We start from the raw sequence: 72089 nt of genomic DNA, 5'->3' as shown, positions 1-72089 counted from the left end.
TTATTTTCATACAAGTAGAATCTTTTAGGATCCAATAGATATTTCTCTTGAAACTCTATAAAACAAAGTAATTATGGAATTGGCCATTAATGCCTTGCAGGGGAAAGCAAGTCTCTAAAGACCCGGAAACCAAAGACTTGTTTTTGTGATTTTTTTTCTTGTTTTGGAGCTGGGGAGAGGGGCAAGATGGGGTGGCCTAGATTACAGGGGGAACATAATACGTGATCATGCAGAGAATTCCTGAAACTAGTGTGATCTTCTTGAGATTTCATTTTAAGTTCAAAACAGAGGGTATCCATCCACAGAAGAGACGTTTTGAAACAGTCCGATGCCGGGAGCAGTTCAGAAAGAATAACTTAAAGTGTTGTTCTTGCCTTAAATATTTGCACAGCTCCCATATCAAAGACCTAAGGCTACCATCACATTTACATACATACCCTGACTTAAAAGTAGAAGTTGAATTTTAAACAATGGATTGTGTTGAGATACAGCAATCAGTTGCTAAACTGATACTGGGCTGAATTCAACTTAATTTTTTAAAAAGCCATGTTTTCTTGTTTGACGTAAAACCGCTAGCCACAGGTCCAGATCTCAGCTCTGTGCTTTCTGTAATCTGACGGGTCCCTCCTCAGACTTTTAACTGGTCTCTGTAGAAACTTGTTTTGTTTTAAATAAATGCTGCTCTACCTACAGCGTCGGTGTGAACCCCCTCATTGCCTGGTTCTGCCTTTCTCTTGAGCCTGCTGGATCAATGACCATTGAATTTCCCCATCCTGTGTATGAGTAAGGTGGGGAGCAGTTATAGGGGCATGGGGAGTGTGGGTGCCTGGGTGGGGTGCCATGAGCTGGGGTTTGCACCTGGGCCTGGGGGCACGGACACCATGGACCAGGGAGTGTGGCAGGGGCTGGAGCGTGAGGACGTGTCCGCCTCCACACACCCTCGTGGCGGGCTTCTCCTTCCTCCAGTACAAACCTTTCCCTGTGCCATCCAGCTCTCCCACTCATTAGCTTTTTGGTTCTTGTCATCATCTGACTTCTCCCCTCAGCTCACCTGGCTCTCTCTTTCTCTCCTTTCTTGGGGACAGTGCTCCATCAGGGCAGTGGCCCACAAAACATCTGCTTTTATTCCTGAATTTTCAACCTGCTGTACCTTTTCTACTTTTTTTTCTTCAGCATATAAAGACACTTACTTCTCTGCAATTTTTGAGAGATGTCTCCAACCCTGTACCTCTCTCTCTCTACCTGCAACCTCTCTGCCCCCTTCTCCCCGAGGACTCCTGAAATCTTGCTCACAGCCCATTCTGCCTCACCTCTCTGACGTCTACCCTTGAGGCAAGGCTTCTGTAACCACCTCTCTACTGACGTGCTCTGGCCGGGGCCACTCAGTGAACAAACCCGATGATTGCCTTCCTGTCCTTCCCTGTGCCGACACGTGTGAGATTTTGACCATGTGCAAACTCCATCCTCGAAATTTCTTTCTTCTTTAGCCTCTGTGCTATCTCCTTCTTTTGACTTCTTCCAACCTCTCTGGCAACTTTTCAATATCCATGGTGGATTCTTTCCTTCTACGCACTCCATTAAGGTCATGGTCCCTGAAATTCTATGTGTCCTTTTTCTCTCAACACTCAGCCACCCGTGGCAGTGATCAGCATCTTCGTAGAAGACATCAGTAAATCTGGTATCTTCAATCCAGAATTCTTTCCTGAGCCCCGAACCATGGACCCAGATGCCCACAGGACATTTCTGCATGCAAGTCAGTATGCTTCAAATTCAACTCATGACCCTGGTCCCCATCTCTCCGAGGTCCCCTACCCCTGTTTCCCAGGCTCACTGTGCCTTTCTCAATCCTACTGCCTGTCTTGTCCTTGCAGTCTCACAGGTCACCAGACACTACCAGGCTCCCCTGTCTTCCGACTCTCACCCCCCACCGCCATCGCCTCTGTGCGGGAGTTGCGAGTTTTTGCTTTCACCTGCAGACTGACCTCCTCACCTTCAGTCTTGCTGCCTTCCAGTCTATCAGCCGTGCTCCAGTCACACACCCAAGCGAGCATGCCTCTGTGAGAAAACTTCCGGAGGTTTCCTGTCACCTCCCAAACCGGGGAAACACATGCAGTTCGCTTCTAGCCTTGCCTCCTGCCTTATTCCCTACGAGGAAACCACATCCCTTCCATGGTCCATCCACACGCCATGCTCTACTTAGCATCTACCCCTTCCCACACACTGTCCCCGTGCTGGAAGTGTCCCTCCCGTGCTTCTTCCAGAGACACTCCCCACCCCACACTATGTATCTTTCAGAACACTGATCAGTTCACATGCTTCCAGGAGCCCATCCTGAAGTCTTCGGTCCCCTGCTCCAATCTCCGCCCAGCCCTGTTGAGACCTCCAGAGGCACGTGACGCAGCACTGATGATACTGGAGCACAGTGACTGTCAGCGTGTCTTCCCCAACCCAGACTGCAAGTTCAGGCAGCAAAAGCGATGTAATTCTTCCTGGGTTCCCAATACGTGGCACAGTGCCTGCTATCCAGAAGTCATTCAGGAAGCTCTATATATTACTAGTATAGTAAGAAGGAGGATATTAATAAAAATAACGACTGGCGATTGAATAAAACCTTATGGTTCACAAAATGCCTTCATAAGAATCATCTCATTTGATCCCCCAATAATTGTTATCCTCGTGGCAAACCTGGACAATCAGTCTCAGAGTGTGCATGTGGGTGGTTGGGCCACGGGAACAGCTGGAAGGTGGCAGAGGTGAGTCTCTGGAACGGACATATTCTGGCTGTGGTACCATTGCTTCCCTCGTTCTCTGTGGACCTGGACAGGCCTGAGCCCACCCCTAAAGCCTATCAGTCTGATTCCGTGATTACCCCTTCCCTGCCAACTGCCCAGGGCAAATAAGCCTAGATTCCGTCTCCATGGACCCTGCACTCATGCTGTGTATACAACCAGACCAACTGGGAGCAGCTGAAATCTGTTCTCCTCGCCCATGCTTTTCGGCTCTAACACTCCTAAATAAAATCTCTCAGGGAATGAGAACTGCGGGGACTTTCCTTCCTCTTGTTTCCCGGTGGCATAGGAATTAACAGTGGAAGGCAAGCTTTTTTTTTTAAACATAAAGATTAATGATCATCAGCACAAAAGAATTACCAAGAAATTTTCAGAATCACAAATTATGTAGTGAGAATGGGAAAATATATCTTGAGAATTACGAAAAGTATCAGGTTTTGAAGATCTTAACTGCACGGCTGCTTTGAAAAAGAGTGGACCTTTAATAGTTGAATGAGTCCCACTGTGACCCAAAGAAGCCAGTGGGTAAAAGCATGTGAGGCTGCAGCAAGCGGTTCCAGAGCACACGCTGTGGGACGAGCACACCAGCAAAGCCGCCAGTATGGCGTGGCTATTTGCAATGAAACCAGTACAGTCTCTGTAACTAGTTATGGATTTTCCAGATATAATTGGTTTGGGCTTTTCTTTCCTGTCTGTGACTGCTGGTGCCTTGTATTCCAATTCTGTGATAAACCAAAAGGACCATTTATCACCTGAGGGGTTTCTTTAGAAGAGATGTTACGGTTTGTTCAGGTCACCTGCAGCTCAGGATGGGGCACCAGAAGTAAGGGGTATTCTGTATCAGCATGGATCACTGACCCACAAAACAGCTCCCCGTGTGGGCTGGCTGGTCAGTCACTCACCAGGGTTAATGCAGTGCCTCCTCTGGGCCAGACACTGTTCCAGGCATCAGAGTTTGTCCGACAAACAAGACAGGCATGGCCTCAGCTCTCAGGGAGCACATGTTCCAACCATGGAGAAGAAAATAGAAAAGAAGATAAGTGAATGAAGGACAGAATGCCCACGTAAGGTGAACACTATAAAGAAAGTGAAATAGGGCGCTGTGATAGAACAGGACTGCAGTGGGGCTGGGGTCTAATTCCGAACGGGTGGTCAGGGAAGGCCTCACTGAAGAGGAGACTCTTGAAGGTAGGAAGTCAAAGAAAGCAAGGACCCCACCTGATTTTGCAGGCCCAGTCAGTGGAGATGGCGAATGTTACCTCTGACCAGCCTGGGCCATGTTTTATAAGTGGCCGACTGTGGGGCCCAGGGCCATAAGTGGGGCCCAGGGCCATAAATAGGGCCAGTGCCATTTGCTGCTGTTTTAACGCTAAATGCAATTACTAAAAACTTCTGTACAGTTTGCAAAGTACTTTGAAGATCTGAGGTAGATGCTGACTCAGAGATTACTAAATCAAGCCCTTTGTCGCCCCACTGAAGACATGGGTGTCTGGGGCAGTGGTGAGCTTCGCATTAATTTGTTCATTCCATATCAGCAAAGTGTGAAAAGCTTTCAGGGGGCTCAGAGTCTAATGGGGGCCCACAGCATATGGACCACAGAGGAGGAAAAGTGCGGAAAGCGGTCATCTCAGGGACCCACCTGGATATCTCCAGGGGCCGAGCCAGGACTAGAACCCCAGGCTTCAGATGCCCAGTCTAGAACTTTATCTGCTTCAATTCTTCTTTTTCCCCCACATATCTCAGCTTTGTATTTACTATTTCTTCCATCTGGAAACACTTCCCCTGTCCCCAGCACCCTCTCCAGTCCATTTGGTTAACAGCCACCAGCTCTCACCTCAGACTCTACCTCCCCAGAAGCCTTGCCCCAGCCTCTTCCCTCTGAACGTTTCATGGTGTTTTCCTGTGCTGCCATTGGTCTTTCCCCCTCAGACTGCTCATCCCATGGACTGTGATCTTTCCTTCATGGCCACACTGTATCCTCAGGACCTTTACGATGCCTGGCACAAAGTAGGCACTCAATAAAGTTCCGTTGAGTGAGTAGGCAAGTACACAAATCTAGTGACCATGTTGCACCTCCCCTTTCCCTCCCTCTAGGCATCGCCCCAGACCCCAGTGCACCTGCTTGCCCCACCAAGGTTTCACTGAGGCCTGCCTTCCATGGAGAGCCTGGACCACTCATACCACACTTACCCAACCTGAGCGTGTTGGGCTGATGAGCAGAAGACCCAGGAAGAGGCCTGATCGAGTCCATTTCTCCCAACTGCATCCCTTTGCAAAAGACTGGGAAATTCTCTCTATAACTCTATGAGTAAGCACTGATTGGCCCCCCAAAGCCACCCATTCCTTGGCAGTTTTCCAGGTACCCTAACAACACCCACTCACAGAATTAGCCTGGAAGGAAACACACCACAACTGCCAGAGGGCCTGTGCTGAAGGAGACTATGGGCGGGTTTCTCCCACCCCTTTCCCATTTTCCAAATACTCTGTAAAGTGGTTATGCTACTTTTCTAGCTGAAATGTTTATATTTTTAAAAATGAGTCTTTGACAACAGCTTAGAGAAAATATTTCTTTTCTGAATACCGGCTATGCCAATACTCGGCACAGTTTGGCTCAGTGTTTAATTATTATGTTCCTGAGCCCTGAGTGTCTTTGCTGGGTCTCTCACAGCTAGGCTGGCACAGAGGCAATCTGAGGCTTTTCTCTGCTAAGATCAATCAAGGGCCTGCCTAGCATATTGTGGCTGCTCAGAAAACACTGCCGGCTCCTTTGCTCACGCAGCAGGATTGAGCTCAGCCCCAGGGCTTCAGCCTGAGGGCTGAGGAGAAGGCTCTGCTTCTTCTTGGCCCTGCCTGACCACACTCTTTCCCAATCATGATGGCTAATGAAAGTCTAAGACTCTGAATTCAGTTCTCTGGTGGATTAAGGTGGAGGTAAATTTGTTGCCATTTCCACAGTGAAGAGGTAGAGGTTTTTCTCCTCCTTTGATTCTGGTGTGGCCCTGTGACTGTTTGAATGGACTGAAAGCAGCAGAGGTGCCCCTGTGCAAATTCTAGGTCTGGGCCTCGAGAAGGGCTGGCAGCCTCTGCTTTTGCACATTAGGGAGACCTGAGCTACCATGTAAGAAGCCAGCTACACTGATGGAGAGACCTGGGGTGGGGTGGGGTGGAAGTAGCACCCACATCAATAGGGGGAAGCCTCAAGACTACATAGGGAGAGGCCCTGCCATCACAGCATCCCAGCTGAGCCCAGCCCGCCAGCCATCACCACCAAGGTAGCAGCCACAAGAGGGAGCCATCTGGATGTTGCAGCTGGTGGAGTCCCAAGACCACTGCAGCATAGCCAGTGTCACATGGAGCAGAAGAGCTGCCCAGCTGAGCCCAGTCAACTGCAGGATGAGGAGAGATAATAGAATGGCTATTATGTTAAGTCTACCAAACTGGCTTCCAAATAAAACCAACACAACCTGTCGATGAGATAAAGCTGAGTTTATTGCTTACTGTAGTAAAGGGAGAACACCATGTGGCAAAGCTTTGTCGGTGTCCCCAAGGGGGGGGGGGGGAAGATGAGGTCAGAATTTATTCGTAACTACAAGCTTAGTTTAAGGCCCTGTTTTGTTCCAGAGATGTGATCTGAATGGGGCAAGAATCACTATGTAACAATCCAAGGTTGGTGGAACCAGCGAGGCAAGGGATTTCCAGCTGAGGAATTCAAAGAATCTTAGAGCACAAACTGTTGATGTTTCCCATTGAAGAATTGATGAGCAGTTCCTTTAGTGAACAGTCAAACCATTTTCCTAGGTAGGAGACTCCTAAATAAATAAAGTCATACTAATGAGGAATATTAAGGTTCTGCTAATGAAGACAGAGAAGCAGCACAAAGTCAATATAAGCAATAAGAAATGGTTGAGTGTGGGACTAGCTGATTTTGATTCTCAAGCCACTAAGTTTGGGGATGATTTGTTATATAGCAGTTATCAATCAAGACACTTCTCAAACCTTCCACTTCTCAATGTTTCTGTATTTCTCAATTCATCCGTTCATCACACATTATACACCCATTATGTGCCAAGCACAGGGCTAGGCACTGGTGACGTGAAGGGGAATGAAACAGGGCCCCTGCTTTCTCAGAGCTTAAATTGTAGTCAGGAAGAGATAGACAATAAAACACAAAACAAAAAAAATTAACAAGGTAATCTCTATACTGATGAATTGTTCTGAGGAAAATGAAATAGAGCAGTGGAAGTCCTCTTGAGAAGATGTCATCTGTACTGCATGACATGTGAATGGTAGAAGGATCCAACAACTCAAGCTCTCAGCAGAGAACATTACAGGCAGGGGTACAGCCCAGGCTGATTCCATGAGGCAGGAAAGAGCACTGGCATGCTGGAGGGACAGAAAGGCCAGCGTGCCTGAAACACGCTGACCAAGGCGGGTGTGGCCCCCGAGGAGGCCAGGAAGGCCAGCAGAGGTCAGGTCCCGTAGGGCTTTGGTGGTCACGGTGAGGGACTGAGAAGCCACTGGAGCTGTGCTGCCCACTGGAAGTCAAATGCAGGCAATGTATGCAACTTTTAATTTTCTAGTAGCCACGTTTTTTAAGTAAAAATAAATAGGTATGACCAGAATTAATTTTAATATTTTCTTTAACCCAATGTATCTAAAATCTTATTTTACCATGTACTCCATCTGTAAAATTATTAATGGGATATTTTACATTCTTTTTTAGTGCCAAGTATTTAAAATACATATATGATACTTCCAGCGCATCTCAGTTCAGACTGGCCACATGACAAGTGCTCAGCAGATACCTGTGGCCCGTGGCCACCGTACAGGCCAGAGCAGCCCTGGCGGGTCTAATGATCATCGTCCTCAGAGCCGACTTTCATTTTTGTCTTCCTCCCAAACTGCCCAGCCATCATCATCCTCCAGGAGCTTACATAATTCCATCTAAGCACTGCCACGTCTGTTCCGTCACCCTCACCCCTGCTCAAATGTCTTCATTATTTTGCACGGCAGTTATTCCTACATCCTCTGGACTGCACTTTCTGCCTTTGCTCTAACTTCACCAATCTTTCTCCACCAGGCTACTGATGTGTTCTGCTAAAGCATAGCTTCCACCTTCTCCCTTTTCCCCTTCCAATCGTCCATAGCTCCTCTGCCCCCTGAAGTTCAGACTCTTTGGAAGGCCTATGGGGCCCCTCCTAAAATAGCCTCACCCCTCCTTGTAGCCTTCTCTCCCACAAACCCCTTTATATAATACAATGAAAACCCAGGTCCCAGCTTGGTCCACTTCATTACCTGTCCCAGTGACTTACAAAAGTAATGTTATTTTATTTCCCAAAATATCCTTAAGCACCACAGATTAATTATAGTGAAACATCAGAAGCTTTCAGCATTTATTTCTGTTTATCATTTTCCTTTAATAGCAATTTTCCTCTCTGTATAAAAGTGTTTTTTATCTTTCATTTGATAGTTTTTATTTTGTAAAATTTTTATTCTTTTAAGAGCAACTCCAGTGACCTGCAACATTTGGGTATGAGTTGCCTGCTTGTTGCTCGATTTGTTTGTCCTTTTCCCACAGCCAACACTTGGCAAAAGTGGAGCATGGCAACTGTGCACAATCAGGCGTCATACATGTGGTGTGTGTGTAATATTTTAAGCTAAAGTATATTTAATTGTATTTTGAAAACCTATGACATCACTTGAAATTAAGAGGAACACTGTGGGATATCACAAGTCCAGGCTGAGAATCTCTTAAAATCCTCCTTGACTTTGGTTACGACCTTGTAAGAGCACCTTGACCACCGATTCTGAAGTATGGTTGAAAGCCATTCCTTATGATTTTCCTTTTTTCCTCTTGGTTGGAACACTTAAGTAACTGACTATGTAATCTTTGCAGACCCCATTCCAAAAGAGCCATCAAAACAAAATTCACGTGATGGCCACATGCCGGTGGCTGTCACACAGCTGCTCTTGACTATTTATGGATGTGAGATATTAACTCCAGAGTTCGACTGGAAGTGAATTGAGTCATAACTTGTTATTGAAGGAAACTTGTGCTTGCATCTCTGAAAATTAATATTAAAAGTCAAGGGGTTCACGAGCTTGTTCCAGCTGGAGTCCCCATTCCCTAGATCTTGCCTACCAACTTGATTTGGCTTGATTTTAATTTGGTTTGGGAGCCTACTTCAGTCCTTTGCATACATGAAGGTCTAATAGCAAACACATTATGGCCCTTCTCTTTGCCAGACCACGGGCCCACTGCTCTCCTGAGAAAACCTACAAACAAAGCTGCCAACCAAAATTAATTTTAGACTTTAATAAAGAATCAAAGCATTTATCCAAGTAAAAAGAGCTGCAGCTCAGACGACATGGATCCAGGTAGCAACATAAACTGTGCCCCTGAGATAAAGGAGAGGCCACATTTTATAGAGAAACTTCTGCTCATGGTTCCCATTTTGGTTTATGTCATGCAAATAAGGCTTCCAAATCCTACAGTTCTGATTGGTTAGAGTAAGTCGCTGCCTGCTGGCTGGATGGTAGCAATGGGAAGGAAGTAGGAACTTCCCTACAGTGAGGGACTCAAACAGCAGCATAAACAGGCAGAATGGTGGAGGAGGTTAGAACTTTAATTGGTGGTTTTTCCTGGGGTGCAAGGTTCTTGAGATTTCAACTTTCGGCCCATTTAACACAAGGAGTCTTGACAGGTAAATTCCCTCTCAAAGTGTATGAAGCGCGTACAACTCATGTTTCCTCAGTCTCCCTAGAGTTTTGGTCTCCATCTTTTTCTGACTCCATCTAACACTGAACTCTTACTGAGCACCTACTATGTGCTGTTCTTTGGAGAGACAGATAAATGACACACCAGCCTCTCAATTGCTGAAGAATTTAGGTGTAAATAGAGAATGTTTTAAAGAAGTCCCTTGAGGTGATTCAAGAAAAACAAGTGCTCCTTTTAAGGCTGGAGATTCCAGGCAGTTTGGTAGGTGAGAGAGGTTGGAAAAATAGGTAGAGAAGAGGTTAGAAGAGGCTTCAGGGCTGGTTGTAATTTGGGAAGGCAGGGCAGGAAAAGGCCAGGGTTGACTGGTTTCATGCGCTAATGAGTCACGACTTTCAGTCAAGGTTGTCCAGGAAAAGCTGCCTCCTTAAATTCCCCAGAGGGGGCCAGGTAGAACCAGAAGGACCTGACCTGAAGATGGGCCCTGCCCCAACTCACCAAGAACTTGGCAATGCCACTTGCCCTCATTTAACTCATTTCCCCATCTGTAAAATGGGAGCATTGGATCATTTGGTCTTAGGGATCCTCCAACTTGAGACCACAATCCCCTGAACTGCCTTCCTAACAGGCCTGTCCCCTGGATGGGAGTCAAAATGTGCAGACACTGTGAGCTATGTATGCCAGATGTTGCCGTTAGAAGCTGATGGTGATGAGTCATGAGCCACAAGTACACATTACCTTCCCAAGAACACAGAATCCCTTTCAATCTCTCAGTTATCCATACTTGTCCCCAATTTCTTCCTATTTCTCTGTTTGGTTTAGGTTTTAATCATTCATTCATTCATTCAACAAAAATGTTTAGTACTGCTGAGTACTGGGCCCTATATTAGCCACCACAAACTATCCTCCAACCCCACTGTGGGATGGACTTTCTAAGTGAAAAATGCTGTTAGGCTGGTCCCAGGAATCTGATGCTAAGCTCTGGGGAAGATCTTGTCCATTTTGGGGGGATTTTCAGCAGGTTTTCTGGAATGGAGAGTGAGAGGAGTTATCATGTACAAGTGTCCTATCGTACTTCAGACTCAGCACTTCTAAATGAAACTTGAGATTCCCTGCTCCTTCGCATCACTCCTCTTTCCTTAGTGAACAAGAATACCTATTTCTCCCCTCCAGTTAAAGCCATTTCAGTCCCTTTGGCCTTCTTACACTCCTTACACAGAGGAGGCAAGTGACCCCAGGAAGCTGAAGGGTCAGTGTGGTCCCGACAAGCAGAGGAGCCCCACCAGCAGTGGATTAAAGCAGCAGAAGGAACTTGTGTTGGGAGAGGGATTAGGCCCAGGCTTGTTGGAGAGATGCCCCTGGCAAAACCAGCTCGTAGCTGAGTAATCTGGGTTTCTGGGTTTCAGGGCTCATGGTACCTGGCAACAGCAGGCATTTCTCTCATACCTCCAAATCACCTTCTGTCCCCTTCCTGTGGCTTCCTTTGAATGGGGAGGGCCTGTTACAGAATCTAATCAATGCTCTGAACCTGAGGACACCTGCCTCAAGGGAGACCAGGCAAGCTCCCCCAGCCATGGACAGAGCAGGCAGGCCTGGGCTTCTGCTGGGGTTAAGGCCCTCCCTCCATGCCCAGCCTGACCTGGAGATTAATGCCTCCCGTGGGCGTAGGAGCCATAGTCTTTCCCTCTAAACTTTTGGAGGCCACATATTAGCCCTAGTCTTCTTTGTCCTGAAGAGTTCACATTTGTCATGAAGGAGGTGGTGAAGTCAGGAAAAGGGAGTGTTGGCCCAGGAACCCAGAACAGCCCAAAATATTTGCAACCTTTAAGTGAAAGAAGAGGAAAAAGATAAGTTAGGGTAGGAGGGTTGTTTAAAGGCAGAAATGAGTTGGGGTGAGAGTGTAGGATGGTAGGTATGTAAGGAGAGAGAGAGAAGGAGACTTATTTCCAGACTTCTGAGAGCAAAACGTTAGAATCTTCCGCCGCCACAGCAGGATCTCAGGGCTCAGCATAAGAATCTCAATATTTCAATGTCTCTCTATCCCTCTGCCTCACTGCCCCTCCCCCACGCCCCTCTCTTCTTTCGCTTCAGTGATTTGCATTATCCTTTGCCAAGCTCCAAGAGCCTCAGGACCTGTATCTACTTTAGCCCCAGCTGTAAGTCTTCCTCCCCACTCCAGGAATTTCACAAATAAATCACTAAGAACAGAGCTCTCCTCACCACAAACAGCATGCCGGCTTCTGCTCAGCCTCTGTGGCCTTGGACCAGCTCCTGGAAGGGGCCCCTGCCTGGTGACAAGCACCCACACAGCCTGTCTCGAACGAACACTCAGCCCCAGGGAGGCCCTGCCTCCCAGGTGACCTGACAGGCTTGGAGGGAGCCAGGGAGGCCAGGCTGTGCTGCTCACCGCCACCCTCACCCCAGGCTAAGCTGGGTCCATGGCACAAGGTTCTCTCCCAAGGGGCCGAGCACACAACGCAGTGACCTTGAGAAAGTTATTTTAGCCTCTGCAGACTTCCCATTCCCCGGTTTAAAATAGATCAGAAATTTATGCTGCTCAGTTCACAAAGAAGCTGCCTTGGAAAAAACTGATTTGTTCTGAAGTGTTTTGGCTTCCTGAGAGGAATCCAGGGTTCTGTGAACCTCTTTGAGCCAGCACAGACACAGGTGTCCACACATGCGTGATATGCAAATCCACCCACGAACTCCTGGGGACAGGGACATCATTCTGTGCACTGCTGAATCCCCTGTAGTAGAGTGCTTGGAATAAGGGTAGTGCTCAACAAATAGTTATTAAATGATACACTTGGCAAATAGTTCCCATGTCCTCTTTTCATGCCAGCCATGTGCTCAGAGCTTAGGTCAGCCCTAGCCTTCAGGTTGCCCACAGTCCAGGAGGGAGACAGACACATAAGCAAATACAGCTGATAGAAGGTGTTAATGGGAACAGAAAAAAAAAATAGGGCACAGACAAGAGGCTCAAAAGGGCAAGCTCAGCTCTGCTCTTTGCAGGGAGGCAGGGACAGGAGGCAATGGCGGCTCTAAGCATTGAAGGAAGGGCGGGAGTTCATTAGCTGGATAACAGGAGAGGTGGTGGCAGAGGGGGTGGCAGATATCTTCACGCGGAGGGAAAATATTTTCAAAAGCATAGAGCCCTGAGACAACATGGCAGAGTCCAGAGCACCACAGATTTTCCCATCTCAGGGCTGGACCACAGGAAGGAGGCTGATCATTTGGAGATGAGCAGGGGAGGGGAGGAGGAAGGCTGGTTAAGGAAGGCTGGATCTGTGGGTTATTAAGTCCCAGTATTTTTGAGTTGCTCCTATACTTAACATCGACATGCTTATTAAACCCTTAAAATGTAGTCGTTTTACTTTTCTCTCTGCGAATTGAGAAACTATAAGTGTACGGGCTTACAACTGCCCACAGTAACCTGAGACACCCCCACCCTCATGTCTGTCTCCACACCAGGGCCTGTATGTTGGAAAGCATCACTTAGGGGGACCATATATAGTGATTTATTGCCCAAACGGGTTCACTCTGGGGACTGAAAGGTCATTATGAATAACTGACCGGGGCGACCAGTAAGAACTGGGACCATTCTGGGAAAACCTAGATGTAGGGTCCCTCCAGCTAAAGGTCTGCCACTGAAGGGTTTTAGAGAGGCAAACAATGTGATCGGATTCACAGAAGGAGTAAGAGGATAAGGGTGGAGGTCCTCGCCAGCTTTGGCATTCTATGAGTCTGTGATTGATAGGCATTGGAAGGCTTAGATAAAATACGTCCTCAAGGAAGTTTTGGGGGTGGACTGCGATTCAATCTAAACCTTGAAGACCACACCAATATCCTGTGTTTTCAGGTGAAAGCCAATAAAAGTGCCCAAGAAAAACACTCCCAAGGAAGCTCCACTCACCCACCCCCCCAAGAAGGGAAAGGAGATGCCCGTGAAAACATCCCATTGAAATTAAAGCCGTGCTGCCCACCCAGCTCCCCGTCCAGCCCTTGCCCTCCCTTCCTCCTCCTCCCAACTCCAGTAGCACAGGTGAGAGGGGACAGGATCTGCAGGAGGATGTGCACATGAAGAGGTTAAGTTAGTGCTGTTGATTCAACTCCTGTAGCAATCCTCTCCCTCTCAACCTCTGCCCCCACCATAAACCAAAAACATTCTCTCTAAAAAAGTGTTCATGGCTACTCATTGCCTAGAGAATTAAGCATGAACGCTTCAACCTCCATTTGAAGACCCCCTGCAGTATGAAGTTAACCCACCTCCTTTATGCACCTTTTCTTACATTCTAACTGGAATTCTTGCCAAGAATTCTTTACTTTCTACTCTCCAGGTACTACCTCATGTTCTGTCTACTCCTTACTCACCCAAATCCTGCCAGTGATTTCATCTCTTCAGTGAAGCTTGTCTTTTCTCCTCCCTCTCATTCTTTCAAGTTAAACACTTAGCTTTCAAGATACGTATATGCTGTGCTTCTACATAAAATTATAATCAGTGAGTGTCTGGATCTGCCTCTGAACTCTCTTTTCTAAGGAAGTGGTAACCAGTGTGGTTTAAAGAAGTTTACATATATTCTTTTATGTATGTCCCACACTAGGCTAGTTCTATTCATTTGGAAATTCAAGGGAACTAGAAGAGCCAAAACACTTGAGAAAGGACAAAGTTGAAGAATGTACACTATCGATTTCAAGGCTTATTTGAAAGCTATGATAATCAAGATAGTATGATGTTGGTGTAGTAATGAAAGAATAGATTAATAGAATAGTATTGAGAGTTCAGAAATTGAACCTATAATTACTCAGTTGTTTTTTGACATACATGCAAAGTAATTTGCACTGTTTTTGGAGGAAGAATAATCTATCAACAAATCGCGCTTGACAATTGGATAAAAATACAAAAAACCCACTTTGATTTATATCTTATATCATATTCAAGAAATAACCCAAAATAAATCTTAGACCTGAATATAAAACCTAAAACTGTATAAAACTTCTAGAAAAAACATAGAAGAAAATCGTTGTAACTCAGGGTTAGGCAAAGGTTTCTTAGACACAATGCCAAAACATAGTCTCTTATAAAAATGTAATAAAGTAGATTTCACCAAAAATAACTTTAAACAAAGACAGAAAAAAGAATTTTGGTAAAATATTTGCAGATCACAGATCTGATAAAAGAATTGTATCCAGATTATATGAAGAAATTTTCAAACTCAACAATAATAAACCAGACAAACCTATTATAAAATGGGCAAGAGATTTAAACAAATACTTCATCTAAGGAGAATATGGATGACAAACAAATACATGAAAAAACATATGTAATTAGTTTTAGGTTAATGCAAATTAAAAATCACAGGGAGATACACACCTACTACACACCCACTAAAACTAGTCTGAGACTAAAAAGACTGACTAGATCAAGTGTTGGCGAAGGCATGGAGGAGCCAGAACCCCCCCCCCCACCGCTGGTGGGAATGTAAAATAGCATAACCATTTTGGAAAACGGTTTCTTAAAAAATTAAACATATGCCTACCATATGTTCCAGCCATAACACTTCTAGGTATGTACTCAAGAGATAAAAGCAAATGGCTGCATGAAGATTTATATGGAATATTCAAGGCAGCCTTATTTGTACTAGCCAAAAATTGGAAACAATACAAGCATCTATCAATAAGTGAATGTGTAAAAAACTGGCAGCATATCTATACAATATATTACTACTTAGCAATAAAATAGAATAAATTATTGATATATGTCACAACATGGATGAATTTCAAAATAGTTATGCTGAGAAAGAAGCCAAAAAAAGAAGAGTGCATTCCTTACAATTTTGTTTGTACAGAATTCTTTAAAATGCAAACTCATCTACAGTGACAAAAGGCAAATCAGTAGCGGCCTAAGGACTGGGGGTGGGCAGCAGAGAGGAGACTGGAAAGGATGGAGAAGGATCACCAAGAAGGATGAGAAAACTTTTCAGAGTGATGGATATAATCACTATCATCATTGTGCAGATAGTTACATGGGTATACGCATATGTCAAAACTTATCGAATTGTTCACATAAATTATGAAGTTTATCTTATGTCAAATAAACCTCAATGAAATTTAATTTTGAAAAGTAGGCATAGCCTGTCACCTAGAAGCTCAGAGTCATGGTCTCACTGAAGAGACACCACTGAGGGAGGTTTTTGTTCGTCTATTTCGTTTTGACATCATCTAGTCTAGCGTTCTCTACTATCACTCAGCACCTGGTCTACCACACTTACAACGTCCTGCTGTCCCCACTGTGCATCCACACCTGCTGTTTGAGCGTCTGGTGGGAGGGGGGGAAAGATATGTAATTCTGACTTGTTGAGCCTTGCACCAGTTTTGAACCACCAGTGGCCCTCTGAGATAGATATGAAGGACTGGTCCCTGGGGCCTTGGACCTGGAAGGAGCCTTGGGGTCTTCTGGTCCTACCTCCACCCAGCACGGGAATCCCCTCTGCTTAGAAACCCTCATCTGCCCTTGGACAATGTCTCTGAGGAAAACTCCCATTGGTCACTGAGTGTAAAACAACTGGCTGCGTTCCAATGGGAAGAGAACAGAGTAAGGCGAGAGGAAATGAGAGAGCTGTTCCTAAAATCTAGCAGGGTCTCTATCCTTACTTTCAATGGGGTTCTTTGAGAATCTCGAATTTAGGAAGAAATCAATATTTTTCAAGGGAAGTAGAGGAAGAAAGAGAGATGGATGGATGTGGAAAATGAGACTTAAGTTGCCAATAAATTATTTTTTAAAAATTACATTTCTGACCCAGCGGGCTCTTTCTGTTCGGTTGAAGTGGTTTTTATGTTAGTTAGCTCTGAGTATCTCTGAGCACATCTCTTAATGTCTCGTTGCCTTGGCGTTCTCAACTCGGTGCATTTAAAGGAGAGAGCGTGGGCCTTTCTCCTGATCAGCAATGTGGCTCAGAACTTCGGGTTCTGAGGAGAGAAAAAAGCTCTGTAGAGAAAGACCAGGACTGTATCATTTCCATTTCTTCTGACACCTTTTCAAGCTTGGTGACTTCAGCTACTTTTCTGAAGGGAATAATCTTTTAAGCTTCTCATCCAATCTGTTCTCAGACAGGAGTTTAAACTCCCCCATCCGAAGTTTATCAGACGGATCTGCAGGGACTTTTTCCGGGAGGATGTTTACAAAGGACTTTCAGTGTTGCCAAGAAAAGACAGAGAATGAGAATGATAGGGTTTCTGAAGGGCCCTTTCGGAGGCAGTGAGATTTAAACGTAGAGGGAACTTTCTTTCTCTTACTAACAGGCTGTCCAGAGGCTGGTGGTGGGCAGCCTGGGGTGCAAGGGGCAAATGGCTTCCCCGTGAGAGAGGGTTCGTCATAATCCCACAAGCCTTTTAGGTCGTCTTTCATTCTCTTGTTAAAGTTGAAATTACTCACTGGATTAAAGCCTATAGTTTTGTTTTCCACCACTCTTCTGCTTTTCATAGAATCACTTTATTTTTTGTGGGGGGAAGCGCGGTCTTCTTCAAAAGCAGTATCGTGCTTAGTAACAGTGCCCAATCTACATGACCGTGTGGCACTAAGCATGTAAGAATGAATTCACCTTCTTTAGGGAGAAGGGAATGCTAGTATATGGTACTTTATATCTAGTAAATCATGTGATACAGGCACAGAGCATTTTAAGTATGGCTTCAGCAACCCCAGAATTACTTTGAAGCGATGTAGCTGTTCAGGTATTTCTAACTCTGAAACTCCCCAACTGCAGAAATCTCAATGTGTTTGGTTTATTGAGTTTTGATTTATTGCATGATAAATACCCTCTGCCACACTGGTCATATTCAAACACACTAATACACAGCTCTAGAGAACAACTTCATTTAAAATATCACTTTAGGAGCATTTTTTAAAATGTGTCTGGCAAAACAAATACTTCTGCAGCCAGTCTAGGAAACAGTTTTTCTCTCTGTTAAAGAAGACCTCATTTTATCTAGTAAAAGGTAAATTTTCATGATCATAATCAAGCAGGAGAGAAATAATTCCCGGTGACCTGCCTGACAAGTTCTGTAACTGTAGTTCACTTTAATGAACAAGCTCCATTTCTGAATTGTTAATCTCCATTCCTTTCATTTAGTCAAGACTAGAACTAAATGGATTTCAACCATGAGTCTCTCCCTCCTCCTTCAATGAACTGTTACATTTCCAGTGTCTTACAGAGAAGAACATGAATCTATCCCATTTGTCATCAGCTAAAGTGTTCAGTCGTAGGAATAATTTGTTATTCATGGCAATATCCTTGTGCAATGAGAAAGAAAACCTGATAAAAACCCTCTAACGAGCATCTACCTCGAAGTGAGTGGGTAGGAGGGCTGTGTGTGGGGAGGGCTGGGAAGAAGGTTGGCGTTCAGCAGCAGATCTGCCCACAGGATCAACAATTAGGGGAATCATATTAGCTACAAAGCTCTAGCCTTCAGGTCATGGAACACATTAACATGAAGAAAGGTTGGGAACCAAATTCCATGTTTCATGGCTGTTTTCAGCACAACACGCACACATACATTTTTTTTTAATTGTCTTTATTTTTTTAGAACAGTTTTAGGTTCACAGTGTTTGTTTGTTTGTTTAAGGAAAAAAAACAAAACAAAACATGGGTCTCAACATACTGCCAAGAATGACTTCCAGGAACAAAGAGTAGCCATAAGATTATTGAGAATTAAGCAAAATCCTAGAACAGGCTTTGTTTATCCAAGTTACTCCCACCCACCACTGGGTGGTAGTATGATTGAAACCTTCATTCCCAGGTAAACTGTCCTCAAATCTCCCCCATTCTCCCCAGGTCACTGATGTCACCATCTGGGAAGTGTGTGTGTGTGAGTGTGTGAGTGTGTGTGCCTTTTGAATCAATAGAATGCTGTCCTGATTGAGTGTGATCTGCGGCCGGCATGACAGAGGGTATTGTTCTGTCCTTTTCAATCAACACTTTTCCATCGAGAGGACACAGAGGTGGCTTAGAAAGAGGTCACCACGGGGCATGTGGCCTGCATTATGGTCCTGGGCTTGTTTTATGACACCAGAAGATATGCATAGTCAGCCCAAGGGAAAGAAATGAAATGAAATGAAATTTTAATTTAATTAAATTTTAACCATGCACGTGTCCATTCCACTCCCTGAATGAGAATCAAAAACCTTACTGTCGCCTGGTACACAGGGTCTCAACCTTTCATCAGCTAGAACCCCTCCGAGCTACAAGTTTTGAAAGATTTTTTTGCCTGCCAATGTGCTGCTTTTATTAAATAACAATTCGATTTCTCATTTTTCATTAATCACAGCTACTAGCAACAATGGCTGTCTTTCATCGAAGGCTTGCTGTGGACCAACCCCAACAACCCGTGAGGCGGGTGTCATTATTGTCCTTATTTTACAGACAATGACACTGAGGTTCAGAGAGATCAAGTAGCTCCCTCAGCGACGTCCGGCTAGGAAGCAGACACGCACAGGCAGCCCTGGATCTGCCTCCTGTCAAAGCTCAGGTGATTCATCACCGCTCTATCTGGCACAGCAGAGCTTCTTTCTGGTTTGCAGGAGGTGGTCCCTGGTGTAACCACACAGCCAAAAGCAAAGGAAAGGGGCATCTTGATGAGACTGCAATCCATACCCAGGCAAATATAGAATTCCTATCAAGCTCTTTGAAATATTGAAAATTGCTCTCAGACCTCCCTCTCAACTCCCATGCCATTAACACCTTTAGCTACTCCTGGAAGTCTGTGGGCTCAGAGAGAGGGAACCATTTGCTAAGTCCCAGTCCCTCACGTAAGAGAGTTTTTCAGGGAGGCTGTGAGGTAGGTACATGTGCAAGGACCCAGAATACAGGGTTCCCAGCCTCCCTGCACTGTGTGGGATCCCCCAGAAAATAGAAATAGTATATGAGCCGTGGCAAGACATTACTCCTTAGTTTTCTTCCTCTACAAAATTGCTTCCCCTGGGATTCTGCTCCTCACTGCCCAAGAAGTAAAGGCTTCAGCCTCCACTAGCAAATATCAGGGAATTTTTAAAAATAATTTCTTCAGTTGTATGATATGACTAGTTGTGATCGGGTGTCTCTGAGATTTCAGAGCTACCACATGCTGACGGCTTCTGGCCATTTTGAAACAATCTGGGCTCTAAACCTACAGGCCAACAAATACAAAGAGCGAGCTGGGCCATCAATCATTAGTAGACATCCTGAAGTGTGTTTTCTCACACTTCAGAAGTGGGGGTGGGGTGACAGCAGAAGAATGTGAACAGTTAAATAGATCTCACTGGCACTTAAAGAATGAATTAGTATGAAAAGATCTTTGACACAAGCTGAGTCGATGTTGAAAATAATATTTGAGGAGCACCAGGAACCCAGCTTCTCTTTCAGGTGAACCGGCCCAGGAGCTCCGATTTCTGTTGACTGTGAGTGCTGGGGGCGGCCCGAGTCTATTTATCTCTGCATCCCCGCAGTGCCTAACATACTACTTGGCACGCTCAAGTATTAGGAAAATATTGGCTTTATTATTAGAAAGAAAGCCCAGAAACTCCAGGGTTGGCACTGAGAGGAGACTGGCTAGGGGGCAAGATGAGGAGCTTGAGAAAGGCAGCTTCGGAGACCCTCATTCCATATCTAGGGTCGGCCTTCTCCTTGGAACGATCTTGGGTCAGCCGCTCCCACCTCCACAGTGGTCTCAGGTGGTCTGAGGGAAGAGGTGTGCTTCCTCTAACAGGTTGGTCCCACTGTCTTTCCAGGTGAGAGGCCGTGGAAACATTGGGGAAAAAAAGACTCTACCAGTCAATAGGAAACCACAAGAGGGGGTACCAGAGATCCGGAAAGGCTTAAGACCTTGGCTTTTAAACACAGTTTTACTTGGCAGGCGCTCACTGTGGGCCCTTTTCCCTGCCTCTGTGGGACTGAGAACATAATTCCCCTCTCCCCCCAGTAGGGCTGCCTTAGTCCCGCCCCATTCATTCTCCATGTCCATTGCCCAAAGATGTTCCACTCAACTGACTCAGAAATTCGACAAGCATTACAGTTAAATCTCTATTTTCATAATAGAGTTAGAAATACTTTTTAAAAAACAAAACCAAGAAACAATATTCACGTTCCATGGAATTATACTGCATTAACACACCAGACACCACTAATGAAATCTCCAACTCATTTTAGGGCTGACCTCAGAGTAAAAAGTTTACTCTCCCTGTGTACTGGAAGAGTGCCCAGCAGTGCCGATCTCAGAAAAAAAGGTTCCCATTTGTAACCTTTAAACTGTTAACCTAAAATAAAAAGTCAGAATGAGAGGTAACAAGTGTTTATCTGAGATCAAAGAATTGCAATTCAGGGAGAACAGATTGAGGCAGAAACCCAAATAGTGCCCCTCCCCACTTTAGCACAGGAAAGGGACTCAGGGTTCTTATGGGAAAAAGGGAAGAAGATGTGGTAAGTTGTGTTAACAAAGTTCATTGGTGCTAGATAAGGTGGGGTTAGATTTTCATACTGCATGGATTAGCCTATATTTGGTCATCAGGTAAAAGGGATGGATTTCTACTTCATTGACTGGTTAGCAATTCAGTCATTAGTAAAGTCCAATTTCATCCATTCTTATAAACAGGATATTCTTGTCCTCATTGACTTCTTAGAATGTTGGTGGTTTGGTCCAGTTCAGAAATAAAGAAAAATAAGACATGCAAGGCAGTTACCCTCAAATGGCTACTCTGGCTCTCCTTTAAAGAGGCTCCATTCACATCATCTTTCACAAAAATAATACAACAAAATAAATTAAAGAAGTTTATTGCAGGCAGAGGCTGATAAGACAGCAACGGTCACTGGTGTTCTCCAATTTCAATTGTTATGCTAGTCAAAACAAACAAGCTCTCATTGGGTTTGTAATAAATGTCACAAATTTGAACATACGAAATAAATTTATGCCAGCTACACACCACTTTTATTTGTTTTATATATTAGGTTCCACATTAGATTTTTATTTTATGTATTTATTTTTAGAGAGAGGGAACGGGAGGGAGAAAAAGAGGGAGAGGAACATCAATATGTGAGAGAAACATTGATCGATTGCATCTCGCATGCCCCTAGCCATGGACCTGGCCCACAATCCAGGCATCTGCCGTGACCGGAAATCGAACCAGCATTTCAGTTCTCCTTTTCACCTGTTTCCAGACCCACATTTGCATTTTCTGCTCCTCAGACCCTGAGACCTGCCTACCAACAGACTTGTCCTTATTCAGGAAGGACCCCAATGAACACTAGGTCTCAAGGCAACCTCACCAGAGGCACTGGTGCTCAGGCAACTGCGGGGCCCGGCTGGGCGGGTGCCCAGGGAGGTGCTCATAATTAAAGCCTTTTGCCGACTCCCCTCTTTTCTCCATGACTGTAGCTTCCTTGGGTCTGAGGAACCACTTTCTCCTTCTAAAGCTATGTGATGTCAAGTGTTGGTCCACTGCACCCCAGCATAAACTGAGGGAGGAGACGTCATGAAAAATGCTTTGAGGGGTAATTTTCTTACACACAATAGCACAACAACAACTGAAATAATTATGCAACATCTTTGCACATCAGCTTCAAAGGGCCCCTTGGAGTGACCTAGACCAACCCCACATTTCCATATAAGGAAACTGAGGCCCATAAAGGGAAGTGAACTACCCAAGGTTACACAGCGCATCCCTCCTTGACTCTGTGTCCCTCCCCTTTCCACACTGCCCCACCCCCTCACTTGCCATAATGATCACCCTCTCAGGTGAGAGGGTTAACCTTCATTCTGAAAGATGTTAGTAGTGATTTATATTTTTTAATGTGACTAATGGTAGAAATAAAATGATAATGAAAATGCAACACATGCTTTCAAAGTGACTGTTCACCAGAGCAAACATTAAGCCTGATTTGATCACACCCATTAGAGATTTCAGATGAACATTACAGAGCTGTTTCTTGGGAATTTGTCTGATAAATGTGGCAGGGTCAGGTGCCAAAGATAAAAAACCATCACTGAAATGTCCAACTAGACAAAAATTTATCAGTTATAGGCATGAGAGACTTCAAAATGCTATACCTAAATCAAATTATTTCAAATTAAAGCAGCTATTTTTAAAAATTCTTTTTTGACAGTATAAGCATTTTTACCTTTATTGGCCTGTTTCATGAGTAGGAAAGGTATTTGGGGAGGGTAGATTTTATTTATTAATTGTTTCATCTATTGGGTTTTACAAAGTGAGAGATGCCTACACGGAGAGCTTTCAATCTAGAAGACACCTTGGAGACGATCTGGCCCAACCCTTCATGTTCTAAATGAGGCAGCTGTGGTCCAGAGAGGGGAAGTGACTGTCCCAAGGGCACACAGCAACCAGCATCAGAGCTGGCCCTACAAAAAAGCCAGATCCAGGTCAAAGCGTTATTTGGTAAACAGACAATAGAGATCCCTGGGCTGTGAGTTGCAGGAACAAGATTACAGCACTGAAAATACAAAGGAACACAGTTCTCTTCCTTTATGAGTCATATTTTTGCTTATAGAAATACAATAGTTTTACTTACTCAACTTCAAAAAATTTTTAAATGGTGTACAATAAAACAGTTGTAATGAAACCCAAAAGAGAGGAAGAAGAGAGAGGGAGGCAGAAATAAGAGTGTGTGTACATGCACACACATGTGTAAGTGTGTGTGTGGTCTGGGTGGGTGTGGAGAGGTGGTCAAAGGATCATTTTTTCTGGGGGAAGATGAAATCAAAACTTCTAATAAGAATGGTCATGCCCTGGCCAGGGTGGCACAGTCCTGCAAAACAAATGGCCACCGGTTCAATTTCCAGCCAGGGTACATGCTTGGGTTGTGGATTGGGTCCCAGTTGGGATACATAGGAGAGGAAACCCATTGATGTTTCTCTCTCAGATCAGTGTTTTTTTTCCCTTTCTTCTTTTTTTCTTCCCCTCCCTTAGTTTAAAAAAGTCACTGAGATTGATTAGATCTTATTTGTTTGGTAATTAAGTTTCCATTTGCTTATTTATTTTTTAAAAACCTTCCATAGGGGTGTAAGTAGAGCCTCTTCTTCTCTTTTTGTCATCCTATCGCATCCTACTACCCACCAGCTTGAGAACCATGCGGCAGAACTGCAGCACTTTGGAGTTGAAAGGCTCTTTGTGCACCCCCCAGTCCACCCCTGCAGCTGACAGAGGGGCGAGAAGGAGGCTGTCTGCCACAGTCGTGGCCGAGTCCAAGAAAGGGTAAGAGGCAGCGGTGGAGAGACACTGGAGACCTCATGTTTGAGTTTCAGCGATGTTAATCATTAAAAATAACTTTTAACTTGTGTTTACAAATATCCCCAGTTGCACAGCAACAGACAGTGTCCTGGTTCCCCTTCAGCCACCTCCCCAAGAAGCTTGAGCCTGATGGTCACAGACCTTCTTACTTCTCTGGTGTTTTATGAGGTACAATATCCTTCCATGCCTGGCAGGCTTATCCCTGTGAGGTAAGAGGGCAGAAGAGGAAATTGCACTTTGGAGGGTCAGGCTCAGCCAAGGTCGCCCAGCCTGGCAGGGCTGCTGAGAGAGCAGCTCCCAAGTGGGAGTCAGGCTGCTGGAGGCAAGTCCACTCTTTCCTCCCCACACTGTGGTCTGCTGAAAGGATGACAGACAGTGACAGATGAACCAATGCTCCCATTGCCATGGACAAAACCCCTACGAGGACACTGTGACAGCTAGTTGTGCTGCCAGATCCATGGTCAAAATACTGTGTTAAACATCTACCACAAGGAGATTTAAGTGAAATCCTTGTTTTAAAGGAGTATGTTTGTTTTCCAAGGTGAAAGATTCAAGAACTTCATGTTCGAAGTTCTACAGAAGTCTCATGGGTACCCTAACAGATGACCCGCAAACCTCACGGTCACCCAGGCACTTCTGGGCATTTGGTTAACACTGTTCATGATTCAAGGAAATGACGAGAGACTTCAAAATGAGATTCACGGTGTCTGGACAAGGCAAGAACTGAGAGAGACATAGGGAAAAGTAAAGCATTGTCAAGCACGGGGGAAAAAATTACCTCTGCAGTCAGCATCCCACCACTGGGCCTGAGGCTTAAAGTTTAAATAATAATAATAATAAGCTGGTATCTTGATTCAATTTAAGTATGGAAAACCAGTGTCTGCAGGCCACCACTGAGCTGGAGGCTCAGACTGCTCGGGCATTATGGGGCAATCGTCAGAGGTGGGGTGGGAGGGGGGATAACTCAGAGCAGAGAGCCCAGCCGGGGTGTTTGTCCCTCCCTCCTGTGATTTTTGCAATGCCAGCGGTTAGAAAAGTGTCTCCATCTAGTAAACACAGCAGATTTGATCTGGAAGTCATTGAGAAAACATAAACATGGAGCCTCCTGCAGCCCTGTTTACACTCCTCCAGCCCTGGGGAAAGCAGAGCCCGTTGTGGAAGGGTTGGTTTTGTTCAAAGGCGCTTTTCTTTTTAAAATGAAAATTGCAAGAAGTACCCATTACCATGAAGACCCACATCCCGACGACAGACAGACCACAAGAGTGTGGACAGGTGACACTGAGGCAGGTAAGAGACAGAATGTTGCACGCATTCTGGCTGTCATCTGCAATTGCAGAAACTGCTTTTCCAAAAGATCAGTTATTTTGGAGGTGGAAATTAACAGTGCAGAAACATCCTCTAAACTAGATCCTCCGTTAAGAATATGGTTTCATGATTATTTCATGTTTCCCAAATCCATTCCAAATCTGCAGTAACATGGACTGGGAATTTAGCCCAGTTCCCTTCATTTAACCAATAAATATGTGGAGGTACAGATGGAGGAAGTGACTGACTTCAGATCACAAAGTTATTAGTGTCGGAGGCAAAAAGGACAGCGATTTACTGGTTTCTACGGGTTCTTTCAGGGCGTGTCTCTTCCAGGTGTCACTTTTTACCTAACATTTTTACCCAGAGGCATTTATTAGATTTGTATTTTACTTGAAAGAGGTAATGGGTTTTATTCTACCAATGTAAGCACAAAAAAAATGACACATGATTTTTTAAAAAAATGACTTAAATCTGATTAGGAGCATACAGTTCCCTGGGTTGGTGGACAGATCTACCTACTCATTCATCTGTGAATGGGCTCCTTCTGGAAGACGCACCATGCACCTGGGGGCCAGGGAAGGGCTGAGGTGTGGAAGCAGAACGCCTTTAAGGGCCTCTGGTTATTCATGTCCACGCAGCCCAAGGTCACTACAGGCTGGCATCTCTCCTGCTCCAGAGCCTCTGTGGAAGAAAGGGGATCCTGGCCCATGGAAGTTCTGATTCTACCCTAGGCCCTGAGAGGGAAGGGAGCAAGGGCCTGAAACCCAAACTACACCTCCCGTCAGTCCGGTAGAACCTCACCAGCACACCCACACCGGGCCCCGCCCCACACCCTTCTTCTCACTTTCTGCTTCCAGCTGGAGGCTGCCTCCTTCCCAGTGAGCACTTTAGCTCTGTCTCTAAAGCAGGGCCAGAAAGGGCAGGAGAATAATCTTGAAGAACCACTGCTTTCAATTCTGAGGCCCAGAGAGTCTTCAAAGAAGGAAACCCGAAGGTCTATACACCTAGAATAAAAGAGGGAAAAATACATCAAGGACAAATTCCAAATGGAGACCTCAGTCAGTTGTCCTGCCACTTGGTCCATGCCACCCTAACCGTGCAGAATTCAGATCTTGCCAGAATGAAAACAAGCGTGCACCTGCACAGCACCACAGCTGCAGGGCGCACTCACACTCACCAGCTGCTGCAACCTCTGGCCCTGCAAGCTCGTTCTTTGTCACCCCATTTACAGAGAAGGAGGCCAAGGTTTAGTGAGGGGATGAGATATTTGCAGTTCCTTTTTCCTTGTCCCGAGAAGAGGGTGGCAAGGTGTGTGTGTCAAATATCCTCTGAACTTGGCCAAACTCTCAGTAAACCAACACCTGTCAATAGCGCACCGTGGTATATTTCCTCCTTCGCCACCACAGAGCCCAATGAATTTAGGTGTAACAACCAAACGCAGCTTTTAACAGCCTTCTGGAGTTAGTTCCATTGTTTCTGTTCACTTGGCTGCAAGGTGAAAAAAAAAAAAGACTGAAGATCATAAATAATCTCAGCATTGGAAGGTTTTGGAAAGAAATCCAATGAATGATGAAAAGAACTGTTTAAATTCCTGGAAGCTGTTTCACTGAGGTGTCTGTGCCCTGGTGCCGAGGCTCCTGAGATCGTGTCCTCGGTCTCTGTTTGTCCCCTGATTCCCAGCTCTGCAGGGCTGTGGCACTGACTGCTGTCAACTTCTTCCTGTCCCTGGAGAAACAGGCTACAGACCCACAAGAATTCCCTCATCACAGTTATGTCCCAAATGTTTGTGTCTCCCCCAAATTTGTATGTTAAAACCCAGCACCAGAGCCTCGGTCTGAGGAGGTGAGTGGGGCCTTCGGGAGGTGATTAGGTTGTGTGGGTGATGCCTTAGGAGGGGGATCAGTGACTTATAAAAGGGACCTGGGGGAGCTTCTTTGCCCTGTCCATGTGTGAGGACACACAGCCCTCTAAGAATGAGGAAGCAGGCCCTTACCGGACGCCAAATCTGCCTGCCTTGATCGGAACGTCCCAGCCTCCAAAAATGAGAGCAGTAAACCTCTGCTGTCTGTAAGCCACCCAGTCTACAGTATTCTGTTAGGGCAGCCAGGCTGAACTGTCGCTCATGCATCCCGTCACAAAACAAACATTTATTGAGCAACTAGGTGCCCAGCATTGTTCTGGGCATGTGGGGATATAGTCACTAACTAAACAACGTGCCTGTTCTCATGGAGCTCCTGTTCTGGGGGATGGAGGACAGGACAGATGGTGAAGAGAAATAAAGAATCTTCCAGGTAATGAAGCAGCAAGGTAAGGGGGCTCTTCTAAAGACCAATGCCGCCAGAAGAGCCTGGGGACACTTATTGGCTCAGACACTTGCCGCCACTCTCTTATCTCCCTTTATGAGGTCTGCGAGCAGGCAGGGAACATGAAACAGTGCAAATGTGCCCAGAAAGCTGTCAAGGGCTGTGCCCATCATGAAACACCAGCACACAGACTGCCTGGTGGGCACGGGGTGCTGCTGTGGGTTGAAGGGCAGCAGCACTGAGCCTTGGCGCCCCATAGACCACCCACTGACAGTGTGGCCTTCCCTACGGCCCTTCACCTCTCCACATCCAAGTGTCCCCATTTGTAAATGGGACACAGCAGGCTGAGAGGTTTCTCTCCCCATCCACCACTTTTCCCCAGTATTGCATTCTCAGACTTTTATCTCACATTGCCACTTTATTTTTGGCTCTAGCTAGTTAATTTGGAAAAATGCCCCAAAGAATGGCCAGTAGACCCAGTCACATAGGTGCCTTGGGAAGGGAAGGTACATTGTTTCACCAGAGGAAATCAGTCATCTAGAAATCAGAGCCTTTTGCACAAACTTTATCTCAGAGAGATAATGTCAGAAAAATAGCCAAGAGAATTTTGAAAAAGAATAATGAAGAGGGGCTTATCTCAGCACACATCATAACTAACTAGAGAGCTGGGCCATTCTGAACAATTTTCCTGTATTGCTGCAGGTACCAGCAAATAGGTCAGTGTAGCCAAGGACTTCTGTGACAGCTGACGGATGTCCACTGACGCAGACTCCCTCAGTGAGCCCTGCTGGCCCGGCCACCCTGGCCTCTCTCCTGGGACCCTCCCCCTCCCTGGGACTCTTCAGCACTGCAGGCTGCGGGGCAGCACCCACGCTGGCACGCCGGTATCTGGTATCCTTTACTGTGTTTCACAGCTCGCCCCTGAGCACTCACACTGCGCTGGCAGTGGTTTGTCCCTTCTAGAGTACCATTCAGCAGTTTCTATCAAAATGAAATTGTGCGTACCCTCAGCCCAGCAGTTCTGCTTCCAGTTCTTTTTCCTGCAAATAGAGAGCAGAGGTGTATACCCACGAGGGTGCAAATAGTTCCTGGGAGTAAGCTGATTCCTGGGGGAATAAGACGGCAGATGGGGTAGGAGTAAAGGAAGAGTCGGAGCTTTTGCTTTTAACTCTAAATTACATTTTATTTAAACTTTTTTAAATTAAAAATACTTTGTATATTGTCTAAATTTTTTGAAAAATTAAACAGTGAGCAATGTTACCTGGGCTGGCCAGAGCGGTCTTCTGACTGAAGTCTGGACTCTTGCGTCCCTGCCGGGGGTGGGGGGGGGGGCTGACCCACTCGCCTTCACCTTGGTCTGCGGATGGTTCAGCACGGCGCTGCAGGTAGGAACAGCCCAGGTTACAAAGTGTGGTGCTTAAAAAATTTAGTGGGAGAAGAAATTGGTTTGCGGTAGAAGTTGTGTGTGTTATTTTATTTTTTGTATTCATTCAGCCATTCATTCATTTTTGGTGGGTGTCATTTTAGCTGTGACAGGGATGTTCAGACCCTTCAAGCTACAGCTGAGGTCTCTCCAGTGTAGAAAAATAAATAAATAAATAAACAATCTCTGAGGTTAAGTGGTGGGAGAGGGAGAAGAGAATTTTGGCTCAGTATTGAGACCATTGAATTCAATCTCTTTTCACAGTGAACCGTAACCTTCATTTAGCAGCCCCGCATCAAATGGAAGGTGGCAGGAGCGCGTTCTGGTAAAAAGCCCACTACTTTAGCAGTTCGCCTGTGGATTATACCAGCCCAGACCTCCACGCTGGCCCAACCCAGAGCTGTAATAATCATTATTACACCCTCGTATTCATCCATTCCTCAGTTTCTTCTTCTCTTTCCCTCCTTCTCCCCTTTCTCCTCCTCTTCTGTGTGCTGACTCTAGGGTAGGAGATGATGATAATGACCTTGTTGATGGTGATGATGATGGGAAGAAGGAGCAGGGAAAGGAAAACTGCAGTGGAGGATGAAGGGGAGAAACAAAAAGCATAAGAGGAAGAAAGGAGAGAAAAGAAAAACAAGGGAAAAGAAGAAATGGTGAGGAAGAGAACAAGAGGCACTGAGTGGGGTCATTGGTCTTCTAAAGTATGACTAAGGTACTTTACGTGAATGTTAGAGTTGAGAACTGCCCCCCACCATGCGCCCCACAGGCTGCAATGACAGAGTAAGTGATGACAGGTTGATTACACCTTTTTTTTTGGCAAGGTAAGAAGGCACAAATCTAGGGCATACATCTGCCCTCAGCTGACATTGCCAACAGGCACCCTGACAAGAGGGCAGCGAGGGCGGAGCTGCACAGAGGTGGTTGCAGCCTCAAAACCCTTAGCCCTGTAGATAATCATGAAGTTCCAGTGAATAAAAATATGCCAAGGATTAGTGGCTAAAGAAAATAACTGCTTTTTCTCTTTTAAAGGAAAAGAGAGAGAGATGCCCCAGCTGGTGTGGCTCAGGTAGTTGGAGCATTGTCCTGAAAATCAAAAGGTCATGGGTTCAGTTCCCATCCACGGCACAGGCCTGGGTGGCGGGTTCGGTTTCCAGTCAGGGTAAAACTGATTGATGTTTCTCTCTCACTTCGATGTTTCTCTTCCTCTCTTTCTACCTTTCTTCCCCATTTCTAAAATCATTTCATCCAAGGAGGACTGGGAAAAAAAACACAAAGAGAGAGAGGAGGAAGGAAGAAAGGAAAGGAGAAAGAGAAAGACAGAGAGGGGGAAGGAGGGAGGGAGGGGGAAGGAAAGAAAGGGTCCACCAGGAAAAATATGGCTGCTACTGTGAGTCACACACTCAGCTACAATGAATTTTGGACAAACACACCAAACAAGAGAAATGACCCGGGTGACACTGAGCCAGATGGAATGAGTCAGGCAAGGAACTGAGTTTCTTCCAAGTGAGGTTTTGGTGATGTGAAGTGGTCACCAGAACAGTCTACTTCCCTGCAAATTCAAAGCACGCTGGCAGTCCCCATCACTACAGCCCGTGCCTGAGCCCTGGAGTCAGAATCCATTCGTACACAACTGTTGGGAAGTGTCCCAGGCCCTGGCAGGCCACCTGGGAGAACTTTTCAGGAGATTGACAAGCCATAAAAGTCGTCTTGGACTTAGCTGGGAGACCCCTGCCATGAACTGATCAGATAACCTTGAACAGATCATGACCTTGAATAGGTCATGACCTCTTATTAGAGCTCGGTTTTCACATCTGTAAACTGGGGATGCTAGGATGGGGAGTAGATTTTAGACCTCCTGTGGTTCCCAGGTGAATATCCGCCAATGAACCGCATCAGATTCACCAAATGCCGGATGAGGGGCAGGAGCATTGAGACACACTGTCAGAACTGAACCCCAGATTCTGCTGCCAGCGGCCCGGGAAACTCCAAGCCGGTGCTGATAACTGGCCTGCCACCATGTAACACGACTGTTAGGTCGCTGCTGGACTTAAATGACCTCTGAAGTCCTTTCCGGCCCAGAGACAACAACTACTAAAAATGTTACTACACATTACATCAAAGTCTTTTAGAGATGAAACTGTTTTAAGTAACACGGGAAAGGAAGACAGGACAGCTCATGGACTTAAGAAGATTTAAAAAAATAATGCCCGTGATTGGAAATACAACCCACATAACTAAACAGAATGCAAAAGGCAATTAAACAAAATATTCCCTTCAACTTCAACTCCTTAAATATACTCTACGGGCAGGCAGTCCAGAGGTGGCAGGGAGTGGGGGGTGTCTCTGTCTCCCGAAATTCACTGAAGTGATTTATTGTGGAGGTCACACGGCTCTTGTTCGGGCCTGTTACAGTTCGCTAAGCTCCACTAAGCTCAGGTATTAGGGGGTCCTTCACTGGGACGTTTGTGTTGAAGGGAGGAGGAGGAAGGGAGGAAGCTTTATTTTTTTAAGCTCTGGAGCTGCCTGAGGCCTTGTGGAAATCTTGGGACGCAGCTCTGTTTGTCTTCCTCTTCTGTTCACGTTGCTGGGTCCAGGCCTTCTCTGCCCCATTGCTCAGTGTTTGTTTATGGCAGCGAAGTAGAAAATTGTAATGTCTGTGATTGTTAGTGGTTTGCTGATTGTGTGACCACCTGGTTTGCTGAATCCAGGACAAAGGCAGTAAGTCTCCCTTTAAAGCTAAAGCTCTGCATTTTAAAAGGAGGAAGAAGAGAAGGGGATGTTTGCACCAGGGTGCTGTTTTGTAAAGAATCACTCAAAGTTGAAATCATTTTAATTAAAACAATAAAACCCCCTTGGTACACTTTCCATGTCACAACTTTGTACTAAAAAGCTTCCATTTTTGCAATGAAATGCCCTGAAATGGAGGAATTCCTCAATAAACAACTTTATACTTGATTTGCTGAGTTGGAGTTGGATGTGCCGTTTCCAGATGTTTTCCCAAAAGGCCCTGGGCCCTGAGGTACACTGACGCTTCGAGACATCCCTCTGGTCTGCAGGGACCCCACAGCTGCTTTAGCAGAAAATTGTTTTCTTTTAATTTCATAAAATGCCACATTCACCATGCACCTTTCATCCAGACAGGCCGCTAAGACGTTCAAAGGATTCAGAATTACCGACCCGCCCCCTACCCTCTGGAGTCACACACAGAAAATATTTAACATGTGTACTGCTGTACCACCCAAAAGTTTTAAATTGAAGGAAGATGTGTTTCTCTCCCCAAATTACCAAAGGAATGTTCAGAGGAGAGCTCACTTACCTAGCCTGGCCAGGACTTCACTGCAGGAGGACCCTTCCATTATTTCTATTATTTCAAGCTCAAGGATCCCCGAATGGTCAGCCAGCCAGCCGTTGCTTGTGCGCCTTGTCCAGAGGTGGCACCACAGGGACTCCCTGTTTGCCAGCGCTCCACACACTCTGTTGTGGTGATGACAGCAGGGACCGGCTTCACTGGGTGTTCCCTAGACACCAGGCCTGGAGTCAATGCTTCATTTGCATGACTTCATTTAATCCTCATGGCACCATGGTTACAATAGGTGGGTATAGTTATCATCATTATTTTATAGAAGAAAAAACTACGATGCTCCAAGAGTTTATCTAGTCAAAGATCACAAAGCTGGTAAATTAACACTTGAATCCAGGTTTGTCTGGCTTGGTGCCCATAGTCTCAGTCACCAAGCCACTTGTCCTGACATCTTGACACTGTATGGCACTGATGCACGTGGACAAAGGCCAGCTGCCTTGTGACCCAGATACAGCACACCTTACCAAGAACCTGTTACCTGCAGAGCTGTGGGTTAGGGTCAGACATGAGGACAAGAGGTGAATAACCTAGGCCCACCCCTGCTGAACCAGCTAACAGAGTTAGCTGGACATACCAGCCCGGCCTGTCCACAACTGTCCCAGCATTTGGCACCAAGAGTTGTTCATCCAAGATGGTATGGGCAGAATTTGACTCCCCCAACTCCTGGTCCCTGCTGTACCCACAGCTTCACCCAGTTATTGAATCAAATGTTAAATTTAGGTGTTGCTGTGAAGGGATTTTGAAGGTGTAAACCAATTGGCTTTAAGATAGATTAGCTGCATGAGCCTGAGCAGAGCCTAAGCCTGGGTCTGGAGGTCAGAGACAGAGAAGCCAGCGAGATCTGCAGCACCAGGGGATCTGAGGAGTCTGTGAAGATGGAGAAGGCGACACTGCGAAGAATATGGACGGCCTCCAGGAGCCGAGCGGCCTCCAGCTGCGGAGTGCTGAGTGTTGCCGAGGATCTGGACAGCTTTCATGGAGGAAGTGGCCTGTCCCTTCAGAAGGATTTAGACAAGGGGAAGGGGCTGAAAGGTACTTTATGCGGAGGCCATAGCATCAGCAAAGACAGAGTCTAGGCAGGAATATGCCAAGGATGTCAACCGAGATGCCACCAGGACACTGACTCAGTCCCTGAGAGAATTAAGTGTTTGGGGCAGAGACTCTGAAACTTCAGCATGTGAAGCGCCTATTCAAGGTCATGAGAATGACAATGACACGAGCAGCCTGTGGCTGCATGACTTTGTTTCTTTCGTCCTGGCCCGGATGCGGTGCAACCTCCTCCAAGAAACTTGGAATTCTTGGAGGGCAGGGGGACAGCACAGGCCGCTGGTGCCCTACGCCTGGTGCAGGGTCCGGTGCCCGTTGCATATTCAGAAAATGCTAAATAAGGAAATAGAGGAGTGGTCTCATGTGGGCAAAACAATACTACCATTTTAGGCCAAACACGTAGCCAACCACACTGTCCCTGGACACACTAAGAAGCTGGCAAGGCTAAGCTATCACGTCTGCTCCTGCCTTTTGCAGGACCTGACCCTCCTGCCATCCGCAAGGGGCCTCCCATGTGCTCCTCCTTGAGACTTGGAAGACTCCTCAGGTCTCAGTGCTGCTCCATACCAGGTCTTGGACTTTGGGCAAGAAACTTAACTTTTCCGTGCCTAGTTTCCCCATGTGTAGAAGGGCGCAATAGGACCCACTTTACCAGGTGATTGTAAGGATTAGAGTTGTTGATACAACACACAAAGCCCTTACCACAGAGCCCAGCAAAGGATACGTTTCAATAATAATTTTAGTTGTTATCATGATTAACGTTTTTCTTTTTCTTTTTAAATTTTATGTTAAATAGCTGACCAAATTTAGGTAGAGACTCATTCTGCCCCAACCCAAGGGCATTTTTATTTTACTAGGAGATTCTTGAAAAAAAAAATTTTTTTTTTGAGCCCCAGTGGGGAGCACTGCCCAGTGGAGGCGGGTCAGACCAGCTCACTCCCAGGGCGAGTGAGCCAGGCCCTCAGAAGGCTGCTGCTCAAAGGGCAGGGGGTGAGCTGCACCTGGGAGGCTCCGCCCTCCTCCAGATGGCCTGAGTCAGAATCTGCACTTTCAGAAGCTCCCCCCAGGGACAGGCCCTGGTCTAGATGAACTCCTGTCAGCCCTGCATCTGGACAGCACAACGTCTCTCTGACCTCTTCTTACGATTTGCTTTGAAAGTTAAGTGTTCAGGCACATAGGCGAGCCAGACCACAAAACTCCCAGCTGGCAAGAGAGAACCTCATTTCTAGGGACGGCTGGCGCTCTACATGTTTCAACAAACTGGCATTATCCAAGAGCTCTAATGGTCTGAAGTCAGGCTTAAAACTCAGCAAAAATAAACCTTCCAGGAAATTTCTGGCACACCCACTTTTCAAACCCATCATCTCAGGAATGTTGTCCAAGCAGTGGCCTCTTTCCCCACATTAACTCCGTTTCCCAGTTTGGAAGAGTTCTGTCTCTGGCCTTGAACTGACGACAACACACACATACACACAGGGGAGAAAATGGGAGCCACCTTTAGTGTGGGGCTTTAGATAAGTCTTTGGGAAAGGCCATACTCTCTTTTGGGCATAATTAGTGTTTTACTTCTTCATGCAAATATTATTTTAAAAGAGCATCTTAAATCTGAAAAAAATCCATCCCTGGTCTTGGAAACTGGTGGGGGGGGGGCGGGTCTGTGGGCAGGACTCTGGCCACTGCTGCCCACCAGTGCCCACCAGAGCAGAGCCTGCACGACCCCTGATGCCTGATTCCTCTTCTGTCCCTGCAGTGGTCCCTCCGGGCCTGGTTGTCCCATCCTGAGTCCCATTAACCTCTCTCCTTCACCATGTCCTGCCAACTCCCATTTTACCTACCTAGTCTGGAGAATCTTCATCTAACCTGAGGATGAGAAAACCTGGTGTTAAATTTATTCCTCCAAACTATGACCGATTCTATCAAATGCAAACTCAAAAGTCTAGGTTCTTATAAGTCCACATACTCAACTTTTGAAAGTCAAAAGCCTAGATTTGACCTAATTGTTCTCTGCATCCTGCCCTTCCTTGAGGCATTGAGTCTGGGAGTTTAGGGAGCTGAGGGGAGTGGGTCACAAGGTATGTGGTGGTGAGTGACGGGTAGAGGAGGCAGCACAGAGCAAAAGTATTATCATGATTCAAACTCAGAGGTATAAGAATCCAAAAGACTACTTATGGGGGTGACCAGGAAAGATTTCCTTTGATTCTTTGAAGAATCAATAAGATTTCAATAGAAAGAGGCAGAAGACAATGAGCGTGAGAATTAAACCTCATTCAAGAAAAGATGTTGTCATTTATAAGGAGTGTAGGGTGTTTGCATGTAGAGGGAGTGATTGTCAAAGAGTAGGGAGAGGTCAGGTCATAAAGGACCTTGCAGAAATCTTTCATTTTTCATGTAAAAAAAAAAACCACTGGAGGTTGTGCACATTAGTAGCCTCATCAAGTCTGAACTATGCTTGAGAAAGATTACCACAAAGACACTACGGTTAGGGTCCTGGACATTTGTTTAGGCATAAACCCATCTGAGCCTCATGGCCCTGGCTTTGATCACCCTCTGGCTTGCAAGTCTGCATGTCCAGCTGCATTCTCTCTGTGACTCCAGACCTGCGTTTCAAGCTCCCTCTACAGCACGTCCACCTGCACGGCCCACAAGTGCCTTAGCTCAATGCACTCCGAGTTGAGCTCATCATGCCCTCTGCCCCACTGCCCCGCATGCTGCCACACTGCTCTGCTCTCCACACCTCCCTACGTACATCTGCCACAGCTCTCTGGCCAGAATTCATATTTCCTTCCACCTCCCCCATCCCACTTCTTTCCCCCAACCTCGTGGCTCCCCTTAATCACCACTCGTCATAGCCAGATCTTCCCAAGCCTGCCTTCTATTGTCTTTTCCCTTCTGAATCCATCTCCTGTTCATACTTATCAGAACTGCCCATGGTCAAGGTCTGAACACTCTCCCTTCTAACAATCCCAAAGCCTGGTAATTGGTCTCCCTACTCTCTGCTGCTCCTATCCCCCATAGGTCAGTCTTTTCTAAACTGACTCTAAATCTGATCATGGTATTTCCCTTTTAAAGACTTCCTCTGGCCATCCTATAGCCTTATAGGATCAAGAAGAAACTCTTTCATTTAGCATGTAAAGCCCTGATAAACTGACCCTGGTACTCTTCCAGCTTTGTCCCCTGATACTCCCTTGGTGACTAGGAGAAATGCACATCTTGGCTTCCTGCATTGCTGCGACACTCTTCCTGGAAGCAGGGAGTGACAGGATTAGGCCCCGGCTGTTTGTACTGGAGAGGAAGGGCCCCAGGGCTGAAGGAAATCCCAGAGGTGTGTGTCTGCTGGAGTGGCAGGGGGGTGGGAATATGGCAGTTAGTTCCTCAAAATGTTTGAATTGTCCTACATTTAAAGACTGAAAAAATCGCTTCAAAAGAAACAAGAGATTGGGGTACAATGTTACTCTCCGAGGGGTTGCTCTGGTGAGCCCTGAAGTGGGTTATCTTACAGGTGTGTCTATCTCATGAGACGCATAGATTACAGTTCCTTTCTCCGGCGAGACTCAGAGAAAGTAAGGGGAGGCGGAATTGAGGGCCAACTGGTGAATCATAACTAACTAAATCGCTTTTTCTTCTCTGACTCTCTGGCTCTAAATAAACAAAGACGATCTTGGTAAAAGAAGTTTCAGCAGACTTTAGGACGTCCTGTTAGCAGCACTGGAGCCAGGAGATCTGGGTTCCAGGTCTGGGCGTGTCTCCAACTGAGCTGTGTGGTCTCGGACAGCCCTTGCCCTTCGCTGAGCCTGCCGTCCCTCTCTACATTCCCAGAGGACTGGACTCACTTGCACAAGTCCCTGTGTATCCATTTCTGCAATTCTTCAATTGTAGACCAGTAAAATATTTCCCTTCTTCCTATTTATCTGTTCTTGAATTTAACATCAGTCTTCATCTTCTCTGTTTATTTTTTCTTCCCATTCTATCTGCTCAGCCAAGCGAGGCGTAGCGCTTGTCCGGCCGTTTTCCAGACTCTTGACTTGGGTTTACGGAATACGTTCTGCCTACTGAATCTGCTCAGGAATTGAACCTCTTTGGCTAGGACAACAGCAGCCAATAGACCTTGAATCTGTGCCGTCTAGCCCCCTTCCCAGGCCCGAAGGAGATGGAAGCTAAGGATTCTGAGATACTAATATGAAGCATTGTGCTGTTACCAAAACTGCAGCATCTTCCAACAATGTTTCCCATTTGAATGGTCCTATTTATGGCACTAATTTTTCAGAAGGGAAAGTAAATTCAATAGTAATGTCCACTGCCCGAAAAACAGCAGTGATGAAACTAAGACCATGATAGCTGTTCTGATGGGAAGGAAATCAGTCAGTCCCCCAGCTCCGCAGTGATCTGGGCACGAGCTCAACATTTTTTTTTATCTACTTTCAGGATATTCTTTGAATGTTGGCGTGTGGATATATGTGTGACCTAAGATTGGGATATTTAATCCTTGAAGACAAAACATTATCCCAATAAAACAGTTGGATGAATGACTGAGTTTTCCACATGAGAAATGATGGGGTAACATTACCTTAGCTCAGGTGGAGTGATAAACCACACCCCAGTATTCCTAGGTGCACATGGCAAGCTCTCCTCCATCAGCCTCTGAAGCTGCTTACGATGTTATGAAGCTGTTCTGACATGTCAGGCAGACACTAGCAAAATCTGAAAGAACTCAGAAAATTAGTACAAACCAAAAATGCCATGTTCAATGGCAATGTTAACCTTTTTTCACAAACCCCGGATAACATGGGAACAGTTCCCTAAAGAACGTCGTCAGACCAGTTGTTTAAAATATTTTTCTCCCAGGAAAATTCTTTACTGAGTGTTCATTTTACTCATGACCCCAATCACCTGACTTCAGCGTCCCTGACCTTCACATTTCACAGTGTTTACCGAGCATCTGCTATGTGCCAGGCACTGTGTGGGGATGGCACAAAGTGGAGGAGGGCGTATGATCTAGTTGGAGAAAACTACACTTGAATAGAGGATGGCCAATAACATGTGCCAAGAGAAGATGCATGGAAAAGGGACCTAGTCCTGTAAGAAACCAAAGAGGATGACTCGATTTCCTCAATAAGCCATAGACTACCAGTACCAGGAGGAACTTGACATATTATCTGTTCCAACCTCCTCGTTTTACAAATAGACAAGAGAGCGGAAATGGTCACACAGCTTAAACTTGGGACCAATATGCAAATTCTTTCTCTATGCCTGGCTCATGGCTTATTGTATGTTTCTCAAATAGTTTTCAAAAGTTGCTGAAATGAAATCATAAATATACTTACTGAAAAAATACATTTTGTTTTTCAACTAAAAATATACAAGATATATCTCATCCATATTTGTTATGAAAGGTGATTACTCTCCTAAGACTGATACTCAATTCACTGTCATTTGCCTTGTCTATGTATGTTAAAGTCATTGCTCACCCCACCATCATCTTACTACTCTTAACCATTACGGCTCCTCATAGAAAACTCGTCATTATACCTGTCCCATTCCCTACATTTGTACGGCACTTTGGAGTTCAAGAACTATTTTAAAGCCCACTGTGACCATTTTAAAAGTCAAGTTGTAGGCTTGATAGCTTTCGATGGACATGGTAAGAAGGAGGAGGTTCAGAATAGAGCTAAGTGCATGTTTACAGTGTCAGGAACAAGACGTACAAAGAAAGCCAGGTGAAGGAGCCAGGGTTCCTGGGCCTGCTCCTGTGGGCCAGACGACCAGAGGAGTGCTGGGGAGAGGGGTTCAAGTCCATGAAGTCCACTGAACTGGAAAGAAGCAAGTCAATAAACACTGAATAATTCCTGTGCGCAGGGCACCATGCTTAAGTGGATCCAAAGATGAATAAGCAAGGCACCCCCTTCAGAGAATGTTTTGGATGACTGTTCAATCTCCTTAAGCCACAGTGAGTGGAAGGCATGAGTGAGCAGACACCGCAGGGCCAGGGGGAGAAGTGGGTGAACCAAATTCCTGAGGTGTGGCCTCAGCTTCTCCAGCGGACTTGGATTTGCCTCGGCTAATGGCACAGGGAAGGAAGAAAGGAAGGTGCCACACTCCTTGCTGGACAGTAAACATGACCACTAGACATATTCAGGCAGAGGTAAAGGATAACCTGTCCCAGGAATGGTGGACCCAAGTCCCTTCTTGTAGGTTGAACACCTACACTTTGTAGGTTGAACTCTTGGATGGTGCTTCATTTCTAAGCCATTAAGTAGATTCTCATGAGTAGGTTTCTATTCATTTTATAGACAATCAGATTTTAATAATGTTTACTTGGGCTGAGAGAGGCCCAAAGGATCATGTGTGTGATAGTTAAAACTTGGGGCTCCATGACTGAGTGCTACTGGGGTACAGAGGGACAGCTGGGGAGAGCTGAGAGGATGACCACAGAATGGAGGCAGGGAGGCTCTCAGCAGGGGCAACCAAAAGGAGTGACCCCTCAGATATATGAAGGGTAATAAGAAGTTCCCAAGAACTCTCAAATCAAAACAAGAAGGTTAGGGAATGTGGGTGCTGGAGTGGAGAATTGTTAGAAGCCTATAGCAAAGGCAGAAATTCAGTAAGAAGGGACAAGCTTAGAACTCATTTACCAGAGATACTAAACTAGCAGTTTAAACTAGAGCTTCAGACCCACAAGGCTGTGCTTTGTCTGTCCATCTGGGCTGCAGGTTCTCTTTGCTCACTTAAAATAGCCCAGGCTCTGTTTACCAGATTGGCTGCATCCTCCTGGCAGACAGCCCAGGGTTGCCGGGGGTGGGGAAGGGGGAAGGAAGGTATCTATGTGCTGGCCCTGCCTCGCCTCCCAGTCTCTTTTTCTGCAGCTCCTACCTGGCACTGCTGGCTTTCTCTCCATAAATTCTATCTGGATCTTTTTCCATAGATCTGCCGATATCCTGCCAGTCCTTCAAGACTCACCTCATATGTCACCTCCTATAAGAAGCCCATCCTGATTCATCCCCCAGATGGAGCATGCTTTCTCCCCCAGCACAGGGTGACTCTATGACCCTTTCATTTCACCCTGCATTATCACAACTTGTGTGCTTGTCTGAATTCCACCTCTACCCCTCTTTAGAGAAAGCCAAGGGCAGTGATCACACAGCTGATCTCTTTCATCGATGTATTCAAAGCACCAGGAGCCAGAACTGGTGCACCATAGCTGTTTGATTACATCCAGTGCATACCTGGGACGAAGCTCCTGCAGTCCTTCAGAGGTTGTGTCGGACAGCTCAGGCTCGAACACTCACCTCTGTCACTAGCTAGGAGACCTAGAGCAGCTTCCTTCATCTCTGAGCCTCGGTTTTGCATATGAAAAATGAACCTAATAGGATCTTCCTCAAAGGGACTTCCTGATGGTCTATGTAGAGCCCTTAGCATACTGTCTGGATACACTGGATGCTCAACAAGTTTGGGGAATTATTAGGAATATGGGATAGCTGGGGTAAAACATCCTTTTGATTTCCAAGAGTGCTCTGACTCGTTCATGCTGCCTTTGCCCTGCAGTCTTTGTCTTCTCTGAAGCACACATTAGCACACAGCAGATCTCTGTCATATCAGTGCTGTTAGATATCTGGCTGCAGACATGCAGCAATGCTAGTAGGCAAGTTACTAACTAAGATTCAAAATAACCAAGTCAAAGAAATTTTTCGGAAAGCAATTTACCAATCCATCTAGCCATCAAACACGTGCCACTGTGAGCTGTGCAAGGCCTACAAAACTGAAAATGAAGATGAACAAAACGAAATCCCTATTGTCACGTTGTCACAGTCTCCCCAGGCAAACAGTCTGTGTCCAGAGCGGGCTCTCCAGGAGGGCTGAGTCCAGAGAGGAAAGGCACTGTGCCCATGCATAGTGAAGAGAGTATGGGGACCAGGATTGTGGCAGACTTCACAGAGGAGGTGATGACTGAGCTGGACCCTACCAGGTGAGTAGGAAGAAGTTTGTTGGGAAGAGGAAGTGGAAGCTACTCCAGCTACAGCAAGCAGTGTGTGCAAAGGGACCTAGCCCTGACAGTCCACGTTCAGAAAATGGTAAGATCAGTGAGCCTAAAGGGCTCTGAAAATTAATCCACATTACTCTATTCCTCATGTGGACTTTACTTCAAACGGACACATCACCACTGAATTAGTTATGCATACCAGAAGAGATAATTTTACTGCTAAAATAAATGTTGCTTTCTTACTTCTCCCCAAATGATTTGAAGGTTATTTTTCTGAAGTACAATTCTAATTTCTATTGGAAGAAAAATACTTTCATAAAGTCTATGTGGGCCCAGAAATAAGACTTGGGGAGTCCAGGATCCAAACTACTTAGCTAGCCCATCCTAGGAACAACCTCTTCATATTCTCTGAGCTACCCTGACACCCAGAGTGATTTCAGCTCTTCACAGCCAGCAAAGAGAAAACTTAGAGCTTCCACACTCAAGGTGAATGGGCACCGAACTCATTACTCCCTGTTTCATTTCTTCTTGCAGTTGTTTCCGAGACTAATGGGAGCTGAATGCAGCCAGAGTCTTCTCTCATAATTGCATTAGTGGAGAGGAAATTCTGTTCCTAACTTTGTTTGGCCAAATGCACTGACCAGAGGTCCCAAAATACTACTTTCCATCCTAGTGCACAGAGGAGGGGAGACGAAGGGTTGCACTAGAGAAGGAAGAAACACACATACACACACAGAGTTCATGTCAAATTAGAGTAAACCTCCACCTCTTGAGGTGGGGTTGTAACCTCACTGAAGTTATGGAGGCAAAGCTAAGGTCCCATTACGCTGTGCGTGGTCTCTTGGGAATTAACTCTGTAAGCAGCCTTTGCAATCCGGAATTTATGATCTCAGCAGCTTTTTTCCCCAAGAGGCAACATGGCCTGTTGGGATGAAAACTATTGTTTATACCTGATTGTTTTCCTTTTGGTCTCAAGGTCTGGGTGGAGCTGGGGACCCAGAGATGCACGCTGACACGCCAGCCCTTCCTTCCTATGTTCACTTACTCACGCCAATGTGTTCTCTTGTTATTGCTTTAAATGTGTTAAAAAGAAAGAGAACCAGTCTGTGTCAGCGTGAACTTGAATAAATCACTTTTCTTTCCTGTACCTCAGTTTTCTCTTCTGTTAAAAGGAGTTGGGGTGGGATAGAGAAGGAAAACCCTGAGATCCTCAAATTGTTCTGATGTAATTGCTCTGGAAAGGGGACTCTTTCTAGCATTTTGGTTCGAGGATATTTTGTAGGGGTCAGGGGAATTGTGGTTCCTTGGGGGACCGTGGTGATCGCAGGGTAGGGGGTAATCTGACAGCAATCAAGGACTGCTGAGTAGAGGCCATGCCTGCTTTCCAGAACCAGAGGCCTCACAAAGGCTAAGCTTGTATTGCAGAGGGATGCTACGGAGGAAAGAGCACAGGCAGAACAGAAATCCCACCTGAGAATCCAGCTAAGTCTCCAAGATTATGAGCAGGCTACACTCTTATTTTAGGGCCTCAGTTTACTTGTGGGTGGACTGAATGTGGTAGGCAGACTCTACACAGACTGCCATGGCTTACACTTCTGATGCCCACACTCTGTGTAATCCCTCCCCTCAAGGGTGGACAGGACCTGTTTCTGACCAAAAGAATACAGCAACGGTGATGGGATGTCACACCTATGATTACATTACACAAGACAGAAACACTCGTCTTACTAGCAGACTCTCTACTGACCGTCTCTCTGCTGGCTTTGGGGTAGTAAGCTGCCATACAGAGAGGTCCACTTGGCAAGGAACTGAGGGTGACATCTGCCTGGTAGCTCACCAGAAGCTGAGGCCCTCGATCCAACAGTCCTCAAGGAATTGAATCCTGTCAATATCCCTGTGCGTTTGGACGTGGATCCTTCTTTTGCAGTCAAGCTGCAGGTGAGACCGCAGCCCTGGCTGACACCTGGATGAGAGCCTGCGAGACCCTGCAACACTGGGGGCCCAAACTCTCGACCTGCAGACACCGTGAGATAATAATGTAAGTTGCTTAAAGCCACTAAGTTTGTGGAAAATTGTTCTGCAGTCACAGACAACTAACACAAGGAAGCAGATGGAAATTTCTATACCTGACATGCTATGAGTACAATATTTATATTCTTATACTATCAGCATTATAACAAATAAATGAAACCACTCCTTTATGCCACAGACAAACACACTGTAAGCTGCCATCACTGTGCTGGGTTGACAATAACTTATCTTTCTAGAACTCCTAGGGTACTTGTTCTATATTTAAATTCTCCTTTAATTAGGCCTCATTTTCAGGCTTCTTACTGCTGATTGCAAACACCATACTCACATGCACCAGTTCACATTTACACACAGGTCCTGCTTTACACTGAATTTAATTAGAGATCAACCTGAAATAAAATGGTTCTAGCAAAAAAAGAGAACTGCTTTAAAACAGAGTCTTAAGGACACTCAGCAAGAGACTTTGGTATAATTATTTGGCAGCATTGGTCCCAAGAGAAAAGGTGAAGTTGAAGAATCTGCCAAAATGAATGAAGCCTGAGGAAGAATTAATCTAGTGGGGGAGCCCCATTCCTGCAGTAAAAAAATATGGCCACTTGTATTTTAATAGCAGCTAAAGATATTGGGCTTCATTTTATGTACAGATTTGCTCAGACAGAGTGTGAAAGAGCCGTAGTAAGCTGCTGTATGTTATTCAACACATTTTGTTCCTTTTCAAGCCTGCTGTTCTGGAATCCTGACATCTTCTACAAATAAAACCGACATTATAGACTGCCTCATTTTGGACATGAAAGAAACAAAACCAAAGTTTGGCTAGTGTCTGAGGTGGTGGCTGTTGGAATGTTCCAGAGTGGTGCTGAGGAAATCTGGCCCACACACATCTCTGAGTATGAGGAGGGGCGAGGGCCTTCTAGGCAGCCGGGGGAGCCAGACACTTTGTGTTCCAGCAGAGATTGCTACTGAAACAGACCGAGGAGCACTGTGTGACAGGAGTCCAGCCAGGCAGAGACACTGTGACATCAGGACAGAGATGGGGGCCAGTGAGCAGTGAGTGCTCAGTAAATGTTCATGAAAACTGAGCCCAACCAACTGAGCCACACTGGTAAATTGTGGTATAACATTTAAAAATTTCTTTAATGTCTAATGATATAGCACAAATTTTCACTTGCTTATTTGTCATGTATATGCTCACTTTGGTGAAGTGTCAGCTGATGTCTTTGCCCATTTTTAAAATTGGGTTGCTTGTTTTCTAATTTTTGAGTATTGAGACCTCTATATAGTCTTTCATACATGTTTCCTTGGTTGGATACGTGATTTTACAATATTTCGTTCCAAAACTGAACTAACAAGGAAAATGGGGACAGACTCATAAAGAGCAGCACCACGGCTAGTGGGGTTGAGGTGGGGTGGGGGTAGGGTTAGGGGATGGCAGGATTGAGCAAAAAGGAAAAAGGACTCATGGACGTGCACAACAGTGTGGAGATTGCTGGGGGAGGAGGTGTAAGGGGACTAAATGGTAATGGGAAAAATACAATACAGATTAAATAAAAATGAAATAAAATATTTTGTTTCATGTGGACATTTCTGGATGAATTGGTTTAAGCTTGAAAAGTTTCCTGCTGCTTGTGGCCCCAGCAGAAGGCCCTTGCAGTTTCAGGTTTAAAGCAGAGTGAAGTGTCCCTGTATCCTTTGCGAGGTGATCCCTGGAGTCAGCCCCTTCGCAGCAGCTAGGTGAGCAGCAGAGGCAGCGGCCTCGGCCTGGGAAGGCAGCCGACCGAGGTGGAAGCCGGCTAGGAAGCTGGAGAGGTCCCTGTGGCTCGGTCCCGGTCAGGTCTGTCTTTGCTCCGTGCAGCCCAGGCGTCCGGGCGCCTGGATGCAGGGGGCGGTGTTGCAGAGTCCGGGCCGATCCTAGTGGCGCGGGAAAGACGGCCTTTGTGTGTGCTGGGCCCGTGCACCCCGCCGGGCAGCGGCCTTCTGCAAAGATCACCCCCGCCGCGGCGCCATACCTGGCCCTTTGTCACCAGCTGCCAAAGAATTCAGAAAATCAAATTTATTTCCCGATTACAGCCGGCGCGCCCCTTTGTGCAGCGAGGTCTCTTTAACCGTTGAAACCCCAGCAGACATTGTGAAGGCCTTTATGGCGCAGAAGAAAAGCCGGCCGCTCCTTGGCCTTGGCCCCCGTCGCCCTGCCCGGCTCTTCTGACTTCCCAGCCGCTGTGGGAACTCGCCAGGGAAGTTATTCTCTCAATAAAAATCGCTAACGAGCCCCAAGACGTTGGGTTCTCAAGTGCCTTGCCTGTTAAAGGGGATAAATCAATAGGCATCTTGAGTTCTGCGGGTGTGTTTCCTTTTTCTCCCCCTCGGGAATGAATAGATGAATGATAACTCCATTTCTTCCCGGCCCCGCACTGTCCTCAACTCGCCCTGGCAAGTCCGCTTCTTCCCGAGTTTTCAGCACTCACAGTTGCTCTCCGAGTCAAAGCCTCCCTGGAGCCGCAGGCTGCTCTGCAAATGCGTCCCGGCCTGGTTCTCAGCTGTCCGAGGCACCTGCGGATGAATGCCATTATTCCCTTGACGAGGTTGATATTTCCTGAAACGAACACAAAATATTGCCTTGCCTTGCCAAGTTTTTTTTAGTGATTTTATGGGGCAAACATGTCTTATTTTTTTTAAAGAAACCAATAAAAGAAAAAGCAATGTAAAGGTGGCACAGGCTTACCACGCATCACGTGTAAGAGGGGAATACGCACACATCTACTGACACATCGCATCGGTCCAGTAATACTCATGCGTGAACACACAAACACCAGCACAATTCGTACTCTCATTACAGAATCATATACAGCACTAGAATTTGATTTATATAGTCATGAAGCAAAGAAATCTGTAATAGGAGAATTTGGCCCATTGGTTGTAAATTATGCATGTTATAAGGCTTTTGCAAACACTAAAAGAAAAAAAAGATATATAGCCCTTAGGCAAGGATCTTTTTTTCTTTTCCTCTTTTTTTTTTATGTTGTGAGAATTTGGAGATGTCAGTCAGTCATTCTGTGACTGAATGAAGTGACTATAAATCAATGCCACATTTGCTAACAAACAGCATTCCTCTCATTATGCACATCTGTGTGTCTCCTCACACACACACACACAAGTGCTTGGCCCACTCAGCTTCCCCATAATTTCACAAAAGAGTAACTCTAATGTTTTCTGCCTCGTAGGGAGCCAGTGGGCAAATTGGATACCTACACTAGAGAAGGCCTGAGAGGCGTAATCAAATAAGGGAGCCACTTGAACTGAACTCCCAGCAGGAGCGGAAGGGAGGCCTGAAGAGGTTACAGGTACTTTTTATCCTGCCTAGCAGGAGAGCACCAACTTCCTGCTGCTAGAAATTTGTCTGCAAATTTTTTCCCTCATTCAGCCAGAGAGCTGGGGTCCAGGAGACACTGGGTTGATATGATAACTTGATTAAGGCTGGGACAGATGACATGGGAGCACCAAGTCAGCTCAAAGGAAGCTGTGCTCTCCTCTTTAACCTCTCCTTGGGAGCCTACAAATTATATCTATTTAATGCATCAGCTCCCTGGCATTGCACAAATACATTGTCTGCTTAAATGTATGTCAGTCATTCGCAGGGGCTTTTGTAGAATTCCCACCACATTTTCATTTTTCTTCTCCCTTAAAAAAGAAAAATGTTTAATCTGTTGAGTCATTCAGACGATGGTTCACAGCCTGCCTTCCTCCTGCTGAAATCACTTCGGAGGGAGAAGTCAAGTTCCTCTGCCCAAGTTTTCAGAGAATTGTTTGAATGGGCCCTGGGCAGCTGGAACGTATCCAGTGTTTAAAAATCACATTCAGTGAAGCATGAATGGCAAACCTGGGGATTAGCCTGGAGAAGAGAAAATGCAGAGAACTTGACATCTGAAGAAGTGCTAAGGTGAAGAAGGGTGAGCATCGTCCACGAGCCCCAAAAAACCCCGGGGAGAAGACAAGCGTTTGCAAAGTGCCAGCAGAGTGCCTGGCTGAGACACAGGCCCTGTGCTGGGGCAGCCCCAGGTGGGTGTGAGGAAACCGCAGCGTGGCCACAGCTGCAGGAATCACAACTCACTGCCCCGAATCTGAGCGGGAATCTGAGCTGGAGACAACCAGCTGAGAAACCTCAGCTCCAAATATTGTGGGGGTTTACCTGAGGGTTAATTTAGGAAACAGGGCTATGCACCGTTCTGTAAGCGTGCACTTCAGTGAGTTTTGACATCTGTAACCACCACCCCAGTCAAGATTCAGAACATTCCCATCACCCCAGAAGTTCCCTTGTGCACTCTCTCCGGTCATACATCCCCACCTCACACCCCAGGCAATCACCGTTCTGATTTCTATCACTCTGGATCAGTTTTGTCTGTCTTGGAACTGCAGTTAAATGGAAGTATTCCGTCTGTACTCTTTTGTGTCTGGCTTCTTTCACTTACCAAGGTCCATCCATGTGGTTGGCACCTTTTGATTGCTGAGTAGTATTTCCTAGTAAGGACGCAATGCATTTTGTCTGCCCAACCTCCCGCTGATGGATATTGGGCTGTTTCCAGTTTGAGGCTGTTATGAATGCAGTCACTATGAATGGCCTTACACAATTTTTTATTGCTGGGTTGCTGGGTATATTCCAAGTGCCATTTCAAACAAGACTGCGAAACAAGGAAAGACAGGGAAGAGTTTCTGGGACTTGACAGTTTCGGGTGATCCACATCCTCCCCAGAAAGCGGAAGTTACATGGTGACTTCTGTCCCTGCTGGGCAGAAGGCATACACCAGGACTGATGTAGGCGGTCTGTCCCACCAGGCAGTCTGGGGTCCTTCACGAGCAAGAATATCCATCTCAGCAAATGGGTGTTCACTCAGGTCTGCTCAAAACATTTGATTCACATCTGCTGAGCTCCTACTATGTGCTAAGCCTCATGGGTACACTAAGGGTTATGGAAAGACAGAGATGAATTTGATGAGTCTATGTCTTTGAAGTGCTTACAGTTTAAAAGGAGAAATGCAATGAATAATAAATTATGAACCCATAGCTCAGTGTTCAACAAACACGTATGGGCCACCAGCTTTGCTGGTGTGCTGGGGAGATGGCCAGACAACGTGCAGAACCTACTCCTCTGAACACTAGGAAAAGAGCCTCCCTTCCTGGGAGAATGAGTCCCACCTAGAGAGGGGTAGATCAGGCCAAGGGACAGGTTGGATTTGGACTTGGAGCAGGCATTCCAGAGCCCAGATCTGCTGCATCACCTTGGGACGCAAACTTCTCTGTGCCCAGTATCTCCACGCGCGCTCATCAGCTCACTTCAGGTGGTCCTGAGGACGGCACGAGCTCTAACGAAGGCTTTGACGGTCACACCAAAGCCATCAAAACAAAGGACCTTTGTTCCGGATAGCCCTTTAGAGTTCATGTTCTACTTCACTCCAACAATAAATGGGGAAACTGAGGTCCCTGCTGAGAGAGGCTACATTTGCAATGCCACAGGGCAAACGTATGTTCCTTCCCAGTACTATCACTATTCTACTCTAACAGTCTGTCATTTTTTATAAAGTTCTTACCGTTCGGCAGAGACCTATTTATAATGCTAGTATTAGAGGGATGGGACTAGCACAGTCTCTGCAGTCTCAGTAGGTGAATGGATCGGACGTGGCCCGTGAGTGGCTGCTGCATTTGGAGGACCATGTCTGAGTCTGGAAGTTACCTGCACTGCATGATGGACACGGTGCAGCCTGTTATGAGACGGCCTGCCCGACCACGGCTCCTCTGTCTTCCACATCAAGTTATTTACTTTTCCAACTGTTAGGCTTTGGGTTTATTTCCTTGTCATTTTTCTATATACACATTGGACAACCATGTAATTATAGAATACTGTATAAACTACTTTATATTTTTCTTTTTTGCTTTTTTCTCATAGAGTAAAAACTTCCTTACTTTGGCCAAACCACACTGGCCTTTCAAAACATTGATATACACTGCATTACTACAAGAGGAAAAAAAAGTTGTGACTATACTGAAATTCCATACTATCTTCCAAACCATTATTAACATATTGGTTTAAAAGACAGAAAAGAGATGAATTTGGAAAGTCACTCAAAACTGCTTTGCAAATCAGAGGGAACAAAACAGCAATGCCCATAATTCCTGTTTAGTGGTTTTAAAATAATACTAATATTACTAAATATATAATAATACTAAAAATTATGAAGTACTTCATACATGTACAACACTAACTTTTGCAAAACATCTTTACATCCATTCTTTTCCTAGAAGCCTTGACCAATGGGCAAGGCAAGTGTTATCTCCGCAGTGCAGATTAAGTAAACAGTGGCCTGGAGATAAGGGGCTTATCCACCCCCGAACAGGTAGCGGGTCCACGTGGCCTCCAACACACCACCCTTTGCCCCGAGAGCAGCGCCTTCCCATTCCCCAGCCCATCCCTGCACACAAATAAAACACGAAGAATAGCACCATTAACAGAGGGGTTCTTTTCGAGTTCATGGTGAGATCTGTGATCACAGAAGATTTTTTTAAACACCTAACAGTCATTTCTGTGTGCCTTCTGCCACAAACAGGGCTGGCTACACAATTTGTAGGACCCAGTACAAAATGAAATGGTGAGACTCCTTGTTCCAAAAGCAGGAAAAAAAATGTCATTAATGGTCCTAAAATAAAACTTTTTCTGTTTTCCTATGGTCTCTCTCTCCACTTGTCATAGTGGTTTTCGTTTGCTATTTAATGTCATCCTGAATTTTTTTAAATTAAAGTTCTAAATTATTAGCATGAGTGTTACCATTAATCTTTAGACTGCACAATACCAGTTTGGAATGCAAATATAAGACCATTTAACTCCTAAAAAGGAGCATCAAAATTACAGAATTTGATTTTGGAGCCATGCACGCTCGTGTTCTTAACAGCACAGTGGAAGTGCTGCTCAGAGCTGACTCCCCTGTTTTTGTCTTGCTCCTTATCACACACACAGTCTTCCAGGGCTCCCCACCTTTGGCTTTCCGGCGAGGCTACTGGAAAGACAAGCAGCTCTGCACCATCCTATCAGTCCCTTTCTTTCTGTCAATCATTTTCAATGTAAATGGCTGGCTAATATGGGAAATCTCATGACTGAGAAAGATACGATAGGGTTCTTTGGTCAATCGTGTTTCTTAGAATGCCATTGTCTTCTTTCTGCTTTCTTCATTCTGGTTGAACAGGAAGCACGGGCTTGTGGTGCCATCAGCTCCCTGCTTACTCAGTTGCACACAGAGCTCACTTACCTTGCTTTGACCCCCCAGGCGTGGCAGGCCCACTGGAGTTCTGGGCTTCTGGGGCATGGGGAATGCACTATGCAAATGGGGGAGCAAGGAACCAGGGCAGACAGAATACTGCGTATAACTCCCTTGCTCCACCATCTCATCGGATTTCACTTACAAAACGGAAGTTCAAGATGAAATCATTTAGAATGTCAAGATAGTGACAGCAGAGAATTAAACCAAGCACAGGGCCCTTCCAAAGTGCAGAGTCCTAGGAAACTGTACAGATCACATGCCCATGAAGCCAGCCCTCATTAGAAATCAAAGTCAACTTTGATTATTACTAGTCTAGAGGCTTTGAGGGTGTTAACACATTTCTCAGGCCTGCAGCCAAACTTCTAGATGAGTTCTAGGGTAGACCCCCTTCCTCGCAACACGCCTGGAACTGATAAGTCTCAGAGAAGCACTGTCTTGTAGGGAGACAGAATACCCAGTGCTGCTCCACTCTACAGCCACGTGCCTGCGGCTGGGTGACTTGGGGTTGGCGAAGGAAAGGGTACAAACCAGTGGGGCATAGCTAGAGTACAGTGCAAGGTGAAGTCTTGTCAAGAAAATGCTATCATGAGCAGAAATTAAGGGGAAATCCAAAATGTCACCATAATACGCAGGTGCCCTTCTTTCTAAAAGATAATGTTTTCAAGAAACTCATCACTGACGATATCTCTCTGGCACACACGTGACCGACAGTCCTTGGAACAACTGTAATAGTGTGAGAAAAGCCATCCAGTGGACATCTAGTTCTGGTCACAGCTCTGACTCTTTCTTGATGTTTGACTTTAGACAGGTCACCTAATTTCGGCACCTCAGTTCCCTTATCTGTAAAATGACAATAGTGATTCCGAGTTCAGAGGTAGGGTGGTTGTGAGAATCCAACTAAAGGATGGGTTGTCAGCTGAAAATCACTGCACACACGGCGGCACGTTGTCATCTGCGTGTCAATGGTGTGTATCACACACAGACCCCATCAGGAAATTTCACTCTGGGCAGAGTGATTTACAAAGCCTGCTCAGAAGTGGAGTCAATTAAGGTCAGCTTTCTATGTTGCTAAACAACAGGGGATTCTGGGTTCAGTAACGTTGAAAGGCAGGCCCAACACACCCCTTGAAACAGGGCTTTTGAGAGGGTTCAAAGGAACGCGAAACAAAAGCCTCGCTTTGTGATGTTTTCACTCTTCCTTCATTGTCCTCTTTCACCCTCCAAGGGCCTTCATGTAAAGAAAGGGGCTGCTAATGTGGCGAGTGGGAGTTTAAAATTGTCCCGGGCCAACAATGTTGGCACATTCTGCCGGGCCTCATTACAGAATCATCTGAAATGCTTGAGAAGTGTTTCCCACTCATTAGCATAAATAGCAGAAAAACTCTTTCACAAACAAAGCAGGTTCCATCTGCCCCCAGTATGTCCTCACCTTGACTTCAAATGGCCAGTCCCTCCCCCAGCACAATACTGGGGGCGCCGGCCTCCGAGGCCCCAAGCACCCCACTTCAGAACGGCTTTCAATGAAATATCAACACGGTAACCTGCATGTTTATTCATTGGCCAGCCCCCTCTTTTTAATGGAGTCTCGTCCCCATTGTGGTCACTTGATTCTTTCACAGACCTAAAGGGGAGAGGCAGGGAGAGGCTTCCTTTCCAAGCTGTTGGGATCCTTAGCAACCCACACCTTGTGAGTGGGTCGACCAGGCTAATTAGGTTTGTTCTGCCTTTTTGGCCCAAGCATATTTTGTCAGGTATTCTGCTGTGGGATTAAAGAGTCATTAATCACCCTGGCCTGAGGCTGACAAGGTAGCTTTTACAATGAAGTCCACTTCCCCGGTGCTGGCTAGAGCCAAGGCAAGGTCTGTTTTATATTACACTGTAGAAGAATATAACTGGCTTCTTCTCCCCAGTCAACTAGGGACATCTACCAGGGGCCCCAGGTTCAATGGAAGCCTGGTGTCAGGGGCACAGACAACATCTGTCTTGGAGGCCAACTGTGCTCACAGCAGCTGGGTGGGGTCTATTCTGGGAAGGGCGTTTCTTAAAACCAGATTATAGCCTGACAGAGTTGGGTGGGGGTGGGGGACCTTAGTCACCATCCATGCAGCCCCACATTTCACAAAAGAAAGCTCTAAGGCTCAAAAAGGGGACAGACTTGCCTAAGGATGCACAGCAAATTGGTGTGAGAACCAAGATTAGAACTGGCATCTCACCGCTCTTGCTGCCATCGCATCTGAATCCAAATCTAAGTGTTTTATAACCACTTTCAACAAAATTGATATAGTTATGTTTTGCAATTTAGTGTGCCCTGAGTTCTTCAAAGAAGAAAAAAGGGAAGTCGTTTTCATGTACTAAGTGCTACAGAAGTTTAGGCGTTAGGCTAAGTATTCTGCATACGAATGATTAATTTAATGTAATGTCTGTCATTTCAGTGAGGTGACAGGTGAAAGTGCCCAGCAACTATTCATCTCATTCAACAAAATAGTTTTCACAGGAAGGGAGTATCATCCCTAGTTTTGGTGGGCAAAGAAATCAAAACACAAAAAGTTTAAGTAACTCGTTCATAGCTATATTATTTCCCAGGTGCCAGACTGCCTTTTGAAAAGATAAGCATTCCCTACATCCGTATGTTCTTGCGAACTTTCACCATTATTCATATAAATTATAAAATAAAAGTTTGGGTCATTTTAACATCAGATGATCAAGATTTATGGTTTCCCTTGTGCCTTTTATGTTTGTGATCATTTTTCCCCCGCTAATCTTGTCTTTCTTTTTTAATACTTTCATTAATTTAATAAACATGTATTGAGCGACTATGATGCAAAGCACCAGGGATGCTGAGGTTAAAAGTGCATGCCTGCCTGCTCCCTTCCTCGTGAAGCCACTGAAAAACGAGCTCCTCACGTATGAGAGAGGAAGCTGAGCACAGGAAGACGCAGGACGTGGGGAGCAGGAGAGCAGCGGCGAGAACCCCAGGAGGATGACGGAACACGGGGGACAGAGGACGTGATCATCCCAGTGTGCGCGTGTGTGTGGGTGGGGGAAGCATTTAGATCTTTGGCAAAGAGTGTGAATTTTAATATTGCTTCCTGCAAATGAGAAAATAACAATAAAACTCTAGAACAGAAAAAGTAATCATAACGTACTGAAGGGCTCTGTTAGAAATATAATTAATATTTTTATACTCTTGTTAAAAATGAGACAACAGGCCCAAAATGGAATCGCTTATGCTGAGCCCCATATTACCAGACCAAGACTAGATCAGTGTTTCCAGCTATCCTAGAAATGGAATTTTAAAGCAGGCCATCAGAAATCACCTGATCAGTCCTAGTGAGGTAATCTGGTTGACAGACCCTGCCATCACTGAAAGTAACCTTCCTAGTATAACTTCCTTGTTCCTGCTCCCTTTGGCCTAAAAATCTTTCATTCTGTACAGCTCCTCAGAGATCCTTTCTACATGCTAGACTGGATGTTCCCTGTTTCATGAATCACTGAAGAAAGCCAAAAAGATCTTTAAAATTTACTCAGTTGAATTTTGTTCTTTAACAGTACAAACACAGGATTTTAAATAAATACATTACTGTAGAACAATGTTGGGAGCCTGTGGAACAGGAAAGGAGTGGGCAGATAAAGGGGGCTTGGCTAGGGCAGTGCGTGGAAGAGCTAAACTCATCTTTCATAGTGGGAACTCAAGAGTTAATGCTTAAAACTAAAACTCCAGAATAGACACACAAACATGTTAAAGACCACACTTGCAGAACTACTTGATTCTCTAAATTATGTGCATGTGAAACTTTGATAAATATAAAAACCAACATTAAAAAGTCATTGATTAATTTAATATTTAATTTTAAACATTGTGTTTGTTGTTGAGGGTTTAACAACACCATTGGGAGACTGGCAGGTAAAGAAATATGCCAAGTGTACCTGAGATGTGCTGGTGATTCTGGGCTGTTCAGAGGCAGAGGGAGTAGTGCAGGAAGTTCAGGGTGCAGTGGTGAGGAGGGGCAGGCCAGTGTCTTGAGTGGATGCAGCTGGAGAAGGGAAGCAACACAGGGAATGGGTTCCATGAACAATGGAAGCCTGGAGGCAGGAGAAGGAGGCAGCCCATTGGAGAGACTACTCAGGCTCTGTCTGATGGGATGGAATGGGGGAATCGAGCCTCAGGCAGACCGGTTTGAGTCCTAGCTAGGTTCTGCACTTCCGGGTCACAGGACTTTAGACAAGTTCACTGAGCCTCACTTTCTACACCTATAGAAAAGAAAGACCCCACCATACTTTTTGTTTATCTAAGAACCTCCATTGGATTTTAGGTTCTCCATTAAAAACCTGGATCAGAACAGAAGTGTCATATCTATTCTAAGAAACACTTTGTGAGTACCGCATATGTTCCAGCTAATACACCACATTGCTAGAGCTGATCTTGTTTTTCTTAACTGCACAGTTTTGAAATGATTCCTGTTAAACTTCTTTTGACCATCTATTTATCAAAGTCACTTTGAATTTTTTTGTTTAAAACATTAACAACTCTTTTTAACTTAGTGTTAACAACAAATGAAATAACATGCTTGCCATTTCACTATTTCAGTTCAGTTCAAGCACAAAAAAGAAAAAGGAAACAGAGGAAGGAAGGGAGGGAGGAAGGAAGGAAGGAAGGAAGGAAGGAAGGAAGGAAGGGAGGAAGGAAGGAAGGAAGGAAGGAAGAGAAAAAAGAAAAAAAGGAGTACTTCCCTCACAGAATTGTTTTAGAGTTGATTCAGAAACATTGTTAAAGTCTCTACCAAATACTTAACACACACCTGTCACTAAATAAAATCCTGTCCTCAAAAACACTATTAGCAAACCCTATGAAGTCATTTTATTCTTGTTTCTTGCAACTGTAGAAAATACATACAGAGACAATCTATTCAAATTTACAGAATGACTCAAAGTCAGAAAAAAATGGCTTGTACCCAGTCTATCAGCCCTACTATGCGTTTAATTCCTGAATGAAATTTCCAGACTCTGGCTTTCAAATTTTTAAAGATGCAGTCACCTTGTCCATTGAAGCCATGTTTCTTACACACATTTTTTCCTCGTGGTAAATATTTTCTTAGTTTGAACTCTCCCAAAACATAGGCAATCTGCCCTTGCTTTATTTTCCCCCCTAGGCCCCCACCCCATGTCTCTCCACCTCTCCCTGCCCCTCTCTGCCCCCTCAGGCCCAGAGACAGCCAGCTTCTGCCTTTCTTTCCCTCTCTTTGAGGCTTCATGTCTCTGCCCGCGCTCACCAGTAAAAGCCTTGACACCCCCCCCCTTCATGCTGCTGTCACCAGCGTGTGTGCACAGCCGAGTCGGTGCTGGTCCCAAAGATTTGAGGCTGCTATTAAAAAATGATTTCATATTTCCCTAACAAATAAAATTTGACTGAGCCTTAGGAAAAATGTAATGAGAGGCGGGCCTCCCAGACTTTCAGGGGCTGGGGATGGGTTCCCCAGAAGGTAGGTTTCAAAGAAAATCCTATGTGAATTATATTTACTTGTAGTATTTTGCAGAGGAAGACAAGTAAGGGGAGGAAAAAAAATCTGTCTGAACAAGAGAGGTATAATTCAAAAGCTGCCACACAGTGAGTGGGAGTTTCTGAGGAGGAGAGATCATCACTCTTTATGGGTTTGACAAGGAGGACGATGGAAGAAGTCATGACCGGACTTGCACCTGCTCTTCAAGGAGCATGAAAAGCGCTGCCGGCCTCACCCCACTCACAGTCTGGGGAAGGTGGGAAGAGCTTAGCAGCACCAGGGAGACCATCCTCCACAAAACCTTTACATGTACACACATATGCATGTACTGTTCCACACATACTGGTACATATATGTGTATGTATGTGTGTGTATTTACCAAGATAGGGAATACATGCCATGTGCCAGGCACTGTGCAAAATATTTTGCATATTTAATTCTTACAACAATTCAATAAAGGAATTGTCATAGTAGACACTATGATTTTCCCCACTTCACAGATGAGAAAAATGAGGCTTAAAAATGCAGTGATGTGCCGGGAACAGCAAGGACTCAGACAAATGCAGCTCTTTACTAATTGCAGAGCCCCTGCTTTATGGCAGGACCATTTTTAAAGTATTAACTTGTATGGATTCTTCCTGAATTTTCACAAGCCTTCAAAACAAACGGACAGTCCTGCCTCAGGGATTTCTGTAAAACAATAAGCAAAAAAAGCCTGAAAATCAAGTTTTCTTTTTGTAGAAGCCAAAATGCAAAGAAATGCCAGTGGTCCTTGGGGCACTTTTCAAAGTAGCCCAGGAGAGAAGAGTGGTGGGAACTCCCTCCCAGACTGGGAGGGAGGACCCTAGAGTCCTGTGCAGTCTCAGCCCTGCAGGGAGTGGCAGAGGCTCCTCCAACGGCTGCCTGGTGCCCCAGGAAGGCCAAGCCTGGGAAGGCTCGGGACTCACCGCACCCCCAGAGACCTGCTGGGGGGAACAGAGGAGAGAGCCCCAGTCATGACTGGGGTTCACTTCTTCCACCTGAAGGGATGGGGGCATAGAGGGCTTCACGTAATTCTAAACAAAAGAAAGTATTTCTTGCACAAATAAATTTTAGTACTAAGATCCATACCCACTACAAAACCACACACTGAATAGGGGAGCGGGCAGTCCCTCCACCTCCAACTTCTATTTCCTGACTATTAGTAGGACTTTGGCCAGGCGGGGTCAGGGAATTGGCATACAAAAGTGAAAATGTGAAGTTTCACCCTCATCGACTGCACAGAAAAAAAACATTCTTCAAACTTCCGAGAACCTGCTCCTCCCCATCCCACCCCACCTCCAGCCCAAACATCACACTGAGCTCACCCTCCAGCTCCAGGAGGATCCACCATGTCAGGTACAAGGACCAGTGAAACCCATCATGGAGCTGGAGATGCCTCTGCCCCATGCACAGCCCACAGCCAGGGACTCAGCCAGACACTCTCCCCAGAGCCACCTCATCCCCTGACCCCAAAGCTTGAACTTTTGTGAGCACAGGTTTCCTGAGCTTACAATCCCCACAAGGGGCTCATTTACAAACTCTCATTGCATCTTTTACTTTCCCTTCCCAACACAATTTGTAATGACATATTTATTTGTGCAACTATCTGTCCAATCTCTGTCTTCTACATTAGAAGCTTTGTAAGGAAAGGGACTGTGCTTTGTCCTTTGCTGTATGCTCAACATGTAGCATAGTTTTTTGAAAACAGTAAGTGCTCAATTACTACTTACCCAATGAACCATTCAATGAACATGGAGCCATCCTAGCTGGCCCCAATCTCAGTGATCGTCCAGCACGATGCCCTGAAAAGCTGAGTCCCAGACGGGCTGAACCGCTTGCTTTGGATTCCAGACTTAGTTGAAAAAAGTCGGACTCCAGGCCGAACTTCGAGAGACGTTCTTGTCCTTGATTCTAGCCCCTCCGTCTCTAAATTTGGCATGGATGGGTCAGAACCAAACCCTGGGCCACCTGTTTCCCTGCACCCACTCGTGCCCTTTCTTCATGCTCCTCATTTCACCTGCCACAACATTATCTTCGGCCTCTTCTACCTGTATTTTTGGTGTCCTCTGTCCCCTACTGAGTCTCAGTCTTCCCAACACCTCAGAAAATAAAATAGTGTTGCTTTCTTTCTTCTTACAAAGAGTTTTGTGTTTTAATGAGATTCAAAGACTTTAAAATGTGTCCTTGTTCAACAGATACTCACTGAATACCCATAAATATGGACCCTCTTCTAGTACAGGAGGAGAAGCAATAAGCCCTTGAGGAGCATATATCCTGCTGTGAAATGCAGTTAACTAAGGTAAACAAATGAACAAAATAGTGACCAGTGCTATGGAAAAAAGAAAACATGGTAAGGAGTTAGATACAGAAGGTGTGAGTTACTTTGGATCAGGAGTTAGAGAAGACTTCTCTGAGAAGGACCTGTTTTAGTTGAGGCCAATAATGAAAGAAGCCAGCCTGCAGAGTTCTCAGGGACAGCACTTCAGGCCAAGGGAGCTACTGCTATGACTGCCTTGAGCACCTGGCTGGATGAATGAAGCTGTGAGCGGTTGGTGTGGTGGCCAAAGGTACTTCACACAGAACCTTGTAGGCCTCACCTGGGCCATGGAGGAAGACTGAGTGTTATTCTGTAGGCATCAGAAAGCCATTGGAAGCTTTTAAGTTGGGGAGTGATACAATCTTTTCACACTTCAAAGTGACCAAAAAGGCTTGGCTGCTGTCAGAGCAGTAGCAGGGAGACAGACCTAGAGGCCACCGCCGTGGCCCTCCGGACAAGAAAAGAGTGTTGTGGGCTAGGCCAGGACCGGAAGCTGTGAGACGTGGCTGGACTTGGGAAATATTGGAGATAGAACTGACATGAATTACTGATGGACTGGGTGGGAGCAAAGAGGGAAAGAGATGGGTCAAATATGACTCCTAGATTTGGGCATGAACATAGGTGAATGCTGGTGCATTTCCTAACATGGAGATTTGGAAAGAAGCAGGTTTGTAGGGTGGGGGGACGGGACGTTCCAGAGGTCTAATAGACAGCCCAGTAGAGGTGCCAAGTAAGCAGGTAGATACACAACCTGAGGAATAGACAACAATGGGGGGATTTCTGAAGTCTACCAGGAAGACTTAGCCAAGGCTGGGAGTGGGGATGGAAAAGGAGATGTCTCCTAGTTCTTCTCAAGTCCCACCACACAGCCATTGGATAGATAACTCTCCATAGTAGTTTCAGCACTGGGACCTCTTTAATTTAGTCTCCCAAGAAAAGGGCCCAGGTCTAATTTCTCAGCTGCACGAACATGAAGCTAATTCCATGGCAGATGTCTACAGAATTACTTAGCATTGTGAACTGTGAAGGTTACCATTACAGCAATGAATCAGAGGACCATTATAACCTGAATTTTTTCTATAATAGGTAAAAAGGTATATTCGTTCTCCATCCTACTCTCTACAAGTCTAGCCTCCAACTGCGGGCTACCAGGGCCTACGCTAGGAGGTACAGTGGACACAGCCATTGCTCGCACACCAGCCTGTCTGTCCTCACCTCACCCCTAATTTCTTGCTTGCCAGTAAAGCTCACTGAGGGCATCAGGGAGCCTCTGTGCCAATCTTGGAAGTGCCGCTGCGAGTCTCCTTGTTAGGTGCTGCAATAAACGTCCTTATTTCTAAAGCTGCTTAGAGTTGAGTCTTCACTTCTTTCCTTAAACTTCACTTTTCCCATGAAGCTCAGCCTTTTGAGCACAACAACACCTTTACTCCAACCCTTCTCATGTGCCCACCCATCCTGCCATGTGCTAGGCATTCAGTAACATGTGGTAAAGTTACAGACCGGTCTTGGCAGTGCCCATCTTCATGGGTCTAATGATCTGGTGTGGCAACAGGTGGTACCAAGTAAATGACTACACGTGTCATTACAAATTGCGATTGCTGTGCCTTCGAGGGGGAGGAAGGTGTGCCGTGAGAGACAGCCTGGGTCTGATTGTCTGAGAAGGTGTCTCTGAGGAGGTGGCATTTAGGCTCCCACCTCAAAGATGAGAAAGTTCCAGATGAGGAAGAGAGGGCAGAGGAGCGTTTCAACAAGAGGGAACAACCCAATCATTCTATGTGCGTCCGCCTCCCTTCTAAACAGAAGCTCCTGAGCATCACATATGCTTTTCTATATGACTCAGTGTTTTTCCCTCTGAATCTGAATTACCCCAGAACCTGGGAAACGCAGAGGATGCTTCTGCCCCTTCACTAAGCACCTCTGAGTGTCAGCGCCAGCTCCAGCCACACAGGCGCCATGACGGTAGTCGTTAATAAAGCGTGTGAGCAACCCAGTCCTGGCCCTTAAGCAAATAAAACCCAAAACAATAAAGCCACTTCCCTTCTGAGTTTAACAAGAAATGCCTTTTCTTTGCCTTTTTTATTTTTCGGAGGCACCTTTAGACTCCCTTTGGGGAAGGAGGATGGGAAGCCGTGCTGGGAGGAGTACTCACCCTTCCTCTCGCACTGTTTCTGCTTCCCTCCCTGGCAGTCGGTCCCGGCCACGAGAGCTGGCCTTGAGAACACAGTGTCGACTCCAAAGATCCAGAGCCAGGCAGGCCACGACTGCTTTGTTTAAAAATCAATCAGAGAAAGAGTTCAACTTGTTTTGGCAAGATATAAACATGGCATACTGGAACCTAGACAGACCAAGAGACCTGGGTTTGAATCCTGATCCAATTTTCTTGTCAGCCGACAGGGGCCTGCCCCTGAGTGGGTCTGACCAGGGCCAGCTGTAGTGCAGGGTTCTTCACTTCGTGTACAACAGATTTCACAACAGAACTCCAGGTGACTATGAGGATTCATTTATTAGAGCAAGGAGCAGTTAAATAAGGAAGGGCTTAGCATAGAAGCAGCAACAAAAAAGCCTAGGCTGGGGTGCTTCAGATCACTGAGAAGTCAGAGAAGAGGGGGCCTTGAGAACAGGTTGAGGAGATTAGCCTGGGACAAGCTGTCCCCTGCCCATTGCCTTAGAGTTTAGGGGACACTTCCCTGTGGGGGAAGAAGTGAAAGGAATGGTACCAGCTGCTCCCCAGAGGGAGAGAGTGCCAGGTCCTTTGTCTTGAAGCTTTTATCTCTTTCCTGCAGGCAGGGATCTTAGGGAAGGCCTCAGTTCTCCAGGTGTGCCCTTTCAGGGTCACGGTCTCTTCTGGCTGGTCAGTGACAGGGCAGGGGACCTTTAGTCATTGCAGCAGGTTCTAGCAGAGCTCGCCTGGTTTTGCTGCTTTTCTGGGCCTGGAGCTGAAATACAACTGAGGCCTAGATGTTATCTCCGGGGAGGAGAGGCCAGGGGAGGAGAGGTTGCCTGGGGGTGAGGTCCTTGTTTTACCAGTTCTGCCCCCTGCCATGCCCTGGGGCCTTCTGCCCTGGCGACCATCTGCACGTGGCTGTAAATTGCTCTGTAAATTGCTTGGCCACTTTGTTTAGCTGTCTCGGCTTCCCTATTCCATTTGCCAAGGCATTTTTCTAGCTTCTTACTGTGCCATCTCACTCTGACTTTGGGCATGTCACTTCATTTCTCTGAGCCTCAATTTCCTCATCAGTAAAATACGAATTTCTACCTTAGAAGAATTAACCACGGTCACCCTGTGAAAAGCTCCCAGCCTGACATGATGTCAATACTCAGGAAATGTTGGGTCTTTTTTCAAGGTTTGGCTCTTCAATTGGCTAATTATATCTTTTGAGGCATTCAAATGTCGTTATAGCCAGTGCACCTCAGAGAGTATTTCAATTATAGGTGCCTTAAGTGCTGCTCTCTCAGCTGAAAATCTGTAATTAAATCAGCAATGGCTGCAGGCTGCTCAGGTGTGTCTGAAGAGCTCCCACCCAGCTCACCTTCTTACCTGCCCCATCAAGCCAAGTCAAAAGCCAAGGGGAGCTGTAGTAATAAAAATCCTTTCACAGGTATAACATTAAGCAGTTTGCAAAGTGCGCTTACCCTCAAGGCAATGTGGGAGCTGGCATTATTACTGTCCCATTACAATGGGAATGGGGCAGTTGAGGTCTAGGGAGGAGAAGTGATGTACTCAGAGTCTCAGAAGTAGGCTGTAATGCAAATCTTTGACTAAAAACCCAGTGTTCCTACCACACCACCACGTCCTGACAAGGGCAATATTGTCCTTTGGTGGGAAAGTTCACCACCAGCAACTGTCCTGACTCCTTATCAGCAGCAGAGAATTCACCCCTGAACTGCCCTGCCTGCCCCATGCCCTCCCCAACTCCTGTTCTACAAGCTTTTCAAGATCAATGTCAATTGAGTCTCTGGATAGTCTGGCTTTATTCTGTGGCTCTGACTTGCATTTCTTGCCTCTGGCAATGTGGATTCACAGGTGATAACAGGCCACTTTGGAATCTTTCCTCTAAGGCAAGTGTGGGAAGAATCAGTCTGACTTTGATCTGGGTTTGGTTCTGGCCATGGCTTAAGGATAATGGGCCCTGGGTGGTGTGACCCAGCATTTACCCAAGGCTTGCAAAGGTAAATTAAGGACCATTCTGCTCTACCGTAAGAAAAGGACAGCCAGAAGAAGTGGAAACTAGGACTTCATCCTCAGAAAATCAAGATGGAACTCAAGCAAAGCTCTAATGATTGCATTAATTGCTCTGAAACAAAAACAGCGTGACAGTGGGAAGAGATCTTCTGATTCATTAACGTCACTCCACACCATTGGGAGACTGGGGAACCCAGACAAAAGTAGCCCGTTCAAGGCCACAGCCAGCAGAGGCAGAGCTAGAACCCAGGCCCTGGGACCCCCAGTTTATTTTTCTTATTAAACCATGTGATTCACTCAAGAGCCCTAAATATGTTTGATTTGGATTATCCAGGTGATCTCTGTACAGCCATTTTCTTCACTCTACCCACCTGCTCCCAGAGGGTTACACTGTCATGAATGGATGTCACTGCTATGGATGATATGGGCTTATATCTATAAGGGAAGGGAGATCTAAGGAGTGCTGTTTCCAACAACGACTATCCAAACGGGCCTCAGCTGGGAATAATATGCACCCAAAACCTGCCATTGACCAGGTGAAAAAGGTTTTCACACCCCTGGGTGACACCAGGGGTTCCTGGGATAAGGTTTGATTCTTCCCAGCTTATGGGATCCACTGGGACAGAGTGGAGAAAGCATGGACAACAGCTTATTCTTGTTTTTATGAACTCTGCTCACACTCATCTCTCCCTCCATCACCATTACTTCCCCCATCCCCTCTACCCTCTCCTTTACTTCCTCTTTCACTTCCTGTACCATCACCACCATCACCCCTGCCTCCACCACCACTATCAATCACCCCCACCACCACCAGTACCACCACTACCACCCTGTCCTTCTTTACCACCACTTCTACCACGTCTACTACGGTCGTCACCATAACCACCACCACACACTGCTCCTCCACTACTACCGTGGCCTCATCCTTCACATCCTCCTCCATTCTCTCCATTACATCTACCACCTCCACTACCACATTATCCCCTCTATCCCCTCCTCTCCCTCCTCCTTCACTACCTCAACCACCACCGCCACGTCCTCTATGGCTTCTACACCATCACTATTACCGCCCAGCCCCTGCCTCACCCCCCACTGCCTGCACCGATACCAACACCATACCCACCACCCCCAATTCCCCAGTCTCTGAGATTTATCACATATTTGACATAAACCAGGATTATTAACTCCCTCTCTTCCTGCTCGTTTTTGAAACTGCTTATTCTAAACACACGCTCGCACACTCACAAACACACAGGTTCACCGTCTCTCTTTCTCACCAGAGGACCATAGGTACTCTGAATGAAGCAGACAATGGTGGCCTTGTTGCAGCAGCCTGATATTAATAGACTATTCCTTTTGATTTCGGCCTGGAAACATTGGCAGCAAACCAATGTGAGAAAAGAGGGACTGTGTAGCAAAAGTTTAAAAGAGAAATGAAGGAAAAAAAAAGCCTAACCCAGCTTTGATCAGAAGGGTCTGAAGATGAATTGTTGTCATTTCACAGGTCTGTGGATGGAGGTTAATGTCATTTTGAGACAAGGAAACTGGGTTTTAAAAAGAAAGGAAACTGCGAAGGGATGCACTTCTGATGGAACAGGACCACCGTGTGCCAAGGGGATCAAAGCTGCTCGCCATGCAGAAAATGAAGGATTATTCACTTTCTATTTTTTCACGCCTGCAGCACACATGGGGATCTAATTGGTCAGGATGTGAAATACAGACAGGCAGCCCCAGCAGCAGGGCAGAGCCCGAAGGGGGGAGGTAGTGCTTTCTGCAGCTGCAAACCATTAAAGGCGAGCTTACCACCATGCGCCCGCTTTAATTGCTCTTCTGTGTGTTTCCTCAGCTCACGACCACTAATGTCTACTTTCCAGTCTTTCTGATCTCAGAGGTGATGAGCTTGACAGCTGTCAGGGCTGCTGGGGTCAGGGAAGGCAGGAGACAAATCTCAGGGGATGGGGGAGGGCACCCCCAACACTGGGAGGGGCTGCTGAGCTGGAAGAGGCGTGAATTCTGAGCAGAAACTATGCAGGCTCTTGCCCAGCCTCCTCATCTTTCTTAGTCCTTGAGCCTTTAGTTATAAAGCCAACAGTATCTCTTGGGTTGGCATTGTCTGATTTCTAACCCATTACACCAGGGGAGATAAAGGACAAAATGCCAACCCATGCCACTGTGCAGTGTCTGACCTTGGACACATCATTCAACTTCTCTGACCCTTAATTTCTGTGCCTTTGTAATGGGGCTTTGTGACTAACCCACAAACATTGCCCTGAGGATTACATGACATCACGAAATACTAAACGGTGAAGGGGAGTTCCTGCTGTTGCTATCACGGACCACACCCCTCCTTGAACCCTCTCTGCCTGCTTCTTGATCTCCTTAAGTCCAACTGCCCCCAGTCTTCCTTGCAGCCCTTCCCAATGCCCCCTCCCTGGTGAAACTGCCCTGACCACCCAGGTCTGCAGGATCACAGAACTCTCACCAGACTAAATCCCTCTTATCACTCACTTCAGGCTCCTATCTATTTTTTCTTAGACGTCTTTCTTAGCCACAGACTCCTGGCTTGCATTGCTGCCTCCAGGCCCCACCCCCACACTTCATCCCCTGGCCCCCACCCCCCGAGTTAACTGTTATCTTCATACATGAAGCTACAAAATGCAAAGCCAGCCATTCACTTCTCTGTTGAAACTCTACAGCATTTCACTGTTCGGATCTGGTCCTCTCCTCTTGGTAAGGAATGCTTTTGTTTTTTCTTGGTCTGACTCATCCTTTAGGAGTCAACTGAGTGATTACCTTTTCGAGCTAGCCTCCTTGGTGGGGACGGAACCTCTGCTAAGCATATTTGTGCTTTTCTGCTGCTCTGCATTGACCACATTGGATTAAAATCATTTAGTTTTTCCTCCACTTGAAGGTGAGCTTTGGGAGAACAGGGCTGCATTTTTTTTTTTTTTAATTCTCACCTGAGGATATTTTCTTCATTGCTTTGAGAGAGAGATAAAGGGAGAGAAATAGACTGATGTGAGACAGAAACATCGATTGGTTGCCTCCTGGATGTGCCAGACCAGGAATCATATGCACCTGGGCCAGGGATGGGACCCGAAACCTTTTGGTTACCGGCAGCAGTCCAACCAACAGAGCCGCACCAGGTAGGGCCAGGGCCGCATTTTTAATTCATCTTTGTACTTCCAGCACTTGGTATGGTTAGCATAGTTGCTGGAATGTAGCAGGTACACAATAAATGCATTTTGAACTATTTTATGTCTATCGATTGCTATTTATTTGTCTCTCTGTCTAAACTACCCAATTAAGCTGAAAGTGTTCGGCAGCTTGGGCATGTGTCTGACTCATTTTGTTTTCTGCAAAATGCCAGGCACACAGCAAAGCCTCAGTAGAGAGCTGCTAGGTCTGATGTCTGGCACTGCTGGCGACGACACCCCTGCTATGTCTGGCTTCTTCAGTGCTGTTTCCTCAGTCTCTAGGCAGAGGCTCTGCGCACAGGTGCTCAGTAAATATGTTCTGAATGAATGAACATGGTGGCATCACTGGAAAAACAACTGTCCTGGTTAGAAGGCCTGCGTTCTAGTTGGAAGTAACAAACTAATGAGGCCAAAAGAGAATTTCTAATTTCCTCCCAAACTCCACTCCTCACCCCAAAGCCCCAGCATACATTTTCCATCCCAATAAATGGTACCACCATTTGTCCAGTTGGTCAAGCCAAAATCTCAGAGTAATATTTGATTCATCTGTTATCTTTTCATCTCACGTTCAGTCCACTGAATTCTACAAGCTCTATCCAAAATATATCCATCCTCTGACCATCACCCTTATAGCCACCACCCCAAGTCAAGCCATCATCTTGACTTTGCAACTGGTCCTTCTCCCCCAAAACACACATAGACACACACCACGTATCCTTTCCATTTCATCATCTTCCTCTTTCTCCTGTCACTTCAATGCCTTCCCACTCTATTCAGAATAAAGACCAAACTTTTAATAATGGTCTACAAACCTTACACAACCTGATCTCTCCCCCATCTCCAGCCTCCTTTCCTCCTGATCATCTCCTGTCTCACCCCTCTGCAACTACATTGGTCTTTTTGCTGTTCCTGGAATCTTTGAGATCATTCTCACCTCAGAACTCGTTATTCCCTCTACCTCAAAACCTCTTCCTCAGCCCTGACTGGTGTGGCTCACTGGATTGAGTGCCAGCCTTCAAACCAATATGTCACCAGTTTGATTCCCCGTCAGGGCACATGCCTGCGTTGCAGGCCAGGTTCCAGTTGGGGGTAGGCGAGAGGCAAGCATCTCTCGCACTGATGTTTCCTCCCTCTCTTTCTCTCCTCTTTCCCTTCTCTCAAAAAATAAATAAAATCTTTTTTAAAAAATCTGTTCCTCAAATATTAACTCTCTTAGCCCCAATGTCACTGCCTCAATGAGGTCATTGTCAACCCTAGAAGTGATAGTTAAATTGTCTAGGCAATCAGGTGCCCAGATATATGGTTACACATGATTCTGGGTGTGTCTGTAAAAGTGTTCTGGAATGAAATTAACATTTGAATTGGTAGACCGAGTAAAGCAGAATTCTCACCCTAATATGAGTGGACCTCATTTAATCAATGGAAGGTGTGAATAGAATGAAAAGACGGACCCTCCCTCGGGTAACAGGGAATTTCCTCCTACCTGACTGTTTGAGTTAGGATCTCAGTCTTTTCCAGCCTTTGGACTCAAACTGAAACATTGGCTCTTCTTGGATTTTGAGCCTGCCAGCTTGCAGACAGGAATGTACACATCAGCTCTCCTAGTTCTGAGGCCTTTGGACTCTAACATGGACCACACCATCAATTCTGCGGGTCTCCAGCTGGCCAACTGCAGATCTTGGGACTTCTCAGCCTCCATAATTGCATGAGCCGATTTCTTATAACCAATATATATGTATTTGTGTGTCATTTGTTGTCAGTTATTTGCACATACACACACATACTGTTGACTCTCTTTCACAGGAAAACTCTGATACACTAGATAAAGCTGTTCCTCTACCCTACTCATGATGTTTTTCTTTATCTATTTGTGAACAGATTGTGTCTGTCTCCCCTCAACCAGAATGCAAACTCCTTGCTCATCACTGATACAGATCTCCAGATCAGTGCCTGGCACGTAAGGCTACTCAATAAATGTTGAGTTGACTGATACCTTGCCTCATTAACTTTGTGACCCGGGGCACATCATTTTACCTCTGAGCTGATTCCTTCATCAGTGCAGTAGGGATGACATCTTGTCTGCTCTTTGGGAGGACACCCATGCAGATCCCTACGAGAGTGCTCCTTACAAACATCAGAAGCTTTCCTTGTATGGGCCAGGATGTGAGCCCTGGGCAAAACAGGGCTGGTGTCGTTCACCTTTGTGTCTCTTTCCCCTCCTTTTTTTCCCCCGCCTGCTACCCACTTTGCACAGAGGAGATATTCAATAAATGAGATAAATTGTTTTATGGTTTTCTCAATTTTTAGACAATTACATTAGTTATAGCAACAACAAGAAAAAACTCAACTGCTAAGTATTTTTAAAAATATTTTATTGATTATGCTATTACAGTTGTCCCATTTTCCCCCTTTTATTCCCCTTCACCCTGCACCACCACTCCCACCAGGATACCTCCACCTTAGTTCATGTCCATGGGTTGTACATATAAGTTCTTTGGCTTCTACATTTCCTATATACTATTGTTAACCTCCCCCTGTCTGTTTTGTAACTATCATTTATGCTACTTATTCCCTGTACCTTTGCCCCAATTCTTCCCCTTACCCCTGCCCACTGATAACCCTCCATGTGATCTCCATTTCTGTGAATCTGTTCCTGTTGTAGTCATTTTCTTAGTTCATTTTTGGTTTTGTTTTTTAGGTTTGGTTGTTGATAGCTGAGTTTGTTATCATTTTACTGATCATATTTTTTATCTTCTTCTTTTTCTTAGACAAGTCCCTTTAACATTTCATATAATAAGGGCTTGGTGATGATGAACTCCTTGAACTTGACCTTACCTGGGAAGCATTTGATCTGCCCTTCCATTCTAAATGAAAGCTTTGTTGGATAGAGTAATCTTGGATGTAGGTCCTTGCCTTTCATAACTTCAAATACTTCTTTATGGCCCCTTCTTGCCTGTAAGGTCTCTTTTGAGAAATCAGCTGAGAGTCTTATGGGAACTCGTTTGTAGGTAACTGTCTCCTTTTCTCTTGCTGCTTTTAAAATTCTCTTATCTTTAATCTTGGGTAATGTAATTATGTGCCTTGGTCTGTGCTTCCTTGAATTCAACTTCTTTGGGACTCTCTGAGCTTCCTGGACTTCCTAGAAGTCTATTTCCTTTGAGAGATTGGGGAAGTTGTCCTTTATTATGTTTTCAAGTAAGTTTTCAGTTTTTTGGTCTTCATCTTCTCCTTCTGGTACCCCTCTGATTCTGATGTTGGAATGTTTAAAGTTGTCCTGGAGGTTCCTAAGCCTCTCCTCATTTTTTTTTGAATTCTTATTTCTTCATTCTATTCTGGTTGAATGTTTATTTCTTCCTTCTGGTCCAAATCATTGATTTGAGTCCCAGTTTCCTTCCTTTTACTGTTGGTTCTCTATACATTTTTCTTTATTTTATTTTGTATAGCCTTCACTTTTTCCTCTATTTTGCGACCATACTCAACCATTTCTGTGAGCATCCTGATTACCAGTGTTTTGAACATCTGATAGGTTGGCTAGCTCTTCATCCTTAGTTCTGTTTTTGGAGCTTTGATCTGTTCTTTCATTTGGGCCATATTTATTTGCCTTAGCATGCTTTCTACATAGTAAAAGGGGGAGCCTTAGGTATTGGCCAGAGTGGGCAACCCACTTCACTTCATTGTGGTGCTGTATGTGGGGATGGGGTCTGAGAGGAAATAATGCTGCTTTGTCAGCTGTCATCTGTCTTTCAGTCACTTCCCTAGCTACCCACAAGCAAATTAGGCCCTTCCAGTGCTGATTCACTGGTGGGTGGGTTTGTGTATGTTCTAGGACCCTGTGGGTCTTTCTAGTGAACTTTCCTATGAGGCTGGGAGTTTCTCCCATCATTACAACCCCCACACGTTTTTATAGCCAGAGGTTTTGAGGCTTTTTTTTACCCATGCTGGAACCCTGGGTTATGTAGTCTGTTTCACTCCCCAGTTGTTCCTCCTGGTTTATCCACATACAAACGTGGGACCACCTAGTGCACCAGCCACTGCCTTGTCACACATCCTCTCTGCTTCAGCTGCCCATCTCCACCCCTCCTACCAATCTGGATAAAAGTTTCTTCTTTAACTACTTGGCTGTTGGACTTCCATGCAGTTCAATTTTCTGGCAGTTCTGGTAATTTTTTGTTTTTAAATTGGTTTTTGTCCTTCTTTTGTTTGTGCGAGGAGGCAAAGTATATCTACCTACACCTCCATCTTGGCCAGAAGTCCTGGAAAGAAATTGGAAACCTCATAGATTGATGATAGGAATGTAAAAGGGTAAAGCCACTTTTAGAAAACAGTTTGGTAGTCCCTCAAAACTTAAACATAGAGTTTTCATATAACCCAGCAATTCCACTGCTAGGTATATGCCCAACATAATTGAAAATATATGCCCAAACAAAAATTTGTACATGGATGTTCATAGCAGCATTATTCGTAGTAGCCCAAAAAGTGAAAATACTCCAAATGTCCATCCACTAATGAATAGATAAGCAAAATGTGGTACATCTATACAATAGAATGTGGTTTGACCATAAAAAGGAATGCAGTAATGATACCTGCCACAACATAAATGAACCTTGAAAATGTGCTAAGTGAAAGAAGCCAAACACAAAAGCCCATCTATTGTATGGTTCCATTATGAACTGTTCAAAGTAGGTAAGCCCATGAGATTGAAAGTAGATTAGTAGTTTTGGGGGGCAAAAGAGAGGGAAAAATGGGTATGGTTTTTTAGGGGGTGGTAATAAAGATATTCTAGAATTAGATAGTGTGATAGTTACATAGCTGTGAATATGCTAAAAACTACTCAGTAGTACACTTTAAAAAAGTAAATTTGGGGGTTCTTAAATTATATCTCAACAAAGTAATTATTTAAAAACTGTTCATTGTAGCATTCTTTATACTAGTAAAAATAGAATTATTAAAAATGTCCTTTCATAAATGAATTTAAATTAACTTACTCTTATAATGAATCTATTTGATAGAATATTATATAGCCACTTGATTAGATATAAAAATTTTGTAATACAAGGCAGAGTGATTATGAAATAATATGAAGTAAGATATAATAAGTACTATATCTTTTCAAAAGTCAAAAGTCAAATCACTCTGAACTTATTTTTACATTCTGGAAGAAAACACACCAAACTTAATAAATGTTGGCTATAGGTAGTTAGATTTGAAGAATTTATTCTTTTTTCTTAAGAGTTTTATTTATTTATCTTTAGAGGGGAAGGAGGGAGAAAGAGAGGGAAAGAAACATCTGTGTGAGACAGAAACACTGATCTCACACGCGCCCCAACTGGGGACTTGAATCCACAACCCAGGCTTGTGCTCTGACCAGAAATGAACCAGCTTCCTTTTGCTTTGTGGGATGACGCCCAACTAACTGAGCCATACTACTCATGGCAAGCATTTATTCTTTAGTTTTCTATTTTTCCTAAGCTTTCGTCAAATCACATGTGTTGTTAGTTTTAAAATGTCGTAAAGTGTCAGAGTTAGCTTTGTGAAAATGAGTTCACCTCCCTCAATTTGGAGCCTGGTGCTGTCCTTGGAGCAGCCCCCAAGGTGGAGGTGGGGGTCAGAGTGAGGGTCAGGACAGCCTGCCCACCCCCACCCTCTACCGCAGAGACCAGAGGACCTGGTGGGCCATGCACGACTCCAACACTGACGAGTCCAGACCCAACCGGTGCAGGACTAGGACATCAGTTTACCGGCAGGAAGCCTCTTCGTTTCGTGTTTTCAGTTGTCTAGTCTTTTTTTTTTTTTTAACTTATTGCCATTTCAAAAGCAGCACAAAGCAATTCAGTCCCCAGGCCTGCCTGTCTCCTTTGTCTGTCCTCCCCCAGCACCACTTAGTTCCTTTTCTGTCTTCGGTGGCCCCCCTTCAGGCTGTGACACCGGATGATGTTGTTACAGGTGTCTGCTCACTCTGGTCTCTTTTGCTCTGTGAAGGACTCTGGTTGGATCAGATGCCCCTGTGGAAACTGAAGCTGAATTGTCTTCCTTTTCTATCATTTTATTTTAATGTCCCAGCAGTCCCCACCTGTCCGGGTCTCCACTGGCAATTCAGCCATTCATCAATTTAAAGCATGTCCGTGAACTTCTGGAAAGCCTCCAGCTCCACAAAAGAAATCTGTTCTTCCCTTTTCATTTTTCTTTCAAAGCCAGAAAGAATCTGCTCATCTGGAGACAAGGGATGGTGACTTTTGAGTCGGTGGGGAAGCTGCTTTTAGGTAGTAATCCTCAGCATTTCAGTCACAGAGCAAAACATTACCCCACGTAAGGTAGCAGCGCTATGAGAAGCAGCGAGGTAATCTTTTT

The 72089-nt window shown here is 45.5% G+C and overlaps 1 long non-coding RNA gene across 1 annotated transcript; it reads left to right on the top strand.

The window, feature by feature from the left end:
* The first annotated feature begins 24848 nt into the window (after positions 1 to 24848).
* On the top strand, positions 24849 to 28510 carry LOC119055244 (uncharacterized). Its single transcript, XR_005083659.2, has 3 exons — positions 24849 to 25060; positions 26762 to 26923; positions 28087 to 28510. It is a non-coding gene; the product is annotated as an uncharacterized LOC119055244 (long non-coding RNA).
* The last annotated feature ends 43579 nt before the right edge of the window (positions 28511 to 72089 follow it).

This window comes from Artibeus jamaicensis, unplaced genomic scaffold, assembly GCF_021234435.1.
Source record: "Artibeus jamaicensis isolate MK-2021 breed Jamaican fruit bat unplaced genomic scaffold, CSHL_Jam_final contig_466, whole genome shotgun sequence".
In the NCBI taxonomy this organism is placed as follows: domain Eukaryota; kingdom Metazoa; phylum Chordata; class Mammalia; order Chiroptera; family Phyllostomidae; genus Artibeus; species Artibeus jamaicensis.
Note: the sequence above shows the minus strand (reverse complement) of the source record. Positions and strands in the feature narration are given on the sequence as shown.